Here is a 72,089-nt window from a genome sequence, read left to right on the forward strand (position 1 = left end):
CAGCCTAATTCATGGGTGCATACATGTCCACCAGCACCAGCACCAGCACCAGCACCAACGCCAGTCACCTTAAGGCATCCACACAGTGTGTCCTCACAGTTTTATTCAATCTCTAAATAGGCATGTGGTTTAAGGTGGTCTTTCCTCAGATAAGAGATGATATTCTATTGAGGCTTTGTTCAGCTCCATGAAATATGTACTTCACAGCCCCACTGGGGAGTGGATTGACCATGAACTGACGAGCACTGGGGATCCCAGCTTACATGTTCTACTCTTCTCTAGGTCACTGCACTTAAAGGACTTTACAAAATGAAGTGTGTGGTTTCCTCATAGCCTAACTAAAGAAATGCCTTTTCCAAACTACAACAGAAATAAATGACAGTGTCACCTCAAATGTCCTGAGAAACTTGATTTATGTAACAAACTCTTGGACTTTCAAATCCAACATCTTTCAAACGTTTCACAGGGATAGATTGTTCTTAGCAGACACCAGGCATTACAGAGACTTTCATTTTTAAATGTCACTTTTATATGTCATTTTCCATATTATTTTCTAATATTTACATTATTTCATGAAATGAATATTTGGTTGCTCATTTAAAACCATGAAAAACACAGCTATCCTTGGGAAAGGACATCTGTCTTTCAATTACATCAAGGTCTACAGCCTAAAGGGATTTAGAAACTATTCATACATAAGTATAAAACTTCTAACACCCAAAACTCTTACCAAATTTTTAGCTAGACTCAATTTCAGCAATTATAGTGTGAACTCAGTGTAGCAATATATCCAAAGAATATCACCCATTACCAGATATCCTCGCAATGCCTACTCTTTACTGTTGCCAATCCTTGCTGATTTGTTACTCAAACCTTTTTAAATTTTTTTCTCATCTTCATATTTGAATCTCACCAATAAAGACCTGGGCAATACAGTTACATAATTAATCCTGCCCTGACCTAAAATACTGAAGTCAGCATACTATTACAACAACTTTTTAAAAGGAGAAAAGATCACTTTTATTTATAATACCCAGAGGCATATGAAATATATGATGTACATATTAATCGCAATGCTGGGGGAGGTTGTAAGGGCAGAAAATGGCTTTCAGTGACAAACACATAGGTGAATCAGTGTAGTTACCTGCATGACTACTTGTCTAAGCACTGCCTAGAAAAGCTGTTTTTCTATCTTCTCAACCATACTCACATTTTACTGTTTAATTCTGTTAAAACAAATAAATTAGAGCACTCTTGATAACACCATTGCAAGTAACACCTCCATCTGGAAGGAGGGGTTCTCCTGTATCTGTTAATGGTAAATAAGCTTTTGAATACATAACGGTAATTGTTAAAATTCTTAGAAATAATCTGAATATTGTCAGTGAACCAAAGAACCTTTAGAACATCTCTTGCAGTCACCATAAAAAAGAACAGGAAGCTCCCACCTGTACAGGAAGTTATCATCACGTGGATACTATCGTCTGCCAGGGAATTGTCCCCTGGCAGTGCTCTGGCCACGCCTCTACTACTCGAGGAACTGAGAAGATACTTCTAATGTTAATGTTACAAGTCAACCAGAGTAGAGTGGGAGAAACTCAAAGCTCATCCCAGGAGATGGTGACGCTTGAGGCTCTTTTATGAATTGCATGCCAGTAGAGAGCTGAGGAGACCTCAGATATACCTAACACAATGGCCTCGGGTGGATTCAAACTAATTTAAGGCAAAACTCATCTTCAGACATTGCTGGCATAAAGTGCAGGGCTCATCAGAAAGGTGGCTATTACTAACGTCATTAGCTTATCCTTGCCTTCTTGGAGATGCTACAATTAAATTTGAGCATTTCTGATGAGTTATAGCAGAAGCAGCAAAGCCTTCAATTCTTCCCTTCAATTATCTTACATATCATCATCATCATAAAAACTCATCAAACAAACAAAAACTCCCACCACATATTCCCATAATACTGTTCCACGCAGCATTAGCAGGATACTCCGCACTGGGCTCTCTCTGCCTGTATTCCTTACTACAGAGTAGGAAGAAGCAAGCATCCTGGTACCTGTCAGACACAGCTATGGCTCTAAAGCACACAGATAGGGAGGGAAGTGGGGAGACTCTAGGGCTGCTTCTCTGGTTGTTGTGAGAGGGGAAGAGAGAATGGGTGACTGGGTCACTTCCTTGCTATGAACAGCGTATGACAGACACATTGCAGACTGGTTTCAATAAAAGATCAGACTCTGAATGTTTAAGGAGCTGTTTTGTAATAGTGTGCTGAGAATGTGGCACAGCGTTCACAGTGAAATACAGGGGAACATCTCCTCGTCAGTGTGACTTCAATGTCAGCGCTCCTTCCACAAACACCACCCTCCCCAAACGGAAGGAGCCATTTACTTGAAGTCTATTCTACCTCAGGCCTTGGATCCATGTCTACATGGGCCTCAGCCCTTTACTAGGCTGATGACCTCAGCCAATCATGAGTTACTTTTGAGAGGAGGGTAACAGATTTTCCTATTTCCCAAAGTGAGTTTTATACAAAGGCATTACCCATTAAAAATCAAGGCTGTAAAATGCTAACCATTTATGTGGTAAACAGAATGCACCGTATTACTGTATGTTTTTGTCTTTGCTTTGAATTTGGCACAAACAGACTTAGGGGAGCTCTGACAGTATTAAAGCGTCCAGTGGACCACAGGTCACATACCTTACACTGGCTGCCTAGGTGCAGTGAAGAGTTTTCTTTGGGTACACATTTATGCATATCTCTCGTCCTAATTTAAATGTTTCTCCAAATCAGAGCACATAGTTTGGTTGTGGCTGTTTGAGTTTTGAGCTCCTTATAACATTTCCATTTGTCAGGAAGTCACGTGACCCCACAGCATTTCAATCAGTCACTTGCAAAAATTCCCAATATTCTCTGAGAACAAAGAAGCATTTTTTTCTATTCTCCTAACAAGGCAATTATGATGAACAGTAGCTTGAATGCTGGAACTAATCATCTTTCAGGTCGGCATATTTAAGCTGATTGTTACTGGCATCTTTTCTAGGATGGAAAGCACCAAGCGTCGTGCCAGGCAGCCTGCGATGGGCTCCTTAACACACGGTGCTCCCGCAGTAATACTGGGGTTAACAGCACGCGGCCTGCAAAGAAAACAGGTTTATAAACCAAAGAGTTCTCAAGGCTGGAAGAATTAGTCCATGTGTTGATAACAAAACACAATACAGTGTGGACCTAATAATTAAATTGCATGTTCTCAATAACAGGAACAAAATAAATGCTTTCCTTTTGATATAGAAGTTAAAAACTAAAAGAGCAGAGACCACAGTGAAGACTGGCAGTTCATTAGGAGCTGATGGTTGTTTCGATCATCTCAAAGATATATTATTTGACTGATAGCAAAAATTTTAATTAAGAATAATTAAGAACATTTTTCTATCTTCTTACTCATAATAATTACTGGTACTCTTAAAAAACTGTTCACTTTACAAAAATAAAATAAAATAAACAAAATATTTTAAAATTGTAGTCCTTAAAAAAACCCTAAAAGGTAACAAATTTTCCAATACTGATGTTGAGCTGGCCATCATACAGGTAGCACTGCCTTTGGCCATCCATGGCGACTCCAGTATTCTGGTTAAGTGGCTTGGCATTTTTTAAAACTAAAACATGTCCATTTTACAGTAATAAATATGATTAAATGAAGTTCATGCAAAACAAAAAATGCAGCTTTTATAGTTAAAAGTGATTATTTCATGAGATAGAAAAATAAATATTTATAAAACTAAAATATGGCAGAAGATGTTATCTATTTTGCCTAATTATCAAATAAAAATGCAATTATATTTTTCTTTAGTTACCATTTCATAATACCTTTAAAACTGAAGTAAAAGCAAAGGGCAGATAAAGAAAGACATAGCATTACACTGTTGGTGAGACTAGGCTGTGACATTAGAACCATTCTGTAGACTGACTTAAGGCTGGGCTCTCCGTTTGCCTCCTTCCCGGGAGGCTCTTCCTGCAGGTGCTTGATGGCTGACACTCAGCATGTGTTCACTCCCCGTGACGGCACTGCCGCAGTCCTGTGTGTCTCTCCAGATTACTGTGGCTCCCATGGCTCCACTCCTGCCACTTTTCACTCAACTTTCTATCAGCTGTCACTTTATGACAGAAGATTGTTTTCAAAATCAGAGATCAAAATCTGTTGGGAGCAGCCTCCCAGAATCCTCCCCAAGTTTAAGACAGTTGGAAAAGACAAGGCAATGGAAGGCAGGCAGTCCTTAAATTATTTCTCGGCAGCCTTATTTCCGTCTAAGTAAACAGCATACTGAAATGACAGAAAACGTCAGATCCATACATTGAAGAGAAGAACAGGTCAAGCTGGGAAAATGGCACTCATCCTTAGGTTCAGCAGGCACAGCTGCCATTTAGATTAGTAAGGGGTACGGATAAATACACAGACTGAGGCTTTCTAGAGCAGTTTAAAGGTCTTAAGAGAAGAATACGATGACCATCAGCATAGATGTATACACCTGGATAATGACTCACTTCATCAAATTCAACTTCCATTGAATTAATCTAATATTGCAGGTGCCTAAAACATCACTGTGAGGTGAACCAAAACTGCTGTATCCTAGGATCAGGAGGCCGGATCTGCACAGCTAGGTGGACTGACGGACAGTATCAAGTCTTGTGGAAACTGTTCTATTCCTTTCACTCTATAATTCAATTAGAAAAGGCAATGGAGGCTACTTGTTCTTTAATTCATGGACCTGAGAAAATATGAAAATTAAGGTCTATACAAATAAAAATTAGCACATGATCATTGCCTAAGGGCATGGGAGAAGACTTGATCCTGAGGAAACAGCAATAGGCTAATGGGTCAGGGTTACACGGCCACCCAGAGCCGCCACCAATCCACTGATTCAGAAACACGGGTTTCCACTGCTCTGGGTTTCCCTATACTTTATTGTTGTGATTTTACTTTTTCTGAAAAGGATAAAAGCAAAGGCTGTGTCTTTAAATTATCATAAGAATGAACAGCAACATTGCCATTTCACACTTTCCTCCACCTCACTGAATCCAAATGTTATGCTTGGATAATGCATCTCTGTACACTTCTAATTGCTAAACAACTCAATTCTCTAGATGCCAATATCCTCTAACTAGCAACTGTCATTTCATAGACTTATTACATCCCAGCAAATATTTCCACAGAAGAGATGGCCAATATTCAGAAGCTACATTTTCTTACACTGCCCAAGTGACAAACATAACCAACATTTTAAAATGAAGTGAAATACGTTTTTAGTTAGAAAACACTTGAGAGAAACTCCCAGCAATGGCACATAGAAGGACAACAGCCAATGTGGAATGCATGTTGTATCTTTCAGTAATATGTGCTACAAGAAGTCCATTTTCGAGGCAGATCCCTTTTTGTTGTTTTGTTTTGTTTTGTTTACTGCTTATTATGGAAGCCTGGGGAGAAGAGAAAAAGAAAAACCATTAAAATCCAGGTAAGTGGGGGCAAGGGGAGGTACATGAAAGACAGAAAAGAGAATTTAAAGCTAATTGTCTTTGTAGTTTTAATTTCGTCACAGATTTTACATTTTTATAGTGTAAAAGTTCAAGATAAATATTGAGCAGTCAACGTGTAAACTCCATCATGAAGGTCTACACCTTCTGAATGGCTTCCTAACTCCATATGACTCCATGGAGATGGAGAAGCCTTGAATCTGCTTCAGTTTGCTATGTAAATTTTTTTATTTGCACATTCTTTAAAGTTTTAATAAATTTAAAAAAGATGAAAAATGTTTAAATTCACTGTCTCCCTGCCCAAGATCCATCTTTGTTTCCATGTACTCCAAATGGCCCCTCCTTGAATTCTGAGCAAGCCTTTGCTTATAAAATATTCATGTACAGAATCAATTTGTCATTTTAATATTTTGCAACAAATATATGTTGAGGACAGAGAGCCATACACTGTCCCCAAATGATACAACCTCAGGTTCAGAAGAAACAAAACACCTCCCGGCTGCATCAGAGACGTTGAAAATATCAGTAAATGAAAAGAAGGATCAAAGTATCACCGACGGAATCTTCAAATAAGTTCAATCAAATATCAAGACCTAATCCTGTTTCTTGTTTTGCAATCATCTTCCCAAGGTCTCACTGTAGTTCATGCTGACCTAGAGTTTCCTCGATTTCTCCCTCTGCTTGTGAGTGCTGAGACTACAGGAGCACAGCACCGACTTTTACAAGGCTTACTCTACGTGATGACAACATGGACTCATTAGTTTACTACCACTATTTTGTAAACAGGGAAGTTAAAAAGGAGCTCTATCTCACTATGTAACTGATAAACATGTATGTATGAGAGCATGTATGTGCACGTGTGTGCATGTTTGTGTACTGTTAATCTATTTCCCACCTTCAGGGATGGCTGTAGCCAATATGCTCGAAACAAAAACTGCTCTTTTGAAACTTTTCTCGGAAACATATGCATAGACTATCTGATGTCTCACTAGTAAACTGTTTGGCTAACAAATGGCAAGTGAGGTACCCTTATTCAGAAAAGTCTACATCTGAGATCTTCTTCAAAGTCTGAAACTGAAGAGTGCATTAGTACAGAAAAGCTTCAGCCTTCAGATCTCAGTTGTTTAAACTGTACTGATAACACAGTCCAATATAAGTGGGACTGCATTTCCCTTCAGTAACACAGAGAGCACTAACTTCTCCCTGGAGAAAAGTGTAAATACGAATGAAACCTTGAGCTTTGTTTAAAGTGGCTTACTTCAGGCTTTCTTGTATTAATAACTGCTGAGCAGCAGATGACTTACTTTTTTTAACCCCATTATTAAAAGACAGCATCTCATTTCTTACTACATAACACAAGGCTTACAAAGAGGATCTCAACTGATCACACAGATGCTCCTTACCTTTGTGTGAGGACTCTGACTTTGAAAAATGACGTGTATTACTATGCTGATTTGTAAAATGGGTGGGATCCACATCCTCAGGGTCCATCACTGCGGGTGGTGGTGGTCTGCAGGCAAACAGAATTTAAAGAATCTACAATGTTCCAGCTCTCACTGAGCAGCACAGCAAAACTCTTCTGTGGAATCTGAGTGTCCAGTGCTTCAGAACGCTCAAGTTAGTTCTTGGATAGCTACACATCTTGAATAAATTATTTTTATTGTACAATTCTTGATGTGCATAAGTCTCTACATTTTTCCCAATATGTAACATCTATGAGTCACTGCTATGGAACCAAATGTGAATGAGGAATAGCTTACACTTAATTTACTCCATCCTGGAAGATTTTACCAAGAAAGAAGTAAATAAACTAATAAAGAAAGTAAAGAAGAAAACAAGAAGTCTGAAAGTGCTATCAAGAATGCGAGAACTTTATCCACAATTGTAGTTCTTTATCCACCAGGTGCTAGGTGGTAAAATCCACCTTAAAACACTACAACTTTCTATGCAAAATATTTAAAAGGTTTTATGTCAAAGAGAAAGAAAATGTCAAATAGAAAAATAGATTATTCTAAGTATTTATTAATTATTTAATATAAACATTTGCAGATATTTGGCATTGATGAAAATGGAAAGGAAAACCGGCTTAATTCTTTGATTTTCCAAAGAATTAAGAATTTTCCAAAGAATTTTCAAATTTTTCAGTAAAACATAGAGCCTAATCAGGCTGTGATAAATCAGATCTATACATTACTAAAGCTTGCTTGGTATAATAGAGCCTAATCAGGCTGTGATAAATCAGATCTATACATTACTAAAGCAAGCTTGGTATAACCAAGCTGAGTCGTTTGGTGCACATCTGACCATGTAATCTCCAAATCAGAGTTAACCCTGAGTCTCTTCGCTTGTCCCTAGTGGAGATCTCTTTCTGGAGATCTCAAAGGTGACAAGAAATGACGAACTGTACGTCCATGGAGAACTCAACTGACCTACAATATAAGTACAGGTGAGGTGAATGGCTGATCCAAGTGAGAGACTTACTCTTAGAGAATCGAGGAGACTCTGCAAACGGCGCTCTGATCGACGGAGAGCTACGTGTATGTGTGTATCAGTAGGAACAGCAGTGCCCACACACATGATGTGTGTCTATATAGTTTCAAATAGAAGCCATAGGTCAACATCTGTACTTTGTGCAGCCCCAAAGCAAAGGAGCAACACAGTCTGAGAACTAAGGGCCTGCTAGATGATCTGTTTATTCTCGCATCTCTAACATTCAAATGTCATTTAGAAACACAGTTTTAATTTTAGGTTTTTGTAGTTTTGTTCATTTTATTTTCACCCCAAACCATGTGCCTGCAAACATTGTCAGTTGTTTGCTTGTTTTCTCAATGCTGACTTACAATCTTCACACCTTAGAAAGTAATAAAAGGCTTGTTAGGAAGAACGGACACAAACAAGTGACTTCAGGACGTGGCTTCCCAAGGAGGCTAAAGATGGCAGCCGAGTCCGAGAACAGTGTATGATCATCACCACAGCAGAGCGTTCGCCTTACTTTCTCATGAATCTCAATAGAGACCCCTAAACCTGAGGACAAGAGCACAGGGATGTCCACGCAGGGACAATCAATTCACTTCAAGACACCTTCAGGTCTCAGGCTCAGCTGTGTTCAAATACTGCACATTTTATTTTTAATTGAAATAGAATTACATCACTCTTCCACTTTTTCCACTCCTTCAGTTCTGACATGCCCCTCCCGACTCTCATGTAGATTCCGTTTTCTTTGATTATATTTGTTACATATGTATATAACACATGTATGTGTATGTAAAATCACATGCATACGTACTGAGTCCATTTGTGTTGTGTGTTTCCAGCTGACCAGTGTGCACTAGACAACTGACAAGTTGGCCCATCCTGGCAAAGGCTGATCCCGCTCCCCTTCTCCCAGCAGCCAATGGGTATCTGCAAATTCTTTGTTTATGGGAAGAACCCAGCAAAATAGCCCCTCCACATTAACACAGTCACTGACATTACTATTGTGCAGATCTTGTTTTCACAGTTATTTCTCGAATAGACCATTTCACAGCAGACTTCCTCTGGCTACAGAAGGAACACATGTAGATTTACTGTTTCCTGTGCTATTATATTGTAAAGGGGAGGACTGTTCCAGGTTAGTGATATTTATCATTGAAAATGGGAAAATTCTTACAAATCAAGAGTCTATTCTGTAGTTCTTGTGTTACAATTACCTACTTCCTTCTCTTAAAGCTATATTTTTAATTAATAAGATTGCTAAATGTTCTTCAGAGTTCACTTCAAAAGCCAGCTGCTGGTTGCGGGCAGTTGAGTCACGCCGCTACGCGGCCCCTTAGGCTTCTCATGCCCAGTGTTTTTACCCATCACCTAGTGATGTTATCGCAACAGCAAAGAAATGTCCATTCTTAGAGATGGTTCTTAGCCCTAAGTATTAGGATAATTAAAAGGTGATGAAGTGATAAATACAACCAATATTCATATGAATGTGCTAGAAAGTAAAGGAGACTTGTACAAGTTTTAGACTTTTCTATGGCTTAAAAACTCAAAGCAGCTGACATTTTCAGCAAAAAGCCTGGGGCTGACGCCTTGTTTTTCTCTCTTTAGACAAGTTCTCTTCAGAGGTGGCTTACAACACCCTCCTCCTGCCTCGGCCTCACTAGGTTGGAAGTGTATAGAAGTATGCCCCTAAAGTTTCTGACTTAGAATTAACACACATTACTGACTGATCCTTAGTTTTCACAAACAAGAGGAAAGGACTTAGAAAAAAATAAGAAATAGGGATTCTGACGGTGAATATGCTAAGCTTTACATGATTTTATTTTTTGGACTGATGTGGGGCTGCGGGCAGTGAAAAGTACTCTGATTTCTGGGCGAGATGGGTGGAATCCCTGGGATACCCTAAAAGGGAGAGCAGGTGCATTCCCAACCTCCCAGATCAGGGCCTCTCTAGCTGCAGTCCCCTCCCCACAAACTCCTGTAGAGAGGTTTGAGACACACCAGTCTGTAGGGCAATGCCTCAAGCCCCTCCTCCACAGATGAGGACATGGCCACAGGTCACATAGGCTCAAGACAGATCAGTCAGTGAAGACAGGACCACGCCCCCAAATACGTAGATGAGGTCTGACCCATTCAAAAAAACTACATTTGAGTGCCATGTTCAGAATTAAAGGTGTGCAGGAATTATTCCATCATCTGAGAGCTTCTGTCATAAGAGGTGTAACACCACCGCATGGGGAAGAGATCTGCTCTCCTGCAATCGATGCCAGAAGCTGCCCTGTACCCTCACCTGCTACTCAGTCTCCTGCAGGCTCAGCCCGGTCCAAGCACCCGAAGCAGCAGGGGTGGAAAGGAGAAGGGCCAGCAGTGGGGGATGAGGCAGGGGTCGGGGGCACTGGGGAGTGGGGAGTAGGGTGGTGGGGTGGTGGAAGCAATTCCCCCTCCCTGCCCGAGCTCTATCCACCTGAACCCTGGCCAGAGATCGCGGTGAAGAGCCCTGTGCTCCAGAGCCCTACAGACTAAGGCACTGCTGAGCTGAAGTATTACACAGAGTAACTGTGGAACTCATGTTCTGTTGTCTGTTATACGAACTCTGTCTGTGCAAGTGGCTACCTACCTTTCCATCGTAATTAAATGTGAAAACAGACACTGCAACGGGCATGCAATCACAAGGCGTTGTCCGTTCCAAACTAGAACAGTGTTTCATAAAACCCTCATTTGTTTGCTCATGTATGCAGTATTTTAGCAAATAATGGTCAAATCAAACAAGTGATGCTTTCAGCACGAAGAAGACGGGATTCTGAGTGCACCACTGCACTCTAACTCCTAACAGCACACTAACAGACCAGGGGAGAGTGTGCATTGCAACCTCTGAGTCTCCAGAGGATCTATTCACATTCGGAGAACTTGCTCTTAATTTTAATGAACCTTTATAAGCATTCATCCCAGAGAGTCCTATTATCTTTTGTCAACATTAATGCTCAATAGAGGCAAGGGATTTTGGAAGCTGAATAAAAACACCCCTAAAAATGATCTGAACCCATTTGACTACATAAAAACCATATATTAACTTCCTGAGAACAGACTGTCTTTTCCTTTGCTTGGATACTGTAGGAATGTACAGAATTATAAATGTAAACATTCTATACATGTTTAGGAAAAACTAAAAAGCAACAGATTGTAAACCAATTATGTTACTACTGTCCTCAGAGCAATACAAACCCAGTATTGAAAGGTACTTACCTTTTGAAAGCACATAAACTTAATCTTATATTTTTTTTTCACAGTAATAGAAATCCCACATTTTAATACATTGCCATGCATATAGGAAGAAAATAATGCCGAATACAAAATAGTCAAATACACAAAATGATAAAGCTGATTTAATCTTATATTTTTTAAAACTTATTTTACATGTATGTATCTGTGTGTGTATGATGTATTTATGTGTACACACACACACACACACACACACATATTGTGCAAGTGTTCAAACTTGTGTTGGTACACGTGTCTAAGTGGAGGCTCGATGCTAATGCTTCATGCGTCCCTCAGTAGCTTTCTACTATCTTTATTAAGGCGGAGTCACTGAACACAGGGCCCACCAGTGTCAGTGGGTCTAGCTAACCGGCTTGTGCTGTGGATGCCATCTCTGCCTCCCAGGTCAAGGACTGCAAGTGCCCACCAAGCATGAGCAGTTTTGCATGAGTTTGGGGATCAGAGCTCTAGCTCATGCATGCAAGATAGGCTATCTACAAAGTGCAGTGACTTTAATACATGTTAAATAAGGATTACAACCCAAGCTTTATTAATTCAGAGCTTTTGAAATAGTGTATTTCCTTTCATTGTTAGTCTCTCCTTGAGACCTGGTTTCCTGTATCCTCACCTTGAACATGCTGCAAGACAAGAGTGACCTTGGCTTTCTGATCTTCCTCAGCTTCCCTACTGAGAGATCAACACACATACACCACCATACCCAGTTCCTGTAATTCGGGGATCAAGCTCAGGCTTTCTCTCCCGCTAGGTAATACTTCTACAAATGAGTATAGCCCGGCTGTTATTTGCTCATTTAAACTAATTTTAATGGATACATAGAAACATAAAAATAGACCTATTTTCAAGGTAGCATAGTTCAATACACATGCATACTAACATGCAAATCTGATTAAATACACCTACTTCCTCTTTTACCTTTTCTTTTTATTGTATTTTGTGGGTGTGCGTGTGGGTGCTTTGCCTGCATGTATGTCTATGAAAAGCATTTGTGCAGTGCCCTGAACCTGGAGGGACACATAGTCAAAAGGCATGTGGGTGCTGGGAATCAAGCCTGGGTCCTCTGCGCAGGCAGTGCCAGTCACTGAGCCGTGGCTCCTGCCCCAGCATTTCTTTCTTTTTTCTGTTCTTTTTTTGTTGTTGTTGTTGTTGTTGTTGTTTAATTAAAATCCAAATTTAATATTTTATTTCCTTTTTTTTTCTTGGACACTAGATTTTTCTATGTAACCCACATGGGCCTGGAAATCATTATGTATCCCAGGATTACCATGAACTCACAGGAATACCCATTCCTCTCCCTCTGGATTGCTAGCATTGACAGTTATGCGCCACCAAGCCTGGCTAAGGATTTTCCTTTTCTTTTTTTAATTATTTTACTTATTTACATTCCAAATGTTTCCCCCATTCCCTGCCCCCCTCCAAGAGTTCTTCTTCATATCCACCCTCCCCTCTGCTCTGAGAGGGTGTTCCCCCACATATACACCCTTCCCCACTCCTTTGCTTCTTTCTTCCTTGGTGCATCCTCTCCCACTAAGGTCAAACAAGGTGGTCCTCTGCTACATATATGCCGTGGGCGAGCCACGGGCCAGCCCATCCATGGATGCTCTCTGGTTAATGGCTTAGTCTCTGGGAGCAAGGAGTATTTAATGTTTCTGTGTGTATGAGTAGTTGCCTACAAGTATGTATGTAAGCCACTTGCACACGTAGAGCCATCAGAAGCTAGGACAGAGCACCAGGTCCCATGGCACTGAAGTTATAGATCTTAGGGAGCCGCCACACAGACGGTGGGGAACTAAAGCCAGGTCCTCTGTGAGCCATCTCTCCAGCTCCCATCCATTCTTCATGGGAATGCTTTCAACACTTTCATCTACGGGCTTGAAATGGGCAAATCATAACTTCATTTAGTCCGTCTCCTTCTAAATACCGAAGCTTCTTGTTCCTATTTAACTACAGATTCATTTCCGTAGAGAGAACTTCCCCTATTCCTCTCCCCTGTTTTCTCCAGGCCAGCCTTCTGTGTTTAAGGCTTCACTTCATATTTTAATCAAACATTCTGGAAAGACAATAAATAATAAAGAAAATAGAACTTTCTCCTCCAGACTCAACTGCTGACTGGTAAAGGTGAAGACAGCGGTCCTCAACGCTGTGACTGGGAGAACACTGAGCACAGTCAGCTACGTGCTCCAGGGAGACACACGAACAGAGAAGCGCACACACACACACACACACACACACACACACACACACACACACACACACACAGGTGTACACATAAATGCTCTTATCCAGTGAGCTATGTTCTCAGCCCCAACAAATGTTTAAAATCTGAGATTTTAATTTAGAAATTAGTTAATCTCATCTCTTGCTAGCTAACGGTACAAACTCCTTAAATGCCAAAAAGCAAGCTTGACACAGGAATCTCTCCTTTTATATCCCAGTGTCTATTACAAATATCCCTTACATGATTTTTGCCAATGTAAGATTCTGAATAGTGTTTGAAAATAACCATTTGACACTTGACACTACCAACTGGAGATTTTTGGCTTGCCACTGGAAGGACAGTCTTCTCAGACAACTGACGTGTCCTCAATAACCCAAAGCTAACTTCCCCTTCTCCTCTCAGGTGTCCTCTTACCGTGACGGCCTGTCAATCTTGGCACGCTGTGTTTCATCACCTTCTTTTGACTTTGAGTGTGCTGACTTTGCTTTTGACTGTGGACAGAAAAACAAACACCAAACAAAAGGAAAGAAAAAGTTTATAAAACATGTATACCTCAGCAAGCTTTCCTTTAGAGATTTCCAGCTATATTTAGCTGAGTAAAATATTTCTATATATAATTATTCAAGTCAAAACTTTAGACCCAATGGTCTAGTACAATTTGCTGGCTAATCAAATGAGTGGACCACAGACAGACAGACATACAGACAGACAGACACACAAATGCCCACACACACGCCCACACACATGCCCACACCGTGAACCTCGAAGTCATGTGCAGACACAGTAAGTAACAAAGGTGCTAGCTGATCAGATCTAGAAGACAAAGTGGATAGAATCTAAATTTGAGCTTTTAAGCTCTTCTCTGTGTATCTGACCTAGAGCAAAGGTTTTCCAGCCAACCACTAAAACACATTTCACGTAAACTTCCTAAGAAAACATTTGTACCAATAGCAGTTATGAAATCTAAAAACTGCAAAAGGCAGGACACTTGCTAGCAAGATGGTCCTGTTGTTTGATTCATAAAAAGTAAACCATCTTTTCTTGGTTAAAGAATCTAAGCAGTCTGAAATGACTAAAATGTGCTTTGCAAACTTAACAGCATAAATTCAATGACAGGCTTCTCTGTGAAACAACCATGACGCATTAGTCATGCGTGCAATACATGTATTTTTACATACCAAAATGGATTTTCATAGCTTATCCTGAGGGCAGAACCCTGTTTTCATCTCTCATTTTATTGCTGATTTAAAAATAAAGTGAAACAAAAAAGGCCCTGCACTACCTTGCAGTCATAGTCATGTTTCCTTTTGTCCAAAGATGACTTTTCTCGATCTTTGGCTTTCTTGTAAGCTTTTTTTTCTTCAGCCATCAGAAGTCGAGCAATTTCCTAGACAAGACATGGACAATATCATTAAGTACAGACTTGAGATTGTTTGTTCACAATGTAGGGAAACCTTATTAATGTGAACTGACCTCATCCTGGGCAACCTGAGCTGCTCTTATGTCCATATGAGTAGCCTGTGAATCAGAAACACAACACGTAACTGGAATCTGTGCTGTCCACTGCACATATCCACTGCACACATCTATAAAATAAACTGGAATTTGAAACCAGCTCCAGGTACATCCCAGACGCTGTTGGTCAATGGCAAACTTCGCCAGTCAGAAGAGGACTCTGCAACCTACTCATTTTTAGAGAACCACCAAAACCTATTAATGCAGAAAAGTCAGGATCTCGAGTTCTGTTGCTAATGCTTTATTAATCCCCACAGCAAGATCCAGAAGACCTCCTTTTGCACTGAGCTACATCCCTAAGGCTACGTGAACCTGCAGACAACACCAAACACAAATAGTGCGAAGCCTTTTTCTCCAACGCAGACAAAGTCATAGTTTAATTTACAAATCAGTCATAGAAAGAGGTTAATAATGCCAATAATGGAAGATGCCACTTTGAATAATGTACTCGAAGTATTTATTTTCCATAGCAGATAACAGAGACTACAGAAGGTAAACCATGGGTTGGGGGAGTATATGCTGCCCCACTTCCTCTGTCGTGACTCTCCCCACTCCTACAGAGACACCAGTCCAGAGTCCAGAGCGCCAACAGTGGACTCTGGAATCTTTACCAGGAAACTGAGTTAGGATTCGGCTCATGCAGCCCCTTGTTTACCTTTTACCCTTATGTACTCACCAAAATTTCCTCTTCTTGCAATTTCCGGGCAATTTCTGCGTCATACCACTCCTGGTCCCTGTGACTCCCTCGCGCTGGAGCAGAGACAGCTTCATTCATTCCTCTGGATTTCATTCCTAGAAAAAACTCAATTCAGTGAGGTGAGTCGGGCTATTTTCTGAAAAGAAGAAAATGTTAGGCAAAGGCTCTCCTCTGCCCTCATGTTTAACACTGAGGACACAGCCTCCATGTGTAGAGTGCAGCATGGGTACATATGAAGTCAATGGTTCCTGGGCATCAAAATGCACAACTCAAACGTTTAACAAAATTACTTCCCAAATCTGCCTGGTAGAAACATTTCTCCGATAGATTTTCAACATCAGAAAGTCATGCAGAACCAAGAACCAAAGTGAGTCTTCAAAGCACAAACCAAAAAGAAAAACAAAGCCACTAAAAATGAAGAGAATTCACAGAAAAGAAGGTTCCAGAATCAATTTCACTGTGGCTAAGAAAACAAATAGAACAGCTTCCTCTGGGTTCGTCTTGCCTGTCATCTTCCTGCAGAGCAATGAGGGCCATCTACAAGTGTGATGAAAGCCTGTCAAGAATGGTCCTGCCCACCCTCTGTCTGACACAAAAGAAAACACTTGCTCCAGAGCTTCCCCACAGCTCTGACCCACCCATCTGCTAATGACATCACAAAATTTTAGGGAAAACAAACCATAGAGGAAATATCAGAAAATGCGATAGAACTGTGTCCCCTAAAAAAAAGAACAAAGAAGAGACCTGGCTGCCGATTATGCCTTGCTATTCCGCAATGTTACAGGTGCACAGACCGGTCTATACATTTCAAATACGCCAAAAGTTAACGTCATTTCAAAACTGTGGGTACTTTCCTTTGCATGCCTTTGTAAGTTACAGTTAGTCAATGGGATGAATATATTGCCTCAGAAATAACAAAGCCTTTTAATGGAATCCATAGAACAGGTACCTAGTATAACCATTAGTAAATAAACAGCAAATGGAGACCTAATTTATTCTAAAAATATCTCTCTCTCTCTCTCTCTCTCTCTCTCTCTCTCTCTCTCTCTCTCTCTCTCTCTCTGGAGACCCAATTTATTCTAAATCAATCAATCAATCAATCTCTCTCTCTCTCTCTCTCTCTCCCCCCCCGCTCCCTCCCTCCCTCCCTCTCCTACCTGTTGGAGCCACCCACACGTTCTGAGTGCTTGACCAATATTAAGATACTGCTTCCCCCAACACCATAAATTCTAACTTGTGCAGGATGACTGAGCCCTTGCCGTGGGCATATATTTTAAGCCTTCCTAATGGATTCTTATCTCCAAGAAACAGAATCACTGGCTCAGTATATTATGCCATCAAGATAAGTGCATATTAAAATAATAGCAAAAATACCTCAACAAATTGTTTCCAAAGATGTTAACACATACATAAATGAAAATAAATTTGTGGACAGTCTACTTAACGTTGTGGTAAATTTAAAATATAGACTCGTGTGTGCACATCTCATGATAAAGATGAAGAGAAAGCATGTCTTTCTTAACTCACACTTCCCAGGACTTCACTACACGGACCAGCACAAATCACCTCTAGTAGTACTGAGTCATACACTGGTCTGGCCTGACTTACGACAGCTTCCGATTGGTTTGGGATAGTCTCAGGAACAGGGCATATGGAGTTGGGTAAACACACTTATCTGGATTATGGTTTGCACGAGCATATTTAGAAAGGCGTATCTGAGTAGGGGACTTGGCCTGGGTAAAGTCCGTGAAGGACAGTTGTTTTACCACACTCCTACGAGAGAGAGAAGTGTAGTGAGTGGCCTAGAGCCTCACTGAGGATGACAGACTACGCCTCTGAGATTCCATCTAGTGAAATGGTATATGTGCATAAACTCAGCTTTCAAAAGAATCAATATTTCCCACAAGTGGGTTCTTCTATTCTATGGAATAAAATTAATTGAAAATATTTCACTTAAAATTCTAACCAAGATGTAGTCAGATGAATAAATAGTCTTACTAAACTGACGGGATGATAAGATTGTAACTACTTTAAGTTTAGAAGGAAAGCAATTCATAACAGAAGTCACAATTTAAAGTAACAGCTCTGTCAGGCTCAACCACACGGGTGATGAGAGTTCACTCAGATCCCTGCCCATCACTGTCAATTCCAAGTCTCGTTTCTTAGACACTTTCAAGCCTAAGAAAGGACAGGCCTCCCCAGTATGGTATGCTACACACCAGAAATGATAAAAAATGTTCTAAGTATACCGTGTACTGGACAGTTATCATTATAAAAACCTAAGTTTTGCCACTATAAATAGAACCTGGGAACTACTTTCAAATAGATGAGCCTACCTCGCTGTCCTTCTCTCTCCATCTCCCTCCTCCTTCCCTTACTCTTTTGGTGTGGTGCTGCAGACCACCTGCGTGGGCAGGCGTTCTACCCTGAACAACACCTCCAGTTCCTACAGTTACCCTGATTCTTAGCTTTTCTGCTTCACATCCTGCAGTCAGGGAACACAAAGACTTCCCCAAAGACAACTTTTTAAACAAAATTCAATATAGTAAGAAAAATGGGAGTGGAGCTCTCACTAGACAGGGTCTAGCAGCTATGCAGTCCTAGCTGTCCTACAACTCATTACGTACACAGACCAGGATGACCTTCCAGTCACAAAGACCTTCCTTTTTCTGTTTTACAACTACTGTAAACACATAGAGGTGTGCACTGCCACTGAAAGGCAAACTAAAATACTAGCACTGAAGATAAATTTACACTAAGTATGAACTAAAATGTAACTTAATATTTTTGGTAATTGTGTATTATGCAATTTTATAAGAAAATTTGACATTTAGGGCACATTACAGTGTATATGGGCTGGAATTTAGAACGGTAAGTACAGTATTTAAGGTTCTGGAAGGTGAGAAGTTAGTCTGTTAACCAAGGAGATGTCACAGACATACACCACGGCGAGCTCCTCTCAGAGTCAGACGCAGTTTAACTGTTCTATGGAAAGTCAACCAATCTTCGCTTTAACTTAGCAACTTCATTTCCATCTGACTTGTTCCACACCCATTCTGCAAATGCTCTTGGACTCAGTGCTGTCTGTCAGACTGCTGTTTATTAATCGTTAACTGAAATAGAATCTAGCAAATCTGGCATATACCACATCTTTAAGAACTCTGTTTTTAACAGCAAGAGATGATCCCAATACCTAATTATTATTTCTTAATGAAATCTCCTGACTGCACCAAGAAGGTTCAAAAATCAAACCCCAACAGGACCTGGGAAGTAAGTCTAAAGATCTGAAGCTGGCTGAGTATAAAGTGAAAAGCACAATGCAGTAATACAATAATCCTTTATTAGCTATAGTCACTGTTTCTAAACCCTGTGTTAAAAGAGCAAACATTTACTAAAACTCCAGCACTAGAGACTTTCAGGACACAAATCTGCTTGAAAACTCCAGCACATAAACAATGCACTAATGGTTAACTGGCCCTTAGAGCAAGCGCACTAAAATCAGGGTCACAGAATCCAACCGTGGCCGTCAATGGAACCCTCAAGTCTCCTCCCTACCCCACAAGTTCCATCTAGCAATAGTGTAACTTTCTCATAAGCCTACTTACGAACGCTAGCATACTCTAGCCTCCACGGTCTCTGTTCATGTCTTCCTAACATGGTACATCAAATATAAAGATGCTTATGTGCACATCTTTAAATATATCCATGTTCCTCTGAAGCTTAGACACTGACATAAAGCTCAAAGCCACAATATATGTAGTATTCAGTATAGCTTGCTAAACAACAATTTAATTTTTTCTTATAACAAAGTCCTTTCAACATGAAATATGACATAATAGCCAACCAAGTCTAATGAATATGCAACCTATAAACTAGTTTTTCAATCACAATTGAAGTTTGATTTGACCATGGCAGGCCCTCCTTCATACTTCTGTTACAATAATCTTTCCATCTCTGTAAAACTTAGTAAACATTTACTGAAACTAGTCTGAAGAGTGCTATGCCTACTAAAACTACACACATCATGATATCATGCCAGTGTTAGAGCCGCAAGGAGAGCCTTCCCTCAGTATGTCCCAGGCAGCAGAGTGCACCTCTGTCCCGGGATGGATACAGATGTGAGCATCAGAGGAGCCCAGAATGCTAGTTCCTACATACGACTAATTTCTTCTCTTTAAACTGTGCTTTTTAACTTTACTTTTTGCATGTGAACATATGGTATAAAAGTATGCATGTGTGTGGTGTGTACTGTGTAATACATGTATGTATAGATTGCAGCAGTTATCTGGTGCTTTTCTCTTGCTTCCTCTCAATTTTATATATTGAAGCCATATTAGTCTCTTGCTAATTTAGAACCATTTCTGGGTAGGGTAGCTATCCAGCTTGTTCCAGAAATCCTCCTTTTCTCCTGAGTATAGGGATTACACGCAGCTGTTAAGGCCAACTGGCTTTTTTATGGATTCAAAAGATTTAAAGTCAGACTTTCATGCCCATGTACGAAGTGCTTCACCCACAAAGCAACACCCCAGCCCTTACCCTCCTCGTTTCTTTACAGATATTGAGAGCTTGTATATCTTGGCACTCAAAACAACTGTAGAGTTAAGGGTGCATATTCAAACAAATGTTAACTGAAAACAACGATTTTTAAGCTTTAATTACATCATTACTTGTAGCTTTAAAATCTTCCAAGTTCACCTAGAACTTATCAGTTATAGAAAGTACCCTGCACTAGCTGTCTCCTACCTTGATGCACCTGATAGGGATGATCTGAATGTTTGACACTACTCTAAAAGACAGCCTAGGTGATGTCTCACTCTCAGGAGTTATGAGACCAAGAGGACACGGTACTTCTAGTCCCACTGGAACTACACTAGACAAACATATAAGTCAACTACAACCACATCTTCTCAGTTCATTTAAATAAAACAAAATAGCCAAGAGGTTTCAAAGCAGAATGAGAGTATCTGATGCAAGGTTGTGGCAAACAGTGACTGGTACCTGGGATGGGCACTCTTCCAATGTGGCCCTGGAGAAACCCCTAAGAATGCAGCATGCTCTTACTGGATAGTACTGGTCTTTCCTTCTTCCTACAGACCTAAGATCAATCAGACACCTCATATAGTGTCTCACTCCAAGATTCATTTTAAGGACAGAAGGTCAAATTAAATAGAAACAAAGGTTGCTTAAGATGCTTATTAAACTGACTAGCTTTAGATACACGACTTCCAACAGGGCAATCCATTACCTGCAACATGGTGGTGGCGAAGTTCTTTATCCTCTGAGAAGGGAGAAGTTCTGGGCCTATGTCTCCTTTCTCTGTGGTTACCTTGCCCAAGGTCCCTCCCATACACAATTTCCTTACAGGGAAGTCCTGCTTTCTGTGGAGACTTGGGTGAAAGTCCGCCATGGTGTCGAGACTGCTTTTCCCGACTCGGAGTTCCAGGGCTACCGCTAGCTCCCCAGTCTTCAGAGTCGGTGCTCAGAAACACCTCCCCACTGATCTTCGGCAGCCGAGACTTCCAGGGCCTCTCCCGACCGCACTGCTTCCTTCCCTGCTGCTCACAGGCAGTGTGGACATCATCCCTCCCTCTGCCCCAGCTCACAGAAGGCAGGGGTCTCTCTGACGGATGCTGTTCGTCCAGCTCTTCCGAGTTCTCCTGCCGATGCCTCCATTTTTCCTCCTGCTTTACAGTCTTCCCATCGTATTGGAGTCTACCAGATTTTGAGTGTCCAGAACCCAGTTCCCTGTCCCTCCTTGACCTTGACTGGTCTGAGTGGAGGTAGAGGGTATAAAAATAAAAATGGATGACTTAATGAGAGTATAAATTCATTACACAGGGAGTTGGGACCCAATACTAACATATTTTTAGGTGGATAAAATTGCTTTGAAACTTTTACAAATTGAGATTTGGAGATGAATACTGGAATGGTCCATGCATACATAGCCAACAGGTAAAAAGCAAAACTATAGTGAAACAATTTGAATCTAAAAGAATCTGATCATGATTACGAAGAGCTTAGCATGTTCATATTTGCCAGTAACAAAATGATGGACAACAATGCTACTGTATAAGGCCAATGAGCCGCTGGAAGAGGTGCTAACACAGGCTGTAAAGTTTTGTAAAACAGTGGTTTTGTTGTGTTTTTAAATCGGATGAGATGACATCTTCACTACAGTGACAGTCAAGAGCAGGCACTGCTGCTTAGTTTAAAATGACTCGCTGATCTCCCCCATGTGGCCAGAGCAAGCATGCCCCACACTTGTGGAGCAGACTACATTACAGTTCAGTGGAGAAGGAGAACAGAGTGGAGGAAATTGTTAAGAAGTAAATGACTCGTATACTGGGCTAATTTTGTTCCTTATTTTAGTAGAATCTTAGCCAGAAAAAAACTACAAGAGGAATCACATATGGCACACATGAGCCATACTGTCTTGTATGTCTAAAGTATAAGCTATAAATACAAGTTCTAGTTTAAAAATCAAAAAGCCCACCGTGTACATAGGTGCTTTTATAGACTCTTATCAGACCCAAGTACATTATAAAAACAAGAAAACAAATTAGTAAGTACTCTGTAAGGCCACAGTAATTTTAGCATTCTTAAAGTACTTAAATTAACTACACTTCGGAAATAGTAAAAACAAATTCTTCTTCCAAGAAGAGACGCTCAGATAACTAAGCTGCTCCCTCCTCGTCAGTCGCTGCTGAAACACTGTGGAAACAGTTTCCGTGAGCAGCGGACCTGAGGAGTGTTTGCTGGGCTGGGTGGTTTGACTCCAATATAAGGAAAAGGGTGTAAAAATCCTGCTATGCATATAAGAAGGAAAGCATGCACTAAGTTCAACACTTACCAAGTAACTTCTACTCAATATCTCAGTCTCCCTTTACACTTCCTAAAGACCAGGAAATTTCCTTCCTAAAGATCAGGGTCTCAAGTAAAATCTGTTCCCTTCCTCAGATATTGGTGAACAGATTTTCTCCAGAGTTCATAGTCAAATTTGTACTTGACATAAAAATAAGTGAAATGTAGCAGTTTCTACAATAAAAAGATCTGTTCTTTTAGCATTCATTAACTCTGTCTTGACAACAGATAAAGAATTAATTGGCTACTGCAAAGAATGAATATAATACTGACCAGCTATGAAATGATGCGCTCATTCAGAGAAGTGGTTTATAGAGTCTGTTCCAGCCTACTTACGGGGCTCTGTGAGTGGTCCATCATTAAGCTCAGAGCAAAAACAAATACTTTTGTTTGAACATGAATTTATGAGACTATGATTGATTTTCTAATTCCTCCTGAACAGTAACTGATCGTCGTTTTATTTTCTATAGTTTATCTAAGAAGGCATCTTTGAATTGAGAGTAGGAGTGACCACAGTTGAGAATTCTACACTAATCCTTTCCAACCTCTTCTGGTTGGAGAGAGAGACTTGGACGTTCTTGAGACCAAGTTATCTGGCAAATATAATTAATGTCTTCATTGGCAATCTGTGTGTGGTATGAACAGCACACACATACATATATAAATGTATCTACATTATAAGTGTGTGCCTCCATGTTTCTCACTCAAAGGAAGTTTTGGTTTAAACAAAATGCACGTCCATATGTATCTATGTATGACTGTATATATGAATTTATGTATGTATGTATATAAAACTTTACATAAACTTTTAAAATTACAGGTCATTCAACAAAATCACATTATTTGATCTTTTCAAAATTTATGTAGGGGATATATTTTTATAATTTTACAAATAAGAAAAATGCCAGAAGTCAAACTAGAAATTTTCCTAAGAAACTGAAATGATAGACTTCACAGGTTCCTGGTGGGTGAGAAGCAATAACAAATATGAACATGGTACAAGGCAAGTGGCTCTGAAGAAAAACAAGGATTCACAAATGAATGATTTCTGCTATTTTTGAAAAGCATCTCACAAATGTTTTGGATAATTTCAAATTTATAATGTATAGTTGACTATTTTTAAGATTAATTGAAGCTTATTACAGCACAAGCTGAAAGGGCAAGCACATCAAAGCACTCTGATTATTACATAATTAAGGCAAGCATACTGACGCACTCTGATTATTACATAATTAAGTCAAAAACCAGATTAAAAAAGACAGAGGCAGAATCTTAAGAACTGATCGATTGATCGTGTGTTGGGAAAGAATCCTCACATAGAGCAGATACAGGTGGCTTCGTAAAGGTAAGATGAATGCATACTCTCTATGAAATCCATCTTGGTGTAACTCAAAGGCATATAAATGGCTCAGAGTAGCCAACATTTCCCTTTCCTTAATACTCTTGATACTTTGAAACAAGCATATATTCCACTCTCTACAATTTTATAAAAGTAACTAAAATAAATATAATTTTAGGGATCCTGAAAAGAAAAACAAAACAAAAAACAAAAAGAACAAAACAAAACAAACCCAAAAAACAAAAACCATAAAATGTTTAAATAGTCTCCTTCTATAAAGACTCGCCAACATACCAGTACAGTACTACAATCCAAATACACGGGTTTGATCAAGTTAGAATTAGGGTTTTAATACAAGGACCTAAAATGGACATTTTAGTTGACTACTCCGCTATCCTCATGTTTTTCAGACTTTTAAAATAGAGGGGCTTAAAAATGGACTCCAGTGGTAAAGCACACTCCTCCAGAGGACCCAAGTTTGACGCCCAGCACCCACAGGGTGGCACACAACATCTGTGACTCAGTTCCAGGGGCTCTCACACCCTCTTCTGGCCTCCATAGGCACGTGCAGTGCCTTGAGTGCAAAATATCCTTACACATAAAATAAAATTTTAAATTTTGAGTTATTTTGTTATATTGAACATACTTTGAGAGCAAATTTAAAAATTAAACAAATAAAAGCCGCCACCATTAAAATTCTGCATTTCTACGATTTGTTTTGACACTAGTGACTAATAAATAATTTTATACCTCCTAGATCCTATTACATAAAACATTTTATACCTCCTAGGTCCTATTATACAAAACATTTGGTAGCAATTTTTTTCTTTGTGTAAGATCCAATATATAATTTCAGAAAAAAGTGAGTATAATAAAGATAGCTATTTAAAACAAAAAATGTTGAGCTTATGAAGGAAGAAATCAAAATCAAGCTACTTTCCAAACAGGCAAGAGAGATGACTGCTAATTACAGTCTTGTTAGGAAAAAACAAATGGGGGGGGAGGGGCAGCTGGGCAATTTTATTCTCAAACTACAATAATATCTCGCTCCCTCCCTCCCTCCCTCCTTCTGCTTACTTATTAAAGGCAAATGTATTTATGTGATAGATAGCTACCCAAAGCAGCTGGTTTTCTAAACCCTCTAGGATCATCAAACTGAAAATTTTTACTCTCTAGGCTGTCTTTAGTTTTGGTCACTAGTATTTCTGCAAGTATAATGTTCAAATCAAACCTCAAAAATCACTAACATATGGAGCTAGAAATTCTCTTCATTTGACAAATCTCTGGAGGAGATGAACTAAGCTTTGTGTTTGCAAATGTTCTGTTCCCAACACACTTTGAAGAGAATGTGCACCACCACAGCGTCACCACCACCACACTGAACAGCAGGCACTAAAACACGCTCTTCAGAGGGGGTTCTTTCCCTCACCAATCACTCTGTGCAGTAATCAAGCAGTAGAGGAATCTAGACCAAGAGTAAACAGTGAATTTTCCAGTTTGGTACTGCAGGTCCTCAGAGGAAAGAAGGGTGAAGAAAGCTCTTTTACCCAATGACTGATGCATGATGCACCTTCTGTACTCGAAAAGCACTGCACTGCTGAGATTTCTTTGAGGAAAATGATACCTCCAGAGCCACACCCACCATTTTCTCTACCACAGTTTTGTACTTAGGAAGTAGAATAACCTTACAATGGCTTTATCACAAGGAGTGCATCAGTGTCACAAAGCCATGTTTAAGTTCTAAGTCAAAAAGATGACCGTCGTAAATCCGAAATATAGTCATTATTTAAAATAAAATAAAATATAAATTTTAAAATCAAATAGAACATTGCCACAAATCTAAACTGGACTCAGAGCCTGAGGATAAGAGACATGTCTCTGAATCCCTCAGCTACTTTATGGAGCAAATGAAAAGGGAGTTCTGTAGCTGAGGCAAGGACAGGGTAGGTCACACTGCAGCCATTTGCTGTTACCTCCATCCTCATAATAGTAGTTATCTCCAGAAGCACTGCCTCCAGAAAACTCTGGAGTGCGTTTCTTCCTCTTTTTCTCTTCCTGCAGTTCCTTCTCTTGCAAAAGACGTGCTATGTCCTACAAAAATAAAATGGAGGAGAAAACAGCATCATCAGAGAGTGAACAAGGTTGACATGGTGACTAGATGCTCCTGTCAGCTCTCCTCTGCTGATAGTGCTCCTCAGATCTCCACTCATTCATCAAATGTTACTCAGATGCTTGTGCCGCACGGGTAAGAGCACACTGTACAAGAGCAGGCTGGCCTTTATTATTCCCAATTAAAATGTACCAAGGGCTCAGGTTCCGAGACCAACATCCAATACACGAGGCATCATCAAACTGCAAAGCTGTAAGGCGAAAGACACTGTCCATAGGCGAATCAGCAACCTAGAGATTGGGAAGGTATTTTCAAGAACCCTACGTCTGACAGAAGATATTATCCAAAATTTATAAAGAACTCAGGAAGTTAGACACCAAGAACCCAAATAACCCAATTTTTAAAAAATGGAGTACAGAACCAGACAGAATTCTCAACAAAGAAATCATGAATGGCTAAGTACTTAGCGAAATGTTCAAAGTTCTTATTCATCAGGGAAATGCAAATCAAACCATCTCTGAGGTTCCCATTAAAATGGATAAAATCAAAACCTCAAGAGAGCACATGCTGGAAAGGATGTAGAGCAAAAGGAACCCTCCATTGCTGGGCGAGTACAACCCATATGGAAATCAATTTGGCAGTTTCTCAGAAAACTGGGAACAGTTCTACCTGAGGACCCAGCCATACCTCAAGACCCTGGGCATAGACCCAAAGATGCTCCACCATCACACAAAGACACTTGCTCAGCTATGACTGAGGGAGCTTTATTCTTACTAGCCAGAAACTGGAAACAACCTAGATGTCCCTTAACTGAAGAATGGACAAAGAAAATGTGGTACATCTACACAATGGAATATTACTGAACTATTAAAAACCAAGAGACATCATGAATTTTGTGGGCAAATGGATGAAACTTGAGAACATCATCCTGAGTGAGGTAAACCAGTCCAAGAAAGAACATGCAGAGTATGTACTCACTTATAAGTAGATAATGGCCATAAAATAGAGGTCCCCTATTATACTCCACAGACCCAAAGAAGCTAAACAAGAAGGAAGGCCCACGTGAGGAGCTTGAACCTCACTTAGAAGGGGGAATAAAATAGTCATAAACGGCAGAAGGAGAGAGAGAACTGGGAGAGAGGGGGAATGGGGAGGGGAACTGGGGGTGGGATTCGGGATCAGGTGTGATGAAAGACAGGAGAAATTGCTAGATGGCCACAAAAATGAATGGATATCTGCAACTGACAGGGGTGAATAGTTAGTGGGCATCTCCAGGACAAGGGAAGTGCTCTAGAATCAATGGGGTGACCTTAACTGTGACTCACTACATTAAGGATATGGAACCTGAAGAGGCCACCTCCTGTAGCAAGGCAGGAATCCCAGTGGAGGAATAGAAACGCCATCCCACCCACAAAAGTTTCAACCTAAAATTTATCCTGGCTACAAGAAATGCAGGCATGGGGTAAAGAGCAGACAGTGAGGGAACTAATAACCAGCCCAACTTAAGACCCATCCCATGGGCAAGTACTGATCTCTGACACTATGAATGATACTCTATTACGCTTGCAGACAGAAGTTTACCATGGCTGTCCACAGAGAGGCTCTACCCAGCAGCTGACTCAGACAGACTCCCACAGAAGGACAGGAGGAAGGATTGTGGGTCCCAGAAGGGATAGGAACCCCACACAGACCAACAGAGTCAACTGACCTGAACCCTTGGAGCTCTCAGAGACTGAACCAACAAGCAAAGAACATACACAGGCTGGACCTAGCCTCCTAGCACATATGTGGCAGATGTACAGTTTGGTCTTCATGTGGGTTCCAAACAACTGGGGTGGGTGGAGGCTATCCCAACAGCTGCTGCCTGTACATGGGATACGTTCCAGCTGGGCTGCCTTGTACGAACTCAAGAGAGAGGAAGTCCCTAGCCTCACAGAGACTTTAAGAGGGGAGGGGAGATGCCCAGGGGGCACTCCACTTCTCAAAGGAGGAGAAGAGGGAGGATGGGGAAAGAATTGTGGGAGGGGTGACCAGGATGGAAGCAATGAGCAAGACATAAGATGAGGAAGTAAGATATAAAATTAAATTTAAGGAAAACTGTAAAGCTAGCTGAATCTATAGAGAGTCAAAGTCATTTTGCCTAAAGCTAAATCTAACCCAATTTCTAACTAAGACGGAAGTTGGTACCAAGAGTTGGGACACTGCTGTGATAGGCCTGACCGTGCTTTTGTTTGGAAGAATGTGGATTTGGGGACTTTGGATTTGGAAAGCAGTGGAATGCTTTATATGGGGCTTAATGGGCTGTCTTAGTAGAAATGCAGAAGTCTTTGTTACTGAGAATGATCTGAATTGTGCAGGCCTGGCCCGAGAAGTTTCAGAGGAGACTTTCTTTCGGCACGTGCAGTAAAGACTGCTTTTGTGGTATTCTGGTGAAGAAGATAACTGCTTTTGCCATTGTTTGAAGAGTATGCCTGAGGCTAAGGTGAGAACACTCAGATTGACTGCACTGACAAAGGAAGTCTCAGAAACGCCCATCATAGATTTTGTTCTCTAGTTAAGTCTTATGAAGAGCATTTTAATGAAAAAAAGAAGTTGAGAAAGGAAAAATACAAAATATATGGTTTGAGTATTAAAGGGACACCTGGAAGTGAAAAAGAGCTGAATCCTGTGCTCAAGAATATTAAATTGAATTAAAGGAGTAATGACCTGGGGGTAAGATCCCACCCAGCTAAATTAGCTCCAGGCAACTTAGTACAAACCTTTAATCCCAAGAGACAGGCCTACAGATCTCTAAATTCAAGGTCAGTCTACAGAGCAAGATCCAGGACAGCCAGGCTTAGGCAGTGAAGGAGTTAGAAATATAATAGAACAAGGGGGCCATGTTCCAGCTCCTGCAAACAGCAGAACTCAGCAGCTTTGGCCATGTGTCTCTGGCTTTATATTCAAAGAGGAGGAAAAAGACACTGATGCTGGACAGCTGGAGGCGAAGAAAGAATCATCATCACTGAGGAATCTTCTGGGAAGTGTTTTTTAGTTGTGTTCAAGATGCCAAGGTTGTACCTCGTGCTGCAGCTGGACTTGGTAATGTGTAAGAGTCACCCAGGTGGTACTGGTTTTGAAGGCATGAAGGGGCCATGAAGAGCAGCTGAGGCTGGGCACTGTGAGAGGCCATGGAAGGCCACTGGTGAAGGTGCAGCCTCAGTTGCAATTGATGGCCCAGAACTGAAGGGGTCATGCAAAGGAGTTGAGGCTTGGCACCATGAAGAGAGTCTATGAGAGGCTATTGGTGAAGCCTGGTTACAACGAAGACCCCAGTGGATTGGAGACGCCAGTACCATGGGATGATCACCAAGAACAGGCAGTGGAGTAGATCAAACTGAGTGCTACAGAGGGCAGAGCTGGACAAGTGAAGCCAGCCCAAAGATGTTAAAGCTGCCAGAACCAGAGACTATCTGCTGAGGAAAGCTGCTCACAGGGAGTACAACCAGCCCAGGAGACAGAAGTTTGTTATAGTCAACGAAGATGAAAAAGGAGTTGAAGATCTGGAGACTGCTTTGACATCAGACATGAAGCTGGCAGAGTATGACGTTTGCCCAGCTGGTTGCCTGTCTTGAGTCAAAGATTAGTTTGGTGATTAGATGGATCTCAGAAGAGACTTTGAACTTTGGACTTTTAACATTGTTGGTACTGCTACAGACTATGGGGACTTTGGAAGTTGGACTAAATGTACATTTTTATTATACTATGTTTAGGTATGGCCTCCATAGACGCAACTGTTTGAACAAGTCTATGGAGGCCAGGGAGTGGAATGTGATGGTTTGCATATGCTTGGCTCAGGGAGTGCCACAATTAGAAGGTATAGCCTTGTTGGAGGAAGTGTGTCACTGTGGGGTGGGCTTGGAGACCCTCCTCCTAGCTCCCTGAGGATGTGCAGTTTATTCCTGGCTTCCTTTGGGTGAAAATGTAGAACTCTCAGCTCCTCCTGCACCAGGCCTGCCAGGATACAGCGATGCTGCCATGCTCCCACCTGATGATAATGAACTGAACCTCTGAACCTGTAAGCCAGCCCCAACTAAATGTTGTCCTTTATAAAACTTACATTGGTCATGGTGTCTGTTCACAGCAAAGACCCTAACTAAGACAATATATTTAAGTCTTTTGTCCAAATATATGACTAGGATTGGCAAGGAAATAGCAAGCTACACAACTTAAGAAAGTGACTTATAATTTAACTATAAAAATTGCACAATTAAAAATTTATAATTTTATTCAATTATATAAAATTTTATTAAAATTGTAGTTTTATAATTTTTATAATTAAGAATCATAAAATTTTAAATTTTTGGTGGTGATTCTGAGTCAGCTTTTCACAGAAATACTGCTATGTTAACAGAAAAAAGAAGGTACACTTCTGCCTGGCATGCACAGGACCCATTCTGAGCAGCTGTTGTGGCCCAAATATGACCCATTCTCTTACTACAGCAAGGTGCATACGAACTGCCACAGTACCATGGACTGCACGCCAAGGACAACAAAATTCCTATAGACAGATAAGCAAAGGAGCAGTACTTGTGCTTAAAGGGATCAGTGCAACTCTGCACTGTTATGCTTTAAACAGAAACCAGAATTTCATCAGGCAAAGTACAGAACAGGCCAGGAGCAAGGTTGTCTCATGAACAACACTGTTTAGAAAAGTATCTGAGGCAACCCAAACACAGAAAAACATACATGATATGCACTCACTGATAAGTGGATATCAGCCCAAATGCTCGAATTACCCAAGATGCAATGCACGGACCACAAGAAACTCAAGAAGGATGACCAAATTGAGGATGCTTCACTCCTTCTTTAAAAAGGGAACAAAAATATCCATAGGAGGTGAGAGGGAGACAAAGTTCAAAGCAGAGACTGAAGTAACAGCCATTCAGAGCCTGCCCCACATATGACCCATATATATACAGCCACCAAAACTAGATAAGATGGATGAAGCTAAGAAGTGTAGGCTGACAGGAATCAGATATAGATCTCTCTTGAGAGACACAGCCAGAACATGTCAAATATAGAGGCCAATGCTAGCAGCAAACCACTGAACTGAGAACGGGACCCCACTGGAAGAATCAGAGAAAGGACTGAAAGAGCTGAAGGAGCTTGTGACCCAATAAGAACAACAATGCCAAGCAACCAGAGCTTCCAGGGACTAAACCACTACACAAAGACTATACATGGACTGACCCTGGGCTCCAACTGCACATGTAACAATGAATAGCCTAGTAAGAGCACCAGTGGAAGGGAATACCTTGTCCTGCCAAAATTTGGACCCCCATTTAAGGGATTGTTGGGGGGGAAGGTAATGGGGAGAATGGGAGGGAACACCCCATATAGAAGGGGAAGGGGAGGGTTGGGGGGCTGATGGACAGGAAACCAGGAAAGGGAATAACATTTGAAATATAAATAAGAAATACCCAATTCAATGAAAATGGAAAAAAAAAAGAAAAGTATCTCTAACCTAAGAAGAAAGGCTTTGATCATAATTTGGGGTGGGGGAGTGGGGGTGGGAATAAACTACTCAGGAGAGTTGACACAGAATCTCCAAAGATTTAGGAGGAAATCCAGAGTAGTTTTCCACAGCTACACTACTAAAAAATGAACTAAGCAGACTCCACAGGAAGAACAAGGAGAGGAGAGAAGAAAGTAAGAGAGGACAGCTCATTAGTAATCAGGAGTGCTTGGCCAAAACCCGGCCAGAAACATGTAACTGTCGCTCTGCTTCTGAGGAACACAGATCCACCCTTCAGCAACAATAGAGTGACTTCATTCGCTCACTCTAACACAGCAGTCACCGACAGTCACTGCTCATGAAGAAGGAACAGCAGCCATCCTGACGTAACCACGGCATGGGTCTGAGCAGGTAAAAGATCTGAACAAAGTTTCTAGGGCCCATCATATAGGTTTAGTTGTTAAAATCCCCAACCGAGTTTCTCAGTTCACTTTCTACTGGGGAAAGGAGCCGGACCGGTCAACACATAGTGAAGAGCAAACAAGCAGAAGGCGATAAAATAAAGTAAAATAAAAAGCCCTTTAAGTCGCACCATATCGGAACACACTTAGGATATTTAATGTTCCTCTGATTTTGCACTTATACTCTAGAAAAGAAGTGGAAAAGCCAGCCAGCCACAGCAGACAGGAAGCACTTACCAACGCCATGAGCACTGGAGGGCTTTACCATGTCACTGAACCCCAACCACGGCCTCCCGTTTGCAGGGATAGAGAGAACTGACGTTTTGGAACCTAACACATATTTAACTGAAAAGGTGAAAATTAAACAGCCTGATCTTCCCAACTCTAAATTGCACACTTAGATATTGTGCTATAATACATATGTCAGAACAGAACTAAATAGCACAAAAGTTCTCTAATATCTTATAGATCTGTAACTTGGAAGAACTCATCATTTAACTCTTTCTTACTTTACAAACAGAATTAATTACTCCTTTGTTTACTTAAACCCACAGACCTAAAAATCAAGTATTTGGTCGTGTTTTCCTGACTTGAGGTAGGATCAGGGAAGGCAAGAAGCACTTACAAGATGTCAATAAACCTGCTAATTACAACACACGCTTCCTGAGCACAAAGTACAGCTATTTCTCTCAGCCTGGTTTCATCCCAAAGAAGAACATTTACTGTGGAGAAGCAAGACCTGCTGCAGTAGGAAAAGGTCCCTTGTGACCCTAAAACAGGGCATCAGAGGTCATCCTTAATTCTTGTCATAATTATCATAAATCATGATTTATTTCTTTAACAAACAGCTAAATACACTCAGATATCTCACTCTCATTGGTAACTAAGTCTTAAGGAGCAAAGGTGACTCTGTAATATAGACTAACTTACTAATACCCTGCTTTACCTAAAAGTGACACATGCCAACTAGTGTAGAACAGTCCCACTTTACATGATTTAGCATCGCCCCCATATCTATGAAAAGTGTCCATGCATTGAGCAATCATTTTCTTCACTGACCACCAAAACCTATTATTGAAAGGGGTGGTTCTGATGCTAAGGTCTTGTTCCCCAGTTGGTTCTTGATTGGTCAGTAAAGAAGGCCGAGGACCAATTGCTGGGTAGAGGGTACAGGTGTGACTTCCAGGGGTCCCAGCACGAAAAGGCAGAGGAAGAAGAAAAGAGTTTTTTTCTGCCATGCTTTGGAGGAAGAACAACACAGCAACCATGTGAGGTCTCCAGGAGAGCTGGGGCCTGTAGCCTCCACTACAGGCGGGTGGCCAAGGATGCTTGACAGGTGCTAGGTGGGAGTAGTCACTGAAGTTTAGGGCAGGTGGAGACAGAGATACTAAATTGTTAAAGGCACACTTCTCCAGGCGGAGAGAGTAATGCCCAGCAACTGTGCCTAGAAGGCAAGTTGTAAAGTAACAAACTGTGTCTGTGTGTCTTTTATTCAAGGGTCTCGAGTGGGAGCTGGTATCACTCTCTGAGAAAAGGCAGGTAGAACAAGAGGGAAGCTGGGAGGGGCTGGTGGCAGGCTGATCTCGGAGCAAAAGGTGGTAGCTTTTAAAACTATATGCAACAATTTTAAAAGGCAGAGAAATGAATTCTCAGCATAGAGTATTGCATATAAACTACGCAACAGCAAACATCTGCAAATTCGTCATCTCACAATCCAGGCACTACTATCAACTATCATCATTTCAGTTCTAAGAACAAACCGTCAAGAGGGCAGAAGAATCAAATGCATTCGGCAAGTAGATAAGGCCAGTGAGTCTAACACCAGCTCTTGAGACCTGGTAAGAACTTATTCCTGACTCTAGTCTGAGTTCTGCTTCAGGCTCGCTCTCAAAAGCTGAACTCAGATGCAGAGACCTTAAGTGAGCTGAAGAATGCTCTCAGCAATTCAGTCACTCAGAGCTGCAGAATGTGGCCTCCTCTGAGGCCTTTGTGGATAGAACTACTTAAGGTCATATAACTATTTAAGGTCATACAGGCTAAGACATGGTCCTTGAACCAATCATGAGTTTCTTTCATATGACACCGAGACAGAGGTGGACATTGACAGCTAGGGCACAGCTCCCCAGAGAAGCTGGCAATATCTAATCTTAGACTTCCTGCTTCTGAGAATCCTTCCCTATCCTGTGAGGCCACCAGAGCAGAGATAACATACACCTTTCTGTACTGTTGAGAACTAACTCACATTTCATGTCAAGACTTCCCCGGGAACAAGCCATCAAGAGGCAATAAACAGTAGTCCCCAGAAAACAACACCGAAGGCTCGCCTGAACTCCACATGAGGAGTCCTGCTGCCATCCAAAAACAGTGCACTGCGCTAAACCTCTTTCATGGACATGGAACTTCAACAAAGTCATACCTCATCCTTCTTCTCCTGAATACGTCGTCTCTCAGCCTCGATTGTCAGCTTCTCCTGGATTTCTTGAGCAATTTCACAATCATGTTGTTCACTATAAAACAAAGGCAAAGGTGATATAAACAAAGAACAGAAGGGAACATTTTTCTTAATCAGAACAGTTTACTAAACACTCACTATAAGCTGTTAATGTATTTTAACTCAATCTGCATGGCACTGACCAAAAAGGATCCAACAAGGATCGATGCTCAACTGAACAGAGGAGAAAATTGGAAAACAAAGTGACTGTGTGAGAAACCTGGCATCTCCTTCAGACATTGTAATCAACACAACATCACATCACCCAACTGGGGCCACTCTACAGTTAGACACAGGCTCTTCCAGAATTCTACAAAAGCTGCATAGCCCAGGAGATCACTACCCACCAATATCAAAACACAGAGCACATAGAAAAAGAATACGAGCAAGTGCATGAAAACATCAATAATTTTGTGACTATAAGTTATAGTATGGCTTTTAAAGTGCTATATAAACAAAAGATAATCTTTATTACTTTTAAATTTAGTAACTAAAAAATGTGTTAAAAATTTCAAAGGACAAAAAGAGCTTGCATTCCTGAACTGTGGTTCCAAGTTGAGGCTTCTTTGGAAAATGCCAGTTTTCTCAATGCTTTGGACATTAGAAACATTGTTGCCACCATAGTTCTTTTGGTTTTAATTTTTAGCTTATTTGTCAATTTTGGTATTAATGAATAAAAGAGAAAATTAGGCAACACCTACAATGGGCTCAGAATGATGCTCAACATGGAGAAAACAAACAGAAAGTCGTTTCTACGCTTTGATGGAAGGAATCAGTGCAATCATTTTGGTAAGAAAAAAATCTTTAAATAGCACCTTTAAGATGTATTTATTTATTTTATGTGTATGTGTTGAACATCTACATGTATGTACAGGCACCACATATATGTCTTGTATACAAGGAGGCCAGAAGATGGCATCAGGCCTCCAGAGCTGGAATTACAGATGGTTGTGCTGGGTGGTAATGGTAACCAAACCTGGCCCTCTTCAAGGGCAGCAGTGCTCTGCACCATTGAGCCGTCTCTCCTAGCATCTTTAAATTAGGGAAGTCTGCTGTTCTCAGGAAAAACTATAAAGTTTCAGGTTTTAAAACAAAAAAGAGAAGAGGTTTAAACTCTAGAATGTGGTTAAGTCTGGGAGTTACCACTGTTATAAAGTAATCATTTAGGAAAGATTAACAAAAGTGTGCTTAGCAATTACTACTTTGAAACAAGCTGGGAAATAAAAATTTGCAGTTCACCTGCTAAATAAATATATTGCCCCTCATTTTCCCTCCAACAACTGAACTTGAAATATTTTTCGAGTCTCAGACATGTTTGTATACTCCATGTTTGTATCCACAGAATCAGCAGATCACAGTACAAAGTACTATCAGGACAGCCCTAACTTCTCTAGAGTAACTGAAACCCAAATGTTCTATTTCAACAAACCCTAGGATATAAAAATCATTTATTTGTATCAAAAGGAAGATGTACCTAAAAATACATGTGTTATCTATACAAATAGTGTCTACTGTGTGTTTACACTATGTGCACTAGTACACTATACACTACACACATTACATGGTAGTACAAAAACAAACCAGAGTGCACAGGAGCTCACATCAGAGTCTGTGCTAAGACATGGTAGGAAGCACACGATCCCTACATAAAACGTCTATAGACCGGGTTTTGGTCAGTTGTGAGCTATGACTTCCCATGCCACTGAGTAAGTTATAAATCACGGCTCAGGCTTAATGACTCTATGTTATAGGTAAAATAAGTTAGGATCTTACCCACTAAAACAAAGAGATAAACCATGACAAGGAAATAATGAACAGAAAGAAGGCAGAAGCACAATGTGGAAAGCAGAGCAAAATGGCAAAGGTCACGAACGTCACAGACGGTGTCAGAGTGAAGCTGAGGCTGCGCTTCAGGACTTTCCGAGTGTGGTGAGCTCCAAGTCCTCAGCTGAATGCAGAGCCGTGAAGGAGGAGGAGCGCCTGAGCACGCAGCAGTCAACACTGGTCAGCCTGGCTCAACAGTAGCTCACGGTCCTGATCTCAGTGACAAGGACCATTAACTAAAATCCCTGCTGTGCCAGCAGGCCAGACTGCCAGAGAGTGAAGACTGAATGCTACCCTTTCTAGCTTCCCAGGAGCCCCCGGTTTGGGGGTCCTACAACAAAATGGTGTATTTCTCACACTTAGCACTTCTAACCCATCGCTCTGCAAGCCAGTGCTTTCTAGAACATTGTGCTTCTTGAAGAGCAAAGAAATCAAAGAAAGACGAAGCAGCAAACATAGCTAAGAAAAACTAAAGAAACTCATTACAGCACATAAAGAATTGGTGTCTGTTATTTCAAGGCTTTCCCCAAACAAACTTACAGTCAGAAGACAAGAGATTATTTTCTTCATGACATGGGTACAAAGACTAAATTGAAAGAGACAAACCAATCAGTTCAAAGTCACAGAGCTAAAAGCGACCCTATCATGATTAACATTTCCCAATATTTATTTCAAAAAACAAAGACATCTTCAAGGACCATTACTGGATAGCCACCGTACAGTTTGAAATCCCAGACAGAAAAGAAATGGAGATGGGAGGGCCCTCCCCGCCCGAGCTGCAGGTCCCACAGGCAGGCCTCGTGTCTACACCATTCCCCAGATCTCACAGGGCTTTGTAGCGCTTCTGGAGCTGAGCTTGGGCTTTGAGGTCTTCCTCTTGGAGCTGCTTGGCCACCTGCAGATCATGCTGGACCAGACGGTTCCGCTGAACGTTGGATGCTAAATGATGCTCAACTGCACAGAACCATGAAAAAGGGAGTTACAATATGCTGACTAGCTAATACAAACCTCGCAATCTAAGAGAAGCCTCATGATTTAAACGATCTATATTTCTACCACTCCATTTTATATTTTTAACAATAGATAAAAGCACAACAGCAATTATTCCACTGAATATAAAGATTACAAAAAAGGAGTAAGTCATTTGTTTGGTCACATAACATAAAAGTAGCAGTGTCATGATGTCTCTACAGACATCATAAGCTGGCCACTGTTCTTCCCACTAATTTCTGTTGCCACTCCAAGTACTCACGAATGGCTCTTTAACTGTGTTTCACTTTCCACTAAAACACAACTAAGTACTAAGAAACTCCACCATATGGGGCTGGGATTGTACCAGTTTCACTTGGCAGAGTGCATGTCTAGCATGCAGGAAGCCTGGGTTCCATCCTTGGTAACAGAGTCAGCTGAGACTGGTGTTACACGTCTGTAATCCCAGCACTTGGAACACAGAGGCAGGAGGATCAGACTTTCAAAATCATCCTAGACTATACAGGGGGTTTCAGATCATCCTGGGCTACATGAGACCCCATCTTAAACAACAAACAAATCCACAATGTTACTCAATGCAGACACTACTATTGCCTGTGAAAAATGCCCCTGTCTCTATTTCCTAGGAAAGCCTCTTGATATACTACAGATATACTTACAATCACTGTCGTCACCCCCAAGGAAGGGAAGAGGAAAGTCTGTCCTTTGCCCTAGACAGTGAGTATTCTTCTTACCCCTGACTCTCACTTCAAGACATCTAGAATTCATTATGTACCCTTGTCATTTGCCTAGACGTATCCTTCAGGGCACACATAAGGTATACTTTCTCCTTACCTCACAGGAAGAAACCAGGCAAGCCGCCACTAAAGAGCAGGCTCGGGAATTAGAGCTGCTACTTACTCTCTTGCTCCTGCAGGCTGTGAGCCAGGGTGTGGTCCTCCAGGACAGCAAAGTCTCGACACACTGCAGAGGAGAAGAGCAGATGGAGAACTAATTAGTGTTACTTCACTTTAACATAAAGATAAAAGAATTTGGTGTACTTTAGAACAATTTCAATTTTTTTAGTTTATTAGTTTAAATAATTTACAGTGCATAAAATGTCTGGTTGAAGTATGAATTCATCATTCACAACAATCCCTAATGCTGGGTCTGGAGAAATGGTTTAATGGTAAAGAACAATCACTGCTCTCGCAAGGGATCTTGGTTTGGAGGGCAGCAACCCACATGGAAGCTTACGCTGTGGGTCACATTCTTCTGGACTCCACACGCACCAGGCACCCATGTGTTACACTTCCATAAATGCAGATAAACACTCAGACAGATAAACAAAAGTAAATAAGTCATAAAATGAAAACCCATAGTACCTGTCGAGTGTCAGGCAAGTATGCCACAAAACAATGGCTAACTCTCCTCTGTTGCCTGAGGTAAAAATATTAAGCAACAGCTTTAGAATCCACAAATTTGCAAATTCCCATCTACCTCTCCACCTGCCTGGGAGACACTGATCCTTCCTGGCAGACGTGATCCATTGTGTGTGTGTGTGTAGGGGGGGTGTGTGTGTGTGTGTGTGTTATGTGGGGGGAGGGTGATGTGTGTGGTGTGTGTGTGTGTGTGTGTGTGTGTGTGTGTGTGTGTGTGTGTGTGGTGTGGTATATGTGTGTGGTATGTATGTGTATGCATGCCCGTGATTATAAGTTTGTTAAGACAAGCAGCAAAAAGACTTAGGATGCATGTGGCACTTTGAAGCACAGTGTAACATGTAGTAAGATACTGATAGGAATTTGCAAAATTTGGAATCAATTTCTTGAATCACTGCTTTGAAAAATCCAGCCTATGACCTCAGAAGTTGCTGGTTGTCAAATACTTTTAAAGTTAGAAAATATTAACAAATTAAGTAAAATTAAAAAACATGAAAAATTAAATAAAACAAATCAAAATCAATAAGTCAAAAAGAGAACAAAAAACTATTAAATCTAGTAATAAGACATTTTAGGGGGTTAATAATCCTGCCATATGGACAGCAAACAAACAAACAAAAAAAAACCCTACTTTTGTTAAAAGTTGTGCAACAGGACAGACCTTCCAAACATGACAGTAAGAATCACTGTGTCAAGGGGTTGGGGATTTAGCTCAGCGGAAGAGCGCAAGGCCCTGGGTTCGGTCCCCAGCTCCGAAAAAAAAAGAAAAAGAAAAAGAAAAAAAAAGAAAAGAAGAATCACTGTGTCAGTTCCAACACCAGCACACCTAGCGTCAGAGAGCTTTACTCCCAAGGGGTACCAAGAACAAGAGCGTTACATGACACTTCACGTCAGTATTTCTAAATGCAGTCGCTATTCACAGAAAAGGTGAAGAGCTCATCACCTCATCCAATGCAATTACAGTGACAATCCCAGGTTCAATAGTTGTCAAATCCAGCCTCTTCCTGTCCAATCCAAGTAATGATTTATAGTTCCATTAAGGACTTTGGTAGCATGAGGGCTTCTTCCTCTCACACCAGAACATCAAGGAACTAAGCAAAATGGTCTTCAGAAAAACACAACCCGTGACCTACAGTGGGTACACTGTACAGTGTGGTCTTAGTCTGAAGATCCACATTCCCTGCAGCATACAACTGAACCGCCATGGCACGGTGAAGCCTCCTGGTTTATGTACCACACAGATGTCCATTGGAGCAGGTAATCTTAGGAAGTAGCATCTGTGGTACATAAGTAGAGCCTAATGGTGATGTTGAGAAGCCTTACAGAATACTCTGATGACAACAGAAATACCTGACTTGTCAATGTGAGTTGGATTTTTAGAGTGTTCCAGAAAGAATAAGCATTTAAAAAAAATAACCCTAATAATATAGCATAGGATTACAATGTAACTAAAATTCCTTTCCTCTTGAGACATTCTATTTTCCAATTATTTTCCATAAAGGGGATATTTATAATCCTTTCAAAACATTTTGTAATAAAAAGATGTGTTTTACAATAGCTTAAATATCCAAACAGCAGGGCAACAAACACTCACTAGGAAAAGGACAGGTTTTAGTAGAAGGCTTTATTGGCTCAATTTATATCACTCCCTTAGAGCTTTTGGGTTTTATGGCAAAGAACACAAATAAAATCTAGGTAAATCTGTGTGACTTTCCTGAAGCAGCAAATGTAAAATACTAACAGTTGTCCCACTCTTAGCAGAAAGATAAATAAATAAAGCCAGTTATTCACTTGGAACAACTGTTTATTAGCATATAATATGCAAGTATATTCATGTTAGAACTTAAATAAAAGCACAATTTATAGAATAGAAAGACAATATGCATGAGTTTAAATATATGCATGGACATACCCCCCATACACACAGACCCACACTCACACAAAACACAAATCTAAGCATAGAGGAAACATTTTAAAAAGCAGAACAATCTAATCTCGAAATTTTAACTTTCATGCAATTTATCAAAGTAAATTTCTGTGCCACCAGTACTTCCTACCCCGAACTCAAAGCTAAGTGCAAACCAGTAACTTAAACCACTTACTTGGCAAACAGGACTAGAGCTAACCACAGACAGAGCAGATTATAGGCCAGCAGTTCTGAAAATGCTGAGATGATACAAGTTGTCAAATCAGACGTACTACTTTAATATCGCAAGCCATTTACTTCATTATCAAGACCACAGAGTAACTAAGTGAGTATTCAAAGACAAAATGCTGAGTCAAGAATTTTCCCTCTGACAGGGAAAATGACCAGGCTCAGAGCAGCAGGGGATAGAAGAATTGTTACTCATAGTGGTAACACTCTTGAAAAGAGTTACTTTCCATAAGTAATTCATGTTGCCCTTCTAAGTTTAGAAAATACAACTCCATAAACTTCCTTTGTTACAGAAATGAACTTTATGAATTGGAATTACTGTGAAACACAAAATCTTTTGGCAGTAGTAAGAATGGAAAAACTACCCTAAGCAAGCCACTTTTCAGATTCTGTCCATTCTCAGAAAATAAAGAAGCACATACTCCTAGATAGACAGAGGCCCAAGCAACAGCAGCATCTGCTTCCTCAAGGAACACCGACAGTTGAGACCAGTTCAATCTGAAGACCACCAAACTGATGGCTGAGCTCTGCCTTCTTATACTCCATGCAAACGAAGTTTGTTCTCCACCACCCAACATTCGGTAGACAAATTAGCTAAGACGTCATTTGAAGACCAAAAGCTGGATGCTCTATTGAAGTATTATTTATCTAATACTTAGGATACAATATTTTCTCACACTACACTAGTATCTATTGCAGCCTGAGTTAATTATAATCGATTTTTTTTTTAAATTGAGGTCTCAATTTACCATGAACCATGTTTCCACTGCAAACTGTTACATGGGACTAGTGGGTACTATTTTGTAGGATACAGCATAATTTCATTATCAAAAAATTTTACAGGGTAACAGTGTTCTAGATAATAATTAGATCTCTACAGTTGGTACAGTGTTCATTTAGATAAATGCATCACTCAGGAACCTGAATTAGGCTCTAGTACATTAAATGCTTAAAGCCAATAGCACATGTGCACACGTGTACACAAGTGTGCAGGTATGTGTATGTATAAGCACACCTGTTTTAACCAAGTGTCTCGAGAACATGATTGCTTTTGTCTTAGTCACCAATTTACCTTCAGATGCTTGTATCCTAAGACTTCCCCTGCTTCTTGTCCCATAGCTCTACAGCTGATGGCAGTTTTGGTAACTTCAGAAGGGTTCAAAGGAAAAGAAGTCAGTCCACATTTATGAGGCAAACTGTGGAGATACAACCACACAGCTAAAGTAAACAGAACTCAGCTAGGAAAGGGAGCAGGCACTCCTCAGAGTTAATGGGGTTCACTCATCAAGAGTCTCATCATAGCCAAGGATCCTGCAATCGGATTAGCGAATGCATATATCCATGGATGTCAACAGGCCTTGAAAATCACACTGATCACAATTGAGAAAGCTTTCTCCTAAATGTCTGCCTTGCTTTCCTTCTGGATAATGACATTGTATATGGTTGATCTTTACAACAATCCAGGAACATTTGAACTTCAAATAACTAAGTTAGTCTATCATAAAAATTAATAAAACAGAAGTACCTCCGTTTTAAAATGTTGCATTTATTTTCAAATAAACACAGAATTTCCCATTTATCTTTATAAAAAAGTGAAGCTTTCATACATTTCTGTAGTAAATGAATGTATACTATATGACACTGTTTCTGTGAAACACTCAATGAACAAACAGCGCACAAGGAGGCAGAAAGGAGTTCCGTGACTGGCTGGAAAAGTCTCTAATTGAACATTCCGATAACACGTAAGTGTGAACGTGTTTGCTCATCTGTGAGAGAAGAAACCATCAATGCTGTGCAAGCCATTATTCTAAAACAAGAGACTACAGTTAGCCACAGGGCACTCTCAAACAGAATAAACAGTAACACACAAAAGTTCTTCAAAGCATTTTTCCTCTAAAATTATCCAGATAATAAGAATTGATTTATCCTACTTTTTGTTCATTTACCAAAAAGAAATTCCATCCAACTGTTTCGCTCTGAGCAGCACTCAATTCCCCTGGCACTTTAATGGCCTCATTGGGTTTGGCTTCAAGTTCTCCTTTGCCTAGAAAGAAAAGCCACTCCTCTCCTTACACCTCTGTGAAATAAACCCAATGTGGCTCATTAACACATCCTACCCAACTTAAGGGGGAGGGGAGGAGGTTGTCCCTATCAGGTAAGTACAGCTCCTGCAAGATTCCCTTATCCAGGCTGACCTATACTTTCACTTCTCTTCTAGAAGGACATACTTGGTTGTCGTGTTTTCCCCTATTGTTAGGGGAAATAAATAACCAATACTAAAAACTTCCAACTCTATTGCAGTTTGTAAGAAAAGTAGACAAGGGAAATATCTCTAAAAGATTTTTCCCCAAATTGTAAAAGTCAGATTTTCATTCTGATAACTGTCAAAATCTATACAAGTTTCCAGCAACCTCAAAATATGTAAAACAAAAATCCCTTATGAAACAAATGAGCAAGACTTGAAATTCCCATGAATTTGGTCTGAAATGTCCTATCTCAGAAAGTAGTCATGGTCACTTCACTGACGGGAAATGTATGATGTATGTAGATGATACCCTGAGATCACAGGCGCCTTCCTAGGATCCACTCAGTCTCCTGACTTAAGTGTCCACACAGATCAGACCTTCTTCCCTAGCATCACACAAGAAGACTAAAATTAGATAATCATGCTCTAGAAATAAAGGCGACTTTGAGACCCTGCAGTAATTACAAAGAAGAAACCAGTCTGCGGTTCCAGTATAAATATAAGACTGTAACACAAAAAAATGAGGGACATACAAAACTCTTTGGAGGATTATGTAACCTGACGGAAGTAATCTTTCTGGTTTTATTCTTGTTTTGTGTGGTGGTCTGAAGAGTTTGGACTCATGATTTAAATGTGTGCCCGTGGGGGTGGGACTGTTAGGGGATATAGCCTTGTTGGAAGAAGCACATCACTGTAGGGAGGGCTTCCAGGGCTCCTATGCTCAAGCTCTACCCACTGTGCAATTCCAGTCTCCTCCTGGCTGCCCTCAAATCAAATATAGACCTCTCCAGCACCACCCCGCCCACATGCTGCCATGCTCCTGTGAAGATAACAGACTCGACCTATAAAACTGGAAGCCAGCCCTGATTAAACGTTTTCCTTTTAAGAATTGTTGTGGTCATGGTGTCTCTTCACAGCAATGAAAACCTAAAATGAGACATTTTGTTTTCTTTGAGAAAAAAACTTTATTCATCTAATTGATATTCAAATACCATGAATAATTAAAATTTTATTTTTATGTGTATGGTATATTGCCTGAATGTATATTTGTATATACTACATGTGTGCTGTACATACACTGGTCAATGAGGGCTTTAGATCTCTTGGGACTGAAGTTACAGAGAGTTACTGAAGTTACAGTATATCTTGCAGGTATAAAGAGTACCTAGAGCTCCTAACTTCTATCCCTCAGCCCCGCATGTGGATTGGTTTGATAGCTCTCTATTCTCAACAAAGCTGGAAACTCAGCTATTACTAGGAAAGCCAGAAGCAAAACTTCACCAAGATCCAGCAAGATTCCAGCAAGGATGCTAAGCTCCAAGATAAACAGCACAGCGTGGCAACATGAGTACGCTGTGAACTGAAGCTCACACAGAACTATGTCCACGGAGAGTAAAACCTCACCTTTGGAGCTACATGGACGAGATTCACACACTGTGTACTCATCAGCCAAAGCCCTTAGGCAAATCTGTTAACCTGCCCGCTTCTCAATGGGGAATCTCAACCTCGTGCTTCCTATCAGGGGCATGTAGTTTAGTGAGTGCAAAGTTCTAAGGACCAGGAATAAAAACTTCTGGTACATTATGGAACAGTAAGACTCCATATACAATGGAAATAAGATGAGTATTTCCACAGGCTAAAAAGATTTTGATAAATATTTAGACACATGTTTACTTTGGTTTAAACATTATGTCATGAATCCATATATAAAATACCAGGGTCTAAATATATACAATCAAGTAATTCTGGCGATGGCTCATTTACTGGAAAAGTGCACAGTAGAAATGCTTACAGCAAGGGAGTAGTCTCCTCTACTCAATCTTAAAATAAGAATAAAAATGATAGTTGTATTACATACTGCTACTGAGGAATGGTAAATGCACATATACATAATGCAGGAATCGTAGAACTTTCCTGCAAAATCAGTTCCCTGCCTTTTAAGGAAATTAAGGGAAACCCACAGAGAACAAGCAAAAAGCTAACTAAAGGATAGTCTTTGTAAACTTAGCACCGAACGCATGAAGCCTCAATTATCTCTACTACATTTCATAGTGTACACTTTAGGCTTACTTAATAATTATGAATTTAAAGTAAATAAATACATTCAGAGCCTCAAGACAGTCTTGGAAACAGGTATGTTTAGTGTCGCAGCTAATGAACTTGTACATCTACAAAGGCAGAAAGCACTTCTAACAAGGATGCCTCCCCTCAGCCATCATGTCCCTGCTCTTTCAGCAATGCCCCCTTTCTGTTAATAACTTTTAATATCAACTCGATGGAATGTTAACAGAGAACAATAAGGGGGCAGCTTCTTTCCTATCCCAGGATGGGTAAAAAGACAACCTTCAAGTGGAACGCCTGACAGACACTCAGTGTGAGGAGAAAGACCATTATAGCCCACCAGGAAAGCACAGGACAGACGGCATGAGCCTGCCCAGCCTCAGGAGCTGGAGCCCAGGAGCATAGACAGGAAAACCCAGAGCCTTGGAGAAAACAGCAACCCAGAGGCCTTTGGTGTTACTAACCAAAAGTATTCTCTGTGGTATAGGAAGGTATTCTACACAATACCATCCTGCAACCCAGCCACAAAACCTTCAACCTATATATATAACCTGTCCTGCCTGCAAAAATATACTAGGGCAATGTTGGCCCCAGCTTTGTGGGAGGATCCAACCAATGCCTGATTTGACTTAAGTCCCACTCCATGAGATGGAACCCATACTGCTAGGTTAACCAAGAACCAGAGCCTAGATAGCCCAAAAACCAAAGGTAAAACACTACAGGTCTAAAAATCAAAAACAAACAAATAAAAACTATCAATAAAATGACTCCTGTTAATATTCTGCTACATTCATAGATCAGTCCCTTATTCCTTAATCATCAGATTCCTCTGGCAGCAGATATGAAAAGATAGAGACCCACCTCCTGACATTATGCAAAGAGAGACAGAGACATAACTCTAATTGGGATGACTCCGTCAAATCCCTCTCGTCAGAGCTCACAGAACACTCAAAGCAAAGAACGCGTAAGACTGTAGGAGCCAGAGGGGAATGGAGGACACCAGAACAGGGCCTTCCAAATCACTGAGCTAACGCACCAAAGCACAGCGCCTTTCCTGTGGGTATGTACCAGGATGTCTGCAGAGATATTATACCTTTTACCTTAGTATTTTTACCAGACTCCAGAGTCTGAGCTGAGTGGCTGTTTGATTCCTGTGCCTGCCCATGGGACCCTTTTCCTCTTGTTGGGTTATCATGGCCCACTTCAATACAATGGTTTTTCCTTTATCTTAATACATTTTATTTTCTTAGGCTTTGTTGTTACCTTTTAGAAGGCTGTTCCTTTCTAATAAGAGACAGAAAGGAAGTGGATCTAAAAAGGAAGAAACATGGGGAGGAATTGGGGGGAGTAGAGTGAAGGGAAACTAAGATCAGGATATAATGTTAGAAAAAATAATCTATTTTCAATAAAAGGAGAAAAATAAGCTGTATATACAGTATAATCGAGCTTAAAATAATGAAGCCATACAACAGACATCGGAAAACAGAAGAAGCAGACCTCAAATTAGAATCCAGTCATCACTGGCTAAACAAGGAACGTTTTGTAGGCAGAACCAGAATGTGACCTATAAACAACGAAGATACTGGGTTTTTTAAAAAGCTGCTGGCCCAGATGTTGGGACAAATGAGCACTACCAGAACTACCAGAACAATACTTAAGTCCTTTCTCCATCTTTCTCTACTTCCAGTTTCCCGAAGTCCTCAAGATGGGAGAATGTGAGTCTTAAAGCAAACAATGAGTTCCTGGACAGTCAGAAAACAAACTAGCTGTGCTGTGTACAAAGACAGAAGACCAAAGCACAGACTTAACTTACGTCAGTCACACGTTTACTATAGTTAACCAAAGGGACTTTTTTACTAGAATAAACTGAGTAAACTGAAGGAAAGTAACCCCATTTGAAGACTCACTACAAAAGACAAAGCAAAACTGTACAGTGGTGGCCTCCCTGGTTATCTGTCAGTAAGGAGCTTCCTTGGGATTGCCTTCAAGGTTTGGTAGGAAACCGGTCTAATACCCCAGGCAGAGTCACTGAAGTAGTACTTCATCTATGCAAATGCACACAGACTTTTGAAGACAGCCAATTATTAGAGCAATAAGCAGAAAGAAAGAAAGAGAGAGAGACAGACAGACAGACAGACAGACAGAGACAAAGAAAGAAATAGAGGGGGAGGGAGGGAGGCAGGAAGGAAGGGAGGCGGGGAGGGAGGGAGGCAAGGAGGGTAGGCGAAAAATAGAGCGACCCAATTTATTTTAAAAGTTAGGTCTCCTGAGACCAAGTCTGAAGTTCAGTGGTGGAATGGTTTCTGGCATATGTAAAGTTCTGGGTTTGATATGAAAGTAAAGTTATAACAGTAATACTAACAGTTATCGTAGGTAAATTTCACTGAACTAAGTTTAAAAGTTTTGTTTGTTGTTTATAAAGTACCAGGCCACATCATTACACTGTTGTAGCCACTGCCTCTGCCATGACTGTTCCTACAACACATTATTTGCTGAAATTCTAGTTTCACGGCCATTATAAATCACATTCTTTTTGAGCTGTTAAAACCTGAAAAAGTCAAGAAAGCATTCATATGGTCACTGCAAAAACTTTAAGAACTCCAGAATCCTTGGACTAAGGCTGTCACAATAGACTCCATCTGTATTTCCCAAATGCTCAATACAAACACAGTCTTGTATACAAAGAGAACTTCCTAGAACATCTATAAGACATCTAGCTGACATCAAAAACATAGGTTATATACAGGTATTTAATAAAGCTGCGCACAGTGTTGTGATAGTAAACTAAACTTTAGAACTGACATTACTTGGCAATTTTATGCCTCAAAGACATTCATTCAGGGGCTGGAGAGATGGCTCAGCGGTTAAGAGCACTGACTGCTCTTCCAGAGGTCCTGAGTTCAAATCCCAGCAACCACATGGTGGCTCACAACCATCTGTAATGGGATCTGGTGCCCTCTTCTGGTGTGTCTGAAGACAGCTTCAGAGTACTTACATATAATAAATGAATAAATCTTAAAAAAAAAAAAAGACATTAATTCAGAATGCCTGGAGAATTGTCCAAGTTCAGTTAGAAGTCTAATTATAAAAATAAGCAAACTTCATTAACAGACTCTACAACTATTCACAATCACACACTAAACAGAATATTTACTGTATACAAATCATAACTAAATGAACTCTACTGAAAAAAGAAGCGAAAGGGAAGGAAGAGGAATGTGCAAACAAGTGCTAGGGAAACTGTAAGGTTTTCATGACACTATCATTACCAACTCTCGTACACACCTGTGTGTGTGTGTGTGCGTGCTTTTAAATGAAATGGTGTGTTTTAAAAAATAGTATCTGAGCATTCCTTTACACTAGTTTCTTATTTCAAACACCTAAAGAATCTCTCAAGTCCTCTTGAATATAAAACTAATCATCCTTTCAAGGTTTATGGAAGATCTAATCGTCTATCTATGAAGCTAAGACAGTCTTCAAGTGTGTCACCGGCTAAAATTCTTCATCCCACGGCACTGACAGTGGCTATCTCTCAAAGTGCTTTTAATCTCTGAAGCAAAATTCATACATCTGCAAAACGCTTATAGAAAGTAAGGAAAGATCAGAGTCTACTTCTCTAAAAAATTTAATTTTAGACAGTTTATATCCTTAAATATTAAACCTTTCATGAAGGCTGAGTACACAAGAAAAAACAAGTGGATTTTTTCCCCCAAGTGGAAAACCGCTGAGGCAGGAGTATGATTTTAATAATTCATACAATTTATTTCCTCAAACGTGGGAGCTCCAAAGAAGCATTTAGTTAAAAGATAAAGTCTATAAACTTCATAGGAAACACTATCCCCGAAATAACTTCCTGGAAAACCCCTCAATCTCGTTGCTCCTAGTTGTCATCCTAGAGTTTTAAACATGATAGACAGCAGGGTCAGACACACTTCACAAGTTGGACGTACACATGCACACCGAGATTCAGAAGAAACAGGTGGGAAGGGTGAGAAGACGATGGGAGAGGAGGGAAGACTAAACGGGTACCAAATGCACTCAGAAGCTCTCCTGCTCGCCATGACCACTCATTTCCCACCTCTGGTTCCCAGATTTCTGTAACTAAAAGGATTACATTGGCAGCACATGTTGTTTTCAGTGCTCTCTGCTCTGTCCTTTTAAAACTGGCAGTGAGCTTTACTGTTTTCTAAGCAGCAACTTTATTCTCTGTACTGGGTTTGTGGTTTTGTTGGTGTTGCTGTTTTCTATTTTACGAGCAGACCCATTTGGGGGGAAATGCACTTACTCATTCAAGAAACCATTACACTACAATAAAGTGACAGATTTTCACCTCCTACAACACGTAAGAATGTAAATATGATTATGTTTGCTTTGTTTCTGAGAAAGGGTCTTACTATGTAGCTCAAGACTGCCTCGAATTTATATCCCTCCTTGTTGAAATTACAGGCATGGTATAGGCATGCACATAGAAAGTTCTGCACAACTCTGCATTACATGTTAGATCACAAGCACGCAGCTAGCACAGAGCACTTTTATTATGGAACTATTGTCTCTCTCACCTTATATGGCGAGGAGCACATTATTTCTAAAGTTCTGCTTCTGGCAGCTACAGAAGAGGCTCACAGATTAAGAGAACTACTTACTCTTCCAGAAATCCTGGATTCAATTCCCAGAACCCAGATAAAAGCTCATAGCCATCAGTAATGCCAGTTCCAGGGGTTCCAATACCCTCTTCTGTGTTCTACAGGCTCCGAGCACCCAAATGGTGAAGACATACATGCAGACTAAAACACCCAAACACACACATATACACACACACTCACTCTCTCTCTCACACTCACATACACACACTCTCACACACACACACACTCACTCTCTCTCTCACATTCACACTCACACACACACTCACACTCTCACACTCACACACACACTCTCTCTCACACTCACACACACACAATGAATTCTCTCTCACACACATACACACACACACACATACACATATTGAGTGACACTGCTTTGTACTTAAAATGATGCTTTTATTTCAAAGTCAGAAGTAAAGCAATTTCTTTTGTATGTTTTACATGTTTATATTAGATAAGTTCAACTTGCAAGATATATATTTGTATATATGTATATATATGTGTGTGTATATATGTATGTGTATATGTAGAAGTGTGTTTATCATCTCAATGGTGACATTATTAGTGTATGATATACATAATAAAAAGGACCTATTTCTTTAAAAGTCTATAGTCAGAGAAGGAATCTGAAACAGTTATGTTATAAATAGGATATCTAAACCAGAAAGGGAAAATCTAAAGTATGTGTACTCGCCCAGTTGGTCATCCATTCACATATTTAAATATTTCATGAGTAACTGCTGGCTCCATAAAAGGCATGGATCCAGCTGAGGAGCAAAAATCGAGATAAATATTTGTAAGAAAGCCTGGCATGGACTCATGAAAACCAGCACAATCTGCTGTGGGACTTGGAAGAAAAGGAAAGGTAAACTTGCCCTGGGACCAAACAAATGCACCCCAGCAGTTTCCCCGGGGCAGTTTTCCTAGGGCGGTTTCCCCAGGGCAGTTTCCCCGGGGGCAGGTGTGGTGGGTCTCTGAAACCACTCAATTAACTCACCATGCCTCGAAGCATTTCATCTTCCTCTTCAAGTTCTGAAGTTGCATCAATAATTTAATTTTCCCCGCTGTGCAACCTGGGAGCCTGAGACCCTTAACCAACCAGTGCTTTCTAGGTGTGACTCTCTGTATAGCTACTTCTAAAACTGTATTAAATTTTATTGCTCATTTTCAAAAACTACTGAGTCACAAACAGGGCCTATACTCTGAAGGTAGGTCCCTCCGGGTGCAGTGATTTTAGATGGTAAGCATGCCGCTGACACACAGGCACCCAAGGGACTGTGGGGTGCGAATTATCATGGACAAGGCAAACGATGAGACTTGCCGGTCATCTGAACAATAGGAACACAAAACTAAACAAGATTTGGAGAACTGTTGAATGGAAAAGAGAGAGAAAAAGAGAGAGACAGACAGACAGAGACTGACTGCTTTAAAGGGTTTTCCCAATGAAGCTCTGACCTCCATATAAACCAAAGAGGTAAGCATTACGTGTCAATCTAGGGAAGAAGATATCCTGTACCCTGATATCTGTTTTTGATACATCAAAGATCAAATCGTCCCACCCTCTCTTAAAAACAGGGCAGTGAGACGGGACACACGCCCACATTCTTCTCAGTCTCTATTACAATCCACCCCAAGATGTCAACCTGCATAAACCTACCAAGGTTTAAATTCAGAAGGAAAGTGGAAAACAAAAAAAGGTGATTTTTTTTTTAAATGAGGTTGAAATATCTGAGCCAAGATACTAAGCAAAGTGCTACTAAGTCACTTGGACATAGCTGAGGGTGTTGGAGTCCCCTCGGTGTCAGGACAGGCTCTGCTCCTCCAGTGGCATCTCTGAGCTCTCTTTAATTAGGAGACAGATTGCTAGGTGGAAACTGGGCCATAATTAAGAACTATATGAAAGAGAGATACAGGTCATTAGACTTGAATACTTCCCAGATCAAATTCTCACCACTCTGGGGAAGCTCCTATAAATCCATCATGGCCTTTGACGATCGTAGAGCCAGGTGCTTTATTTAGGACAACGATCCCAACAGCTTTTGACCTCCTTCAAAGTGAGCAAATATCAAATCCTCATTTAACACAGCCACATAGAAGAGCCGCGCTAAATGTCCCTGTCACATCATCAGGGTCCCTAAAGAGGACTGCCAACTACAGCACCACAACATCCAGACTGAAAGCCAATGTGAACATATTAAAACTCGGAGCATTCGGGAATGGAAGAATCTTGGAGGCTTAGATGCAAAGTGTGGAACTCCTTGAGAAGGAAGATAGATACTAGCGCCAATTCGGCACGTCTCGGTAAGAAACATGAAGACCTCAGGGTTTCACAGCACACACAGACATGAAGTTCGTTCGAGGTCAGGATACCAGGTGGAGGGCTGAGGGAAGAAGGCAGAGCACCCTAGCGTTGAAGCTTGCACGTCAGGTTTTGTTTGCACTCCACTCTCAGCAACACCCACTGACAATGAAAGTTCGCCAAGGGAGCACTTTTTCTTCAGACATAAAACCAACACCTTGGCACCCAAAACCCATATCCAGAAGCAAGAGAGGAGCTCTAAAAAGGTCTCCCAAAGTGAAAAACCAATTTGTCTCCCCTGTGGCTCAGCTCTGTAGACTCCATTAACTAAAACTGTAACAACCAAAGTCAAGCTAGGAACAGAACACAACGGAAAAATACTCAGACCAAAAGCTCAGCCTGGGGGCATTGTTACTCTTTAGAAACAAGGGAGCAGATCCAAACCTGCTACAATTTGAACATAAAATCACTGATTCCTAGCCACTGTGCTCCTCTGAAACCCTAGGGCAGATGCAACCGAGTAGTCTCTAATTGTCTTGGGATTTCCAGATTGGCCTGAGCAAGACCATCTGAGTCACTTAAAGTTGGCAATGAAAGCTAAAGTCTCAAGAAAGAAAAACTCAATTTGCACTTACGCAACACACAGACATAGACACAGACACACACAAACACACACACACACACCCTTCCTTCCAATCCCAGCACACACACGCACACCCCTTCCTTCCAGACCCAGACAGTGTTGGCCACAGATCCCTAGGGAAACAAAAGAGATCCAGAACGAAGACGGGCGGCCCCCTCAGACCTTATGGTTTTAATAAGAGAGCACTCTCGACCATTCTAGGTTTTGTAATACTTAAATCTGGAACTCCCGTGTGCTTCCCGAGAAGGGAGAGACAAAGAGTGACATTAAGACGAGCCAGTAACCAAAACAATAAAAAATGCCAGGCCCGGGGGTGAGGAGTTGGGGTGACTAAGCTAGGCCTGGCCAGTACTAGTCAATCTTTTTCCTGGATTTCAATGTAGTGAGCCATTGAGGGGCTGGGGGGAGACAGGGTCACAAGCTTCCCACCCCCTCCAGTCTGGTCTTTATTAAAAAGGAAGTGTGGGAGATGCTTATAGGGGTTTGAGGTCCACCATTCAAAGCAATTTTAAACCTTTTGGAAGCTAAGATCCAGACAAACACTAGACTAGGGAAAGGAAGAGGTGGCAGAGGGGAGGAAAGATGAGGGGAGGGAAAGAAAGGAGGGAGGAAGTAGAAGATACAGAGGAAAAAGGAGGGAGTGGAGAGGAGATGGAGCAGAGCAGGGAGAGAGAGAGGGTCATGTTTCAAAACAAAGGCTCCACTCTGAACGCCACCCCCTGGCCCCGGCCAGCCTGGAAGGGCTGTGATTTCTGCATTAAGCGTCCTCTGGGCAGAACAAGGCCCCGCGGCCAGGCTGAGAGCCTCCCGCAGCCCCTGGCGGGCCGGGCCGGCTCGCGGCTCGCGGCGTTCATAGCTGGCCCCGCGCCGCGTGCAGGCCCGCTCCCCGGAGCCCGCGAGCCCCGACCTACCTTCTTTCACGCCGGGCAACTTGGACTGATCCACGCTCACGTCGGCCATGGCGGCCGCTGGGCCTCGGGCGCACGGAGACCTCGGCGCACGCCCACCTCGCGGGCTGGCCGGGTCGACGCCGAACTCCCCCGGGCCGGAAATGCACCGGGAGTCCAGTACGGAGGGAGAGAGGAGACAGAAAGGCGGCGGTGGCGGGGGGCGGGGGCTGCAAGGCTGCACCGCACGCCGAAGCGCGCGAGCCAGACCGCCTCCCCTCGCTCTGGTGCCTGCCGCGCCCAGCCCCGGCCACAGCTTGGCGTCAGGGAAGCCAGGACCGAAGGCTGCACCTGCCAGCTAGGCGCCAGGATAGGCCCAGTCTGAGCTCTACTCTGGGATTAAGATTTGTGTAAAATCCTTAGTGAATACCAAGCAGGCTCTCTTGTATCTCAGATTAGTGGGTATTTACATACATACATACATACACACACACACACACACACACACACACACACACACACACATAATTACATACATACATATGCATACATGACTATGTTTGTGTGTGTTTTATATTTCTTTCTTTTATTTTTTTTTAAAGGAACCAGTATACAATAGACACTGAATCAAATTCTGGGCCCTTCTGGAAAAGGAATATTCACAACGAGCAGGGAGAACTGAGTCATTCATTCAACAAAAACCTATAAATGTCTACCAGATCGGATGTTCAGTTCGGGGGTGGAGAGACTGTGACATAATTGTATGGGCTTCCCCTGTTCAAACATGCCACTCCGTGGTCTATAATTCTGACATTTGTATTTCCCTGAAATAAACGACTTTTCTTGCTTCGGCTCATGGATCTGTACAGGAGGCACTCTCCTTTAGGAACTGTCTCTTCCTCCTGAAGGAAACATTCCAGTCCTAAACTGTATCTTCACTAATCTTATCTTTCAGTCCATTAGTCCACAAACCATGCATATTTATCAAAGAATGGGTGTGAGATCAAAATGGGCGGAGCAGAATACATACCTGGGCTTGCTACATAGAGGGCACAGTAGAAAATTAGTATTCTAATGCGAGAGAGTGGGAGGTCACTCTCACTAGCAGACAATGAAACCAAACTGAAGATAAGCAAAGATAGGAGAAGTAGAGAAGAGGGCATTTCCTCCATGAAAACACAGTAGCAAAACACAGCTGCTCCTCAGAGCTTAGAGGCCTGTTGGCAGGGTTGTTGAACTCTGGAATCTCACCCCAACATCTTGTCAAAGTTCAGTGTGTCATTTCAGCCACTGGCTTAAACTGGCTTCGGATCTCAGTTCAGACTCCTAGTGTGAGAGGTCAGAAGGAAGTGGCACGGTTTTAACTTGACACTAAAATTGGTTCGCAAAAATTAAGGTGAAAAATAGAGCAAAAACTGGATCGGAAGTTGGCAAGCTGCTACTCACAGGCCAAACCCAGCCCACTGACTGTATTTGTTTAAATATGGCATTTTAAATGTATTGTTTTTAATTTTGTTTTTTAAGCCCAAAATCTAAAGTGCTGTTATCAAAGCCTTTGCAAGAAAAGTTTGGACTTGCAACAGATAGAGAGCACACTCTGTAAGCTAAGTGTGAAGAAGGAAGCTGTAACAAAGTAGGTTGAGGGTATTTTTAAATGTCCTGCCTTATATGGACCTGTTTTTAATTTCCCACTGTTATAGAGAACATGAATGATGACAGCATTTCTGCTTTTCTTTCCTTCTCTCTAAATTATCTCTACTTCTCTACGAAGCTGTACCCCTGGAGACTGGCATCCACAGATGGCACTCCTTGTTCTTGCTTCCTGCTGAGTAGGAATAGGAGAAGTAGTATTCTCCTTTTATTGGATATTTCCTTTATTTATGTCTCAAAGGTTATTCCCTTTCCTGGTCCCCCAACCCACCCCCGGAAATCCCCATACCATCCCCTCACACCCTGCCACCATGAGGGTGCTCCCACACCCACCCACTCCCTCCTGCCTCCCTGCCCTAGAGTTCCCCTACACTCCTGCATAGAGCCTTCAAAGGAGCAAGAGTCTGTTTTCCCTTTGATGTCGGACAAGGCCATCCTCTGCTACATGTGCTACATAAATGGTTGGTGGTTTAGTCTCTCTTGGAGCTCTAGGGGTGTCTGGTTTGCTGATATCGTTTTTCTTCCTATGGGGTTGCAGAGCCCCTCAGTTACCTCAGTCCTTTAACCCCTCCATTGGGGACCCTGTTCTCAATTCAATAGTTGTCTGCAATTATCCACTTCTGTATTTGTCAGGCTCTGGCAGAGCCTCTCAGGAGGCAGCTATATCAGGTTCCTGTCAGTCTGCACCTCTTGGCATCCCCAATAGTGACTGGATTTGGTGACTGCATGTGGGATGGATCCCCATGTGTGGCAGCCTCTGCATGGCCTTTCCTTCAGTCTCTGATCCACAGTGTTTTCTGGAGACTTTGTTGTAATTGTTGAAAACTTTTGACTCTCAAAAGCTATCGTTATCGCTGATTCTGACATAGATAGACAGGTCCTACTGTAAACAGTTACAAGTAAATCTAAGACCGATAGTTCTGAAGTACTACTTCTAGAAGTAAATTTAATTGACCCCCATATAATTGAAAGTTCGTTCATTTTGGTTTAGTGTGGTTTTGGTCTTTCCAGACAGGGTTTTTTCTCTGTAGCCCTGGCTGTCCTGGTACTTGCTCTGTAGAACAAGCTGACTTCTGACTCACAGATCACCCTGCTCCTACCTCCAGAATGCTGGGATTAAATGGGATGTGATACCTATACCCCGCTGAAAGTTCTTGACTATTGTAACTATTGCCTTGTGAAGTCTAAGAAGTTCTGAGCATTTATAGACCTCCCCTCCTGTACCTATGGCTAAGATGAAGCCAAGAGAGACAAGCGAAGCAACGGCATTTTAGTTTGGGTTGGAGATGTGTGTAGTTGTGGAAATCTTTACTCTTCCGAAATGAGGTTTGGGGAGGAAAGATTTATCTTTCGGCCCATTGGCGAGGCAGCAGAGAGAAGCCTGCACTCCGCAAAGAATATATGAGCTCTTCAGTGTTAAGGCAGGGGTAAGAAAAAGATGGAGCGGCTGATGTTTTTAATAGAAAGTGAAGGCAGCACAGCCGTCCCATAGGAGGTTAAAGCGAGCTGTAAAAGGGAAGGGTAAGGTGGGATTTGAACACAGGTAAGCAGATTTTGAGTAGGTCAAAACCCATATTAATATTGAAAGCATTTGTAATCATTTAATGTGGACTCTGTTTAATTTCGAAAGAACTAAGTCCAATTAGCCATTGAAAGACACTGAGACCAAACTATCTAGTAGAATGAGGACTCTCATTAGGTGGGTAAGGAGGGGAACATTCACCATGGACACATCAATCTAATTAATGACTAGAAAAGCCAGTAGCCAATAGGAAAGCAGAACTTCAGGCCTGGCACTGAGAAACACTTTTACCCATTAGGGAAAGGGGCAGAAAGGCAGGAGTGAACCCGTTGTGCAATGGAGGAGTAAAAGGAAGGATTGTTTCTTTGGGTTTTTGGGTTTGGGTTTGGCTTGATTTGATTTTACTTGTTTTGGAAGTCCCCCGCAGAGCAGGAGAGACTCAAGATAGGAGACAGACTTAGAATCATCCAATTGGTGAGTGTTGCAGTTGCCTGGTGAGGATGGGACAGTTGCCTGGGTCTGAGATTCATAAAAAGGACTTAAAGGATGGTTTTGTAGGTGGGTAAAGCCTGAAGGCAGAAAGGACAGATTTAATAAGCACGAGCCCAAAAGGTTTCCTTCTACGGCTTCAGGCTGGCGTAGGTCGCTAATGGCCACTTTTCCTTCCAATGGCCCCGCAGCACTCTGTCTGGGTGGAATGGCTTCCCACGGTTGCTAGTTGCCTCGGTCTTGCCAACGCCCCTGTGAATAGTCCCTTAGTTGTGTTCTTTTCCGTTAAATCGTGTTGATTGTAGCATGTTTCCTGCCTAGAAGCTGACTAATTCGGTGAGATAATCTGCAGGTTTGCTTCTCTTAAAAACATCCTCGCTTCTGGCCAGAAGAAACATAGAAACAAAGAAGTTAAAGTTGCGCCTATTCTTTAAAGAACCGGCTGCTTTTAATAGAGAAAGTAATAAAGAGGAACTGGGTTCTGCGTCCAGTTTCCAAAATAGAAGATTTGAAAAAACCCTGCACCGCTGGGTTCGCCTCCAGTGACTCACGCCCACGCCGTATCTGCCCTAAATCTGAACAATTCAAGCTCAGGGTTAGAGACTCTTTAGCCAAGGATTGAAGCAACAAGGGGCATAGCTCATTTTTAAAAGAGTTTAACAAGGAATGATTGTGTGATTAATTCCCCTAACCATCCTAAAATGTCAGCTCTGCGATTTAAGTAACAGTCCCGTGAGAAGTGTAAATCGCTAAATTGGGTCCGATCCTAAAAAATTCTTCCAAGGCCAAATCATGACTCGAATGTCCTAAGAACTGTTATTTACAAGTCAATATTCGTACCACTAACGACTTTTTTAAAGAGAAGTGATAGGTCCTCAACTAGAAGGTTATAAGGTATGGTGTCACACACCTGCAATGTGTGATGCAGCAACTGGAGGCAGCCGGTTGTGCATTTGAAACCAGCCTGGGCTAACAATGCCCATCTCATTAAGAAAGGGCCAGGCAAGAGTAATCTTATATTCACATCAGAGGACTCTCAAATGGCTGAGAAGCACCTAAAAAATGTTCAAAGTCCTTAGTGATCAGAGAAATGCAAACCAAAACGACCCTGAGATTCTGCCTTACATCAGTCCCAATGGCTAAGATCAAAACCTCAGGTGGCAGCACATGTTGGCAAGGATGTGAAGAAAGAGGAACACTCCTCCATTGCTGGTGGGATTGCAGACTGCTACAACCACTCTGGATATCAATTTGGAGGTTCCTCAGAAAACTGAAAACGGACCTACCTAGATATCCAGCAATACCCCTCTTGTAAATATACCCAAAAGATGCCCTACCATGCCACAGGGGCACATGTTCCCTATGTTCATAGCAGCCTTATTTGTGATAGCTAAAAGCTGGAAACAACACAGATGTTTGACAACGGAAGAATGCATACAGAAAATGTGGTTCATTTACACAGTGGAATACTACTCAGCTATTAACAAGGACATCCTGAGTTTTGCAGGCAAATGGATGGAACTAGAAAATATCATGCTAAGTGAGATAAATCAGACCCAAAAGGACATGTCTGGTACATTCTCGCTAATAAGTGGATATTAGCCAAAAAAAAAAAAAAAAAAAGTATCCAAGATACAGTCCACAGAACTCTCAAAGGTCAACAAGCTGAAGGGCCCAAGTGAGGACACCTCAGCCCCACTTGGGAGAGAGAAGAAAGCAACCACCAGGGAGGAGGGAAGAAGGGACAGGGAAGGAAAGAGGATGGGAGTGAGGGTGGGCATGATCTGATATTGCGTGGGGGAAAAGGACTAAGCCCTGAGGGCCAGCAGAAAGAATGGAAATGGGACCTTGAGAGGAAGGAGGTTGAGAAGATGCTCTAGAATGTAACAGACCTGGGAGGTGAGAGACCCTCAGGACTCAAATGGGGAGGGGGCTGGAGGAAACGCCCCTCAGTGGGGAGAGGGAACTTATTGAACCCACCTCTAGCAGAAAGATAGGGCATTAAGTGAGCATTAAGTGTGACTGCTATCCCACAGTCAAAATCTCTGACCTGTCTGAAAAAAAAAAATGCAGGGATGGAAATGGAGAAGAGCCTAAGGAAAAGAAAGTTCAGCAACCAGCCTAAAGTGGGATCCAGCTCAAGGGGAGACCTCCAAACCTGACACCATTACTGAGGCTAAGGGACGTTCACAAAAGGGACCTACCATGACTGCTCTCCAAAAGACCCAGCAAGCAGCTGAAAGAGTCAGATGCAGATATTTGCACTGAACCAAGGAACAGAAGCTGCTGACCCCTCTGGTTGAATTAGGGAAAAGCTGTAGGAAGCTAAGGAGGAGGGCAACCCTGTAAGAGGACCAGCGGTCTCAATTAACCTGAACCCCGAGATCTCTCAGACACTGGACCACCAACCAGGCAGCATACACAGCTGAGATGAGGCCCCCAACACATATACAGCAGAGGACTCCTGGGTCTGGGTTCAGTCAGAGAAGATGCACCTAACCCTCAAGAGACTGGAGGCCCCAGGAAGTTTAGAGGTCTGGTGGGGTGGGTGGGGTGGGTGGGGTGGGGACAACCTCGTGGAAACTGGGAGGAGGTATGGGATGTGGAACAGTAGGGGAGTGGACTGGGAGGGGAAGAAAATCTGGAGTGTAAAATAAATAAATAAATACCCATCAGAATGTGTAGAAAATGGACATAAGAAATCTACTTGGAAAACATAAAATCCCCCATTGGAACAACTGGAAAGTATACAGTCATAACAGCAGAGATTTCTATCTGGTATATTGAATGTCCTCCCTAACACTTAGATTAGTCATTAATCCGAGTATGTAGCAAGCAGTCAGTGAGTATTTGTTAGAAATGAACAGAGTTATCTGATTGTATTATCAGCAAGCGTCACAAATAAAAAAGAATAAACAGAAAACAAAATGGACAAATGAATTAATGATGCTAGACCTTGACGACACCGGGATGAGGGGCTGCACATGGCATTACACAGAGTAGAAAAGACTCTTCTCTCGTCTTTGACGACCAGCTCCTGTTGCCTCCTCAACAGGATCTATACACAAGAGCTGCTTCGGAGTAAGGCTGTAAATAGAAACGTAGTCTACGTACACCAAAGCGATGGTGTTTGTTTCCTAGGGACACCAGAGGATTTCAAAATAGGAGGGTTGAGTGACATATATTTCAAGCTTAGAAGTGAGAATTTCAATACAGAAAGGTATAAAAGATATAATTTCTTCTACAGTCTCTAACTCTTCGTCTTGCTGGTGTCTGCCTTGTTCACAGGTTCCAATGCGGTCTTTGTTCCAGGTGCATGCAAGCAAGATGTCTGTGCTATGCCTACATTTCTTCTGTGTAGTCACAAGTATCAGTCACATTAGGAGCAAACACACTCTAAACATCTCACTTTAAACTAATTTCCTGTGACAAACCCAATCTCCAAACAGGGTCCCATTCAAATGAACGTTGAGTTCTCCATTCAGCATGTCTCTTTGGGGGAGATATAACTCAGGTCTAACAGATGTTACCGAGATATCAAATGCATCGTGCTGCCTGTGTCTGTTTGTCTCAGACCTCAAAGAATTTTCATGTGGACCTTCACAATGAAGGGGGGTAGAAAGATAGAAATCTTCATGATAACATGGAAGGAAGGGGTGTGGGCCGAGAACAGGAAACTTGAGAGGCCACCAGAAGACACTTTGTTGATGACAATAAATAGACCATGTTTACATGTGATGTATAACCTTATGTTTCTTGAACTACATGCACCGTATCCCCTCCCACCTCAAAGCTTTGTGAAAGAAGAAGATTATTTAACTTTTAACCTAGTTGTAAACTACATTTCTGAACAATATTTAAAAAGAAAACAACAATCTTATGGGACTGGAGAGATGACTCAGGGGTTGGGTGAGCACTGTTCTTGCAGAAGGTCTGGTTTCAGTTTCTGGCAACCCTGTTAAGTCGATCACAGCTGTCTGTCCCCTGCTCCAGGGGAATCTTATGCCTTCTCCCAGCTTCCCTAGGCACCTGCATTCACATGTCTATAGCTATGAGTAAAAGTAATGAGTAACATGGGGAGGGTTCTTAGCAACCTTTAGGGGTGTAATTTGGAACCACCCAAATCCTTCACATACCGTTGCTCTTCCTAAAGAGCTGCACTCATGCTAAGCCATGTCTTACTCTTTCCCTGAATCCCACTCTATTAATCCCTGTCCTTAACATTTGGGTTACACATATCTTAATCCCCAGCTCCACGTCATAAGAGCTCGCCCTCAAATTATTTCCTATACCAAAGCCTCTTTTGGCCTGAATAGAGAGCTCTAAAGGGAAAGGGGACTCTTCTGGCTATCGCGGGTGGTGGAGTGGAACTGTGCCTGCTGGTGACAATACTGCATGGTCGTTCAGGACCCTTAAGCAGACCTTTGATGCAGCACTCTTCTCCCGTTCATTCCAGTATCGTTCCTCTGTCATTATCGACCAAATCCTCTTTGTCTCCTGCTGAGCCCACCTTGCCCTTCCTTCCCTAATGAAGACTGTTGTCTGAAGACATTGCAGCCCTACCAGTTCCCTAAATTAGCAACTATTTTATTTACCTACCAATAGTCCAATGAAGTGGAAGCTTCTGGTTTCTTTGGAAAGTTGTGTTGGCTGGTGTTTTGCTGGGGCAAACACGTGAAGGAATGTTTTCCTGAAATGGACACAGGTGAGAGGATGTTTTGCTAAAGCAAGCACACGAAAGGACTCGTGATAAAGGATTCTTCCTGATGACATACATCTATTGGTCTGCTTTACACGCATAGTTGAGCTCCAATTGTCATGACTCCGTAGAGAGAAATTCACCAAAAACTTCTGATGGCAGGCTGGCTGCTTCTTGCCACTTCTGCCAACCTGTGCAGATTGATAACGTGATGTCAGCTGACACAGACTGGAAGACTCGAGTGCTGGGGCAAGTCACATGGTGAGGTAAGACCTGTGGAGGACACGTGACGTTTGAGAAGCATATAAGTAGGATTCAGTGGATTGTCAGAGGGACTCGCTTGTAGAGCCAGTTCTGCAACGCTTCTTGGTCTCTGGTCTTTCCAGATCTTCCCTTTGTGGAGAGATGTGCAGCAAAGATCTTCAGGTAGCCCTGGTCCCTCCTGCTTACACGGGCCGATACCCTCCTGCTGACAGGTGCCAATCCGACTGAGACCTGGCTGTCTCTGTTAGTCATGCCACTGCTACTGCTGCTATCCCAAAACTACTGAACGGAACTGCTGGCATATCTGCGAAGTATTTGCAAGTGGATCACGCTACCGCTGCTGACCGGTGAACTGAACAGTTCATTTCCTGACAATGCAGATAGGCTTCGCTCCAAAGAGCAATTTCTAAACAGGTCCGTTTCCGCCATATCCTAATAACCATTCCTTCCCAATACCTCTGGTGGGCTGGAAGGGAGGTTAAAGTGTTTAAGAACCACCATAAGGTTCTTTGAAAATCCCAAGCCAACAATCTAATGAACCTGAACGTGCCTCTGTCTTCCTCTCACCCCATCATCTATTCCAGAATCTATTCTTTGGTTCTTTAAGTCCTCCCAGCTTTGTTCACAGTCACACCGATCTCTCAATGACAATTATCTGCACTACAGGGTTACTTCCCACTCCTCAGAACTTATAGTCCTTTGTCACTGCCCTGCCACCAGGTACCTCACTGATGTCAGTGTCTCTACAGACATTCCTTTCGTAGCCTCATCTCCTTATCTTTAACCTCCTTCCTTCATATATAGTCAATTTTGCTGATAGCACAACATCGCTCTTTGGGTACATTATAGAGCAAAGTGGCTTGTTTTACTTACAATCTTATCCAAGACAGAATGGATGCATCTGATAGTAACTTTTCTGCTGACAGAGCCCCAAGGCAATGTAGAGCATCACATATATACATATATATGGCAAGATATATATTGAAAAATGTATAATATGCATGAATATAATATATTGATATATATGCATCAGTATATATGTAAAGTTAAGAGCCTAAAAACAGGCTTGGCAAATTAAAGAGTGTCTAGAAAATCAACTGCCTGCCAGAACAAAACTCCAAAAATGCCACAACATATTTTTACAAAATATCTTTATGATGCCCAACATTGAACTAAAATTTATTAGATGTGAAATAACTAGACCTAAAAAATATTGAAAAAAAAACCATGAATCAATGAGCACATAAAATGAGATGGCCCAAATTCTATATTTAGTAGACAAGGACACTAATAGATTATTGTAAGCAAGTTTTATGTATTTATAATATGAGCCTACAGTGAAATATATGGTCAGTTGTCCGTTGGGGAGCCTCAATACAGAAGTAAAGGTGCATAAAAACCTTTGAAGAGCTGTTTAACGTGAATGTAGAAGCAAAATTTCTGGTAATGAAAGCAAATACCGAGTGACATGAACTAAACTAATTTTCCATGGCTGAAGTATGGAAGATTTGCCTAGAAGGTGAAAACATGGCTCATCTCGCTCTACGTGGGTCAAGTCTAAAGCCTGACAGATTCTATTACCACAGTTTTCCACATAGATCATAAAGAGAAATGGAAAGGTCTTGAACAAAATGTCAGTGAATCAAATCAAGAAATATATCTGTATTGAAATGGAACCCTGTGGGTTGGTATGAGACTACAGTCCTCAAACGTGGGAGGAAGCGAGTTCTATGGAACTCTTACTGACATCCACATTTTATACTGCACCCTTCAAAGAAGTAATTTTTATTACATTTATGCTATGATTATCTACATAACAACTAAAAGAAATTTAAAAATAATTACTGGACATAAAAGGCAAGAATATAGAATATAAAGTTAGTATACACAAATAGTTATATTTCCATCTATTAGTCACAGTTGGATGAAAAAGTTTTTGATTAACACATTTTCTTGTAATTAAAACACTCATTATTTTACGCTGAAGTTTATCAAGTATAAGCAAGACTTACAAGTCAAGCATTGGCTTTGTAGCTTGCTCATAGTGACTGAAGACAATCTGGAGTAGACGATCAATTGTCGCTTCCCAGTTGACAAATAAATATTTTAAGAGGCCAGTTTTCTCAATGTTGACTTATGAACATAGCATAATTCCACTAAACTGGTCTTGTAAGTGTTTTCTCTCTTTCCTGCCCTGCCTTCTTGCGACCTCAGACTCCCCAGTACAGTATTACAATGTGGCATCCCCAGTACAGTATTACATTGTGGCATCCCCAGTACAGTGTTACAATGTGGCAAGCACTGCAGGCTCTGTTTTCTCCTCATGGCTTCAGGAAAACAGTTAACAGAAGACTTAGCTTCAGACGGAAAACCGAAGCTACAACTCGCATTCTGGATATAGGGCCTAGTTCCCCGGATGCTGTGAAGCAGACTGGCACAGCTGACTGGCCCTTATGGCTGTCACAGTGACTAAGCTTCCACTTCTGATGAACAGATGGACAATCACTAAGAGACGAATGGTTGTTACAATTGATTGGTTCAGAGCTAGGCATGGTAGCGCAAACCTGTCATTCAGCACTTAGGAGGGTGTGGCAGGAAACCGCACAGAGTTCCACCGCCAGCTTCTCATGCAGAACGAGTCTGAAGCCAGCCTGACGTAAATAGTAATGCATCCCTCACAAACGAATGCCAGGAATTGCTTGTTATAATTATCAAGTTTTTAGAGTTTCATAAAGAGAAATAAATGTAAACTTCGTGGGCCTCTTGTGCCAAAGAAAAGAATGGATCCCTGTCACAGGAACTGCCCCTTTGTCAGAGAAAAACAGTGTACGTTGAAGACCAGAGTTAGGACTCATTGACTCCAAGTCTTGTTGTCAAATGACTACAAATGTCCTCTGGAAAGGTTAGAGGAACTAACTGTATCTACCTAAAGATCTTGGCCTATCTTTCAATAAGATCTGTTTTTAAACAGACTTATACTTGGAAACATTGATGTCAAATGTTTTACTAGACAGATACATATATGTCACTTCACCATTGGCAGATGCTGCAATGGAAGTAGGTCACATAATGAGTAAGTGGGATAATGACATCCTATTGAAAGCTGGATATATAGAAACAGAGTTGTAAATATGTCTCTAAGTAGGCTCACCAGGTGTGTACTATAGCATTACGATTCATGCCACAGTGAAACAACTATATAACTTACATAATCCAATTGCAAAAATCGTGGTATTAATTCTCTGACCTTTGGGATTTAAAAAAAGATCATGGCGACAACCTTAAGCATCTGTGACTTCATCCCCTACACAAAGGATAATAAATAATTAAGGCAAAGTGTAATGTTCCAGAGGAATGTAAGAGATCTGAGCTACCATCAGAGACCTAAAATATGTAAGGTCATTGTCACCAGAGTTTTCCCAGTCAATTCACTATTGTGACCCTTGTAATAAACAACTAGACCACAGTAGATGAGTGAAGAGTTTGTATGTCAAGTGTGAAGCATTGTGAAGGATCTGAGATATGTTTTCACTTGCTAGGCAGTAAGTTAGTCTGCCATATTTAATGCACTTTGACAGAAAATGTATTATGCCTGAGATCAAGACAAAATGGCATCTTTCATTTGTTTGTTTATTTTTACAGGAAGAACAACTGTAAGAATAGAACTGTGGTGATTAGAAGGAAAATGGCCTCCTTAGGCCTATAGGGAGTGGCACTATTAGGAGGTTTGATCTTGTTGGAGTAGATGTGGTTCTGTTGGAGGAAATGTGTCATGGGGAGTCTTTTAGGTCTCAGTTGCACAAGCTCGAACCACTATCAGCATCTTGCTGCCTATGGATGCAGATGAAGAACTCTAAGTTCAAATCTCTGAAAATGTAAGCCAGCCCCAATAAAATGATTTTCCTTTATAAGAATTGCTTATAAGGGGTTGGGGATTTAGCTCAGTGGTTGAGCACTTGCCTAGCAAGTGCAAGGCCCTGGGTTCGGTCCCCAGCTCCAAAAAAAGAACCAAAAAAAAAAAAAAAAAAAAAAAAAAAAAATTGCTTTATAAAAAAGAGAGTCACTTATCAGTAATAAAACCCTAATTAAGACAGTAACATTCATCAGTATCCCAACCTTCATTCACAAAAGATAATAGGAAGACAACCAAGAAATATCTTGGTGATAACTATCTGTTTACCGGTGTGTGTTACAAGAGAGAAGCGTCACGCTTAGGTACCCCGAATCTTTTCTAGCAGGCAGTATATTCCTTGATCTTGGCTTGGCCAAGCACATTATCTTTCTTATTCTGTACCAGAAATAACTCCATTGTTTCTTTGAGGAACAAGCCACCTTTGCTTTTCAAGATTGACTATTACTCAAACATCTTTCAAGGTAATAGATTGGGACAATTGAGGGTCCAACAAAATTATGTGGGAGCCTTGGTCACTGAAAAATGGCTCTAATAGGAGATATAGTATCATTATTATATTGCAAGAGCCAGCCATGGGTACTTTGTTATGCTCTTCTGTGTTATTGATCTTACTAGGAACAAGTACAGTTAGCCTTTACATAGGCTCTACTCTCTCTTTCTCTCCCACTCTACGTTGTAGCATAATCCTAAGGTATCTTGACCAAGTTGCTGTTGATCTTTCCCACATGTTGTGAAACACACAATAGGCTTTTCAGGAGACATTCTGATTGGCCTTTTGTCAGGTCTGTGCTGATTCAACAGAGTAATCAATGCCTGAGTTATGGTAGAAACAGCTGAGCTAATAATAAAGCTCCTGCTACCCACTGCCAATGTGAAAGATTCTTCAACAATTCCTCCCAGCAGTCTAGATTTATCCCTTCAACATCCATCTGCTGGCTTCAGTTTCATAAGAAATACCACCACATGCAGTTGGTTTTCTCACTCTGTGGTGGTTTGAAAACTCTTGGCCTGGGAAGTGGAACTATTAAGGGGTGTGACCTTGTAGGGGTAGGTGTGGCCTTGTTGGAGAACGTGTATTAGTGTGGGAGTCGGTTTTGAGACCTTCCTTCTAACAATGTGGGAGACAGTCTTCTCCTGTTTGTAGTTGGATCAAGATGAAGAACTCTCAGCTCCTCCTACACCATGCCTGCCTGGATGCTGCCATGCTCCCACCTTGATGATAATGGACTGAACCTCTGAACCTGTAAGCTGGCCCCGATTCAATGTTGTCCTTATAAGAGTTGCCTTGGTCATGGTGTCTCTTCACAGCAGTAAAAACCTAACTAAAAATATACTCCTCATCTTTCTTCTTTGGCTTGTGTTCTTTTGTATCCTGCAATAAAGCATCAGTATAAAGTTTTGCCTCCATTTTCCGATTCAAAAGACTCAGGATAAGAAGGAGAGACTAGAATGGGGAGGAAGTATTGAAATAGAGTTAGCGAAGATTTTGTACTGCTGCATTAACTCCAGATCACGGAGACTCTCTCAGTGTGGACCTAAGGATTAAGATCAGGCTTCATCTTGATAATATGCAGTACAATTAGAATGCACATGGGGTGTCAAGGACAAGGCTCTACATCAATAAAAAGGACTCGGGCATTTATTAGCAAATCAAGCTGATATTGCTGGTTCTCTCTGTACAATTCTTATGAGCCTCTCATTTCATTACATCAATCCTGCTAGTAACTCTTCTGTCCTATCAGGAGGGATGGATAAAGGTTAGAGTTGAACTAAGTCTTCTGCAGGGAATTAGTGAAAAGCCCATTAGCAGGGAAATTGTCCCTTCTTGATTTCCCATTCTTCCACAGAAGACAAGAACTCCAATCCAAGCCTTTTTTTTTTAATAAAACCTTGTTATTAATGAGGATAGTGCATTTTACAACTGTCCCAGGTGAGCTTAAAAGCAGGTCACAGATTCAGGCATGGTGGTACACACTTTTAATCTGGGCCACACCTTCTGCTGGAGACCTACATAAGAACGTTGGAAGAAGGAAGACTCTTCTTTGCCTGCCTGCTTTGTGAGACTGAGAAACTGCTAGATCCTTGGACTTCTATTCACAGTTGCTGCTGACCATTTTTAGAAAGTTGGACTACAGCCTTTATTATAAGTCATCAACTTCCCTTACTATATAGAGACTACCCATAAGTTCTGTGACTCTAGAGAACCCTAATATAGAAGTTGGTACCAGAAGTGAGGTGGTTCTAGAGGAGCAGAAGGATAAGGATGAGTTTTTTAAGAACCTGGAGTTGTTTTAATAATTCACCAGCACCTTCAACTCCTGAAACCTCTCCAGACACTCTCTCTCCTGGGAGCTCAGAGAATATGGAAGGCCAATGGTGGAGACTATATTTCAAACTTAAAGAAGCTAATGCCTTTGATTATCTTGATCCATCAATTGTAACTGGTGATTAATTAGGTGATCCAGTGTACAAAGCTTTCTACAAGTTGGGGGGAAAATTGAAATTGGAAAACGATTTTGCTGGTTTGTTACTCTAAGTATCTCTGGGGAAAAAAAATGAAGGAAAAGAATGAGCTGTACGGTAAAATTAAACTGCTCCAGATGCAAGTAAACAATCTAAAGGTTTCTAAGTTTGCCCTTGAAGAGGCTCTTCTCTCCATCAACCATAGAGCTCGAGTTGCAGGAAAATTCTCATTATAAGGTTGGCTGAATTACAGTGAAAATCCAAGTCTTAGCCTCAGAGGGTGTCAGCAGTTTAAGTAAGGGCATTAATTGGCAAAGAATGGGAGCCTATAACTTGGGATAGGGATGTGTGTGAAGACCCTGTTGAAGCTAAGAATTTCAAATCTTCAGATTTTCAAGGGTTTTCCCCACCTGAAGAAGTAGTACCCTTAGCCCCACCCCTTGAAATAATACTTTTTCACATGAGAAAATTAATCTCCCAGAGTCTGATAAACCAGCAATGACTTTCTCTGAAGAAAATGCCAGACAAGGCAATACTGATGTTTCTCAAGGCCCACCAGTAGACCTATAATCAGACTCAAGGCAAAACAGGCCCCTAGAGGGGAGGTAGAAAGTATAGTACATGAGGTAATACTACATTGTTAAGGAGCTTAATGAGTTTGCTAATTCACTCAAGCAGAAGCCTAGGAATATGCATGGGAATGGATTTTAAGGGTGTGGGATAATGGTGGAAGGAACATAAAGCTAAATCAGACTGAGTTTATTGCTATAGGCCCTCTGACTGGAGATTTGAGGTTTAATATGGAAGCTTGCACAGTTAAAGGAGGTGTCAGAAGTTTGTTTGAAGGTTGGTTGAAGCATCTATCAAATGATGCTCTTCTGAAAAGGAGTTGGAGAAGCCTGATATCCCTTGGCTTAGTGTTGAAGAAGGGATTATAAAGCTCCAGAAAATTTCCATGTTAAGTGGATACATTGTATAAAACCTAATCCTCCACAATGGGAAGGCCCAGAAGATATGCCCTTCATGAGTCCTATATGATGCAAACTGGTGAGAGGGGCACCAGCACATTTGAAGGGTTCTGTTCTTGTGCTTTCCCTTGTGCCAGACCTTAGGGTTGGAGACGCTGCTGCTCAATTAGATGAACTAAATGCAGTGGGTTTAACTGGGCCCCGAGGTAACAAGGGCCAGGTGTCAGCATTGAATCGCCAGAGACAAGGTGATCGTAGTTGTTATCATGGACAGCATAGACAAAACAATGTTTATAATGGCATAGCCTGTAATGGCCAGCACAGGAGAGGTGGAATTTATAATGGCATGACTCATTCAGACCTTTGGTACTGGCTAATCAATCATGGTGTTTCCAGGCATGAAGTAGATAGAAAGCCTACTGCATAACTGTTTGATCTGTATAAGCAGAAAAATTCTCAACCAAATGAAAGAAAGGCTGCATTGGAATGTGGTAAAAGGCAGTCTTGGCCAGTGAATCAATTTCCAGACTTGAGCCAGTTTGCAGACCAAGAACCCCTTGAATGACGGGGTGGCCAGGGTTCCCTTAGGAAGGATCTTGATAAGACACCTAAAAGTTTTGCTGTTAGCCTTTCTCCAGTTCTTCCCCAGAGGGACCTACAGCCTTTTACAAGGGTAAATGTACACTGCGAGAAGGGAAATAATCAGACTTTCCAGGATCTTTTGGATACTGGTTCTGAATTGACATTGATCCCAGGAGATCCTAAGAAACATCCTCCAGTAAAAGTAGGGGCCTATGGAAGACAAGTGATTAATGGACTTTTGACTCACAGTAGGTCCAGTAGGTCCCTGAACACATCCTGTGGTCATTTCCCCAGTTTCAGAATGTATAATTGGGATATATATACTTTGAAATTGCAGAATTTTCACATTGGTTCCCTGACCTATTGGGCTATTATGGTTGGAAAGGCTAAATGGAAGTGTTTAGAGTTGCCTTTGCCAAAAAAAAAATAGTGAATAAAAAACAGTATCTTATTCCTGGAAGAATTTCAGAATTACTGCACTAAAGATGCAGGGGTGGTGGTTCCTAGCTCTCCTACCTGTCTAGTGCAGAAGACAGATGGATCATGGAGAATGACAGTTGACTATTGAAAACTAAATTAAATAGTAATTCCAATTGCAGCTGCTATACCAGATGTAGTTTTGTTACTTGAGCAAATTTAACACATACACCTCTTGGAACCTGGTATGTAGCTATTGATCTGGCAAATGTCTTCTTCTTAGTACCTGTCCATAAAGACCACCAGAAGCAATTTGCTTTCAGTTGGCAAGACCAGCAGTGTACCTTTACAGTTTTGCCTCAAGAATATATTAACTCTCCTACCCTGTGTCATAACTTAGAAGGGATCTTGATCGTTTGTCTCTTCCACAAAGTATCACATTGGTGCACTATATTGATGACATTATGCTGATTGGATCAAGTGAGCAGGAAGTAGCAACCACTTTGGAGTCATTGGTAACACATGTGTGTATCAGAGGATGGGAAATAAATCCAACCGAAATTCAAGGGCATCTACATCAGTGAAAATCTTAGGAGTCCAGTGGTGTGGCACATGCAAAGATATTCATTTTAAGGGGAAAGATAAGTTATTGAACTGGCCCCTCCCACCACCAAGAAAGAAGCACAATGTTTATAGTGGGTCTATTTGGTTTCTGGAGACAGCACATTCCTCACTTGGGTGTGTTACTCAGGCCCATTTACCAAGTGACTCCTGAAGCTGCTAGCTTTGTGTGGAGCCTGGAACAGGAGAAAGCTCTTCAACAAGTCCAGGCTGCTGTGCAGGATACTCTACCACTTAGACCTTATGATCCAGCAGACCTGACGGTGCTTGATGGTCCCCACCCCAACCCCCTCCTGCTCATTCTCCTGCAGTTTGAGGCTGCACACACTCTGCATTCTCTTGTGCATTCTACTCTGCTTTTCTCCTTTGCACTTTTCTTTTTCTCGAACTCCCACACTCATGTACACCTCTGTTCATTATCCTTTCATTCTCACACACACTCTTCACACACACCTCACATTCTCTCTTCACTCACTCTTCACATGTGCTCTCTCTCTCTCTCTCTCTCTCTCTCTCTCTCTCTCTCTCTCCCACACACACACCACCCCATATATACCTCATTCTCTCTCCCCCTCACTCTCCAATTGTTCTTTACATGCTCACCCATGCTCACCCATGCTCACCCATGCTCACCCATGCTCTCTTACTCACTCCCTCATTCATTCCTTCACTCATTCTCTCATTCGCTCTCTTGCTCGCTCTCTAGCCTTTCTCTTGCCTCAGTGTTTTATTGATACTCCAAAAGCAGGTAGAAAAAAGACATTGTATAATCGTTGCCAAATCAAATTAAAAAAAAAAATAACCACATCCCACAAAGAATTAAGAATTACACTTGTTCCCCAAAGTTTCAAACTTCCTTGATTCCCAGACTT

General features: G+C 41.4%; 1 protein-coding gene across 1 annotated transcript; it reads right to left on the reverse strand.

Moving 5' to 3' along the window:
* Positions 1 to 6,477: 6,477 nt before the first annotated feature.
* On the reverse strand, positions 6,478 to 54,011 carry Ccdc50 (coiled-coil domain containing 50). The gene is made up of 11 exons (XM_032900046.1): positions 53,654 to 54,011; positions 38,182 to 38,244; positions 37,119 to 37,245; positions 34,393 to 34,483; positions 25,882 to 25,999; positions 20,954 to 21,478; positions 15,688 to 15,803; positions 14,970 to 15,014; positions 14,779 to 14,883; positions 13,911 to 13,987; positions 6,478 to 7,040 (listed from the first exon to the last, which is right to left on the reverse strand). Exons 1-11 carry the CDS (start codon positions 53,700 to 53,702, stop codon positions 6,893 to 6,895), a joined length of 1,464 nt encoding a protein of 487 aa, XP_032755937.1. The 5' UTR covers positions 53,703 to 54,011; the 3' UTR covers positions 6,478 to 6,892.
* Positions 54,012 to 72,089: the final 18,078 nt, after the last annotated feature.

This window comes from Rattus rattus, chromosome 4 (assembly GCF_011064425.1).
Source record: "Rattus rattus isolate New Zealand chromosome 4, Rrattus_CSIRO_v1, whole genome shotgun sequence".
NCBI lineage: Eukaryota > Metazoa > Chordata > Mammalia > Rodentia > Muridae > Rattus > Rattus rattus.

Coding starts and splice junctions, on each gene's coding strand:
- Ccdc50 (XM_032900046.1), bottom strand. CDS start 53,702: ATGGCCGACGTGAGCGTGGATCAGTCCAAGTTGCCCGGCGTGAAAGAA. Junction 38,245..53,653: donor GTTGCCCGGCGTGAAAGAAG/GTAGGTCGGGGC, acceptor TCTCCTCTGCAG/TGTGTCGAGACTTTGCTGTC. Junction 21,479..25,881: donor CTACTATTATGAGGATGGAG/GTAACAGCAAAT, acceptor ACCTCCACTCAG/ACCAGTCAAGGTCAAGGAGG.